We start from the raw sequence: 72,089 nt of genomic DNA on the forward strand, positions 1-72,089 counted from the left end.
GTCATCAGCGACCTTCCATTCATAGTCCAAAAGCAGAGAAGGAGAACAAATTGTCAAATCGATGCTTGTGTATGTACCCGTGCCTGGGTGTAAATATGTAGGTGTTTTGGTATTATATAGACACAGATCGTGTCTAGAAATAAAGTCTTCAACTTTGCGACCTCTGTCACTTATATGATTCGATCCCCATAAAATGTTATGGGCATTAAAATCCCCGAGTAAAACAAAGGGTGCGGGAAGCTGTTGAACAAGATTGTCGAGTTCGTTTGGTACTAGGTTAGTGTTTGGTGGTAAATAAATAGAGCAAAATGTAATCACTCTATGTAGAGTGACGCTTACAGCAATGGCTTGTAAATTGGTGTTTAAATGAATGAAGCTATGAGGAGCTCTGTTGTTCACAATAACAGAAACTCCTCCTGATGCCCTATCAACATTATGAGAGTAGTTGTTAAACAGGGAGTAGTTTTTAAGTGTGATGTTATCTGTATCTTTCAAAAATGTTTCCTGAAGACATAGTACTGCAGGATCACGTTCGTTTAAGAGCAAAAGAATATCATTGTAGTTGGCTTCAAGTCCTCTACAGTTCCATTGTATGATGGTGTTCTTCATTACAAGTTAATATTGAAGATTCTGGAGCTAGATTAGTCCTTTCGCGGAGGCAATGTCTTTGGTTATTTATCTGGAGGAAGTACGGGGGTGAATTTTTTGTTGTTAGGTCTGGAGCCACCTTGAGGACATGGAGCAGATTCTTCTGCATCCATATCCTCAAAGTCTCCAAACCTATTGTGCAGTTTTATTGGGTCATCAGACCCTTTTTGCTGCCTATTTCCTGTCGACTTTTTCTTACTCTTTGGTGATTTTGATGGTGGAGGATTGTTGAACGTTGTTTGCGTCGATGTTGAGTTTTTTGGGGGTTTGTAATGCGATATGTTCGAGACGGAAGGGGATTCAGGTGGGTCTGTTTGGGTTTGGGCGTCTTTCGTTGCTTTTTGATTGCTTTTTACTATGGTTGAGAAGGATGGGCCGGGGAGTGATGTTCTATTTTGTACAAGCTTCCTGGCCTCTGGATACGGGATGTTGGATGTGTATTTGATCCTTTGGATTTCCTTCTCCTGTTTCCATATATCGCAATCTTTTGAATTTGCATGGTGTTCCTTGCCGCAGTTGACGCAATGCGGAGTGGCTTTGCACTCGGATTCCCGATGAGAAGGGTCTCCACATCGTCCACATACTTGGTTTCTGGAACAGCGGTCTTCATGATGACCGTATTTTTGACATTTGTAGCATCGGAGGGGATTTGGTATGTATACCTCAACCCTAACTTGTAAGAACCCAACTTTGACAACTTTAGGTACCGTTGGTCTGTTGAAGGTGAGTATAATGGTGTTGGTGTCTTGCAGATCGTTGTTTCGTTTGATACGAATCCTACGAACTGCAGTGACACCTTCACTTTTCATCCCCTCTACGATGTCTTTGTCGCTGACTCCAGCCAAGTCACGGCAACGAATGACGCCTTTTGATGTATTTAGAGATGTGTGTGCGAAACAAGTCACTGGGATGTCATGAAATACCTTAATTTTTTGAATGTTCTCAGTGTGTGCTTTACGTTCGCACTCCACAAGCAGACCACCTGATTTAATCTTTTTAACGCTTTTTGGTTTGCCGACTAATCCAAGTATAGTCTTTTCGATTATAAATGGCGATAGTGCGGCTAGGGGTTTGGTTTCATCTTTTGATTTGATGACCATGAAGCGAGGAAACGATTCCACACTACATGGTTCATCATCTGAGTCAGTTCCCGTTTTGGTACGCTTATTTTGATTTTTTTGATTTTCCATTTTTGGCTTGAATAAAAATTCAGCACCCGTGCTCCCCACCCACCAAGGAGCCCAACAAGGGGACACTTTTCAAGTGTCAGGGATACACAGATGCCATACTCAGTTGATAAAATTACCTTTGATTGACCCTGAAGTCGCCAATTTCTAAGGTCGGTAAAATTACCCCCCAATTGACCCGTTAAGTAATTCGAATGACTCATGAAATAAATGCAATAGACATAGATGTTCGCACTATTCTTTAATTATTAAAACATACTTATTTCAGTAGAAGTACTACAAGCAAAACACATTCGATGCGTTACGATACTGAATGTGCAATTGTAAATGTGATTTACGTGATAACTTGTAAAAGGTATGACCTTCAGTGTGTTGGAATAGTGCAGCAAGTATGCTGTATGCTGTAGGATTAAATTAACATGGATAATATCTTGCTTTTGTAACTATCATTTCCACACCTTTAATCTGTTCCGATGCGAGTTAAAAGTGTCCTTTTTATATCCGGAATAAGTCATGTGTATACTTTCACACATTCCAAAACGGAAGAAAAATAAAATGTGTTTGAGAACACTTATGTGTGTAAAAGACCTTGTATGTTTGTCTGGATGCATAAGTGACCGTACGAAATCAATGACGTAAGAATTAAACTTTAGGTTATGTGGATGACGGTCATATTTTAGCACAAGTAAAACATCCTTATCGATAGTATAGCGAGGCTGTACTGCATCACTCTTCTCGCGAGACACAACATCACATTTGCATCACTTCCTTTCAGGGTAGGTGGGAACATAACGTGTATCCAGTTAGAAATTCGTGTTATGGGTAGACGTTTCTGGTCAAAATGATCTTAGTTTTTTTTTTCCCTCGCGGTATCCATGCGGTAATGTATTATGATCGGGATGTCGCATTCGTTTCTCGAAGAGGATATGACACACATTCTCCAAAGCATCACTCACGAAGTGGTGATCCGATATACATGCAATCATGGTTCCCATGTTTTCACGTTAAGGTCCTGATCTTCACCTGCCTCGCATGTTTCTTGTCACGCGTCGAAGGTAACCACTTGACTATATCGCTAGTTCAGTATCAGTCCTCTCCCTTTGAATTTGGTATCAACTTACTATGTTTGAACTTATACATGGTAGCAGGAATGATTGAGTCCGCCACAAGCAAAACTCATAATAGTATCTTTGGGACGATCCTCGGTCCACGCTCCTAAACATTGATCGTAGATATCGGATAAGGTGACAACATTCAAGCTGATCGATCCTTTTATTTATTTAATTTATATTGTGTGCTTAACTTTTGCCCCTGATTATAAGTTTTCAACAGAATGTTTACATAGCTGACTTTTGTCATTGATTTTAAGTTGTACGTTAGAGATGTCAAACATAATGTTTGCATAGCATTTATGTTATAGGGCCAGTTTTCTTTACAGATAGTGTGTTTCTTCAATGAACTGCTTCACATTTTTACGACAAAAATTCTGGATTGCATCATTGTGTTATATCAGGACAGTCAAGAATTATTCGGAGCTCTCTATATTTTTTGACTTGTGATAGGACATTCTGGATTATTTGGGATCTAATTCACACTACTGTAAGTGTCTAAAGAATTTGCATTTTCTATTGTAGACACAATATGCTTGTTGACTTTGATTCAATTATTGGTTTCACTATTTTTCTGTTATACTTTTAAACACCACAGGTCTTAAGAAAATATTTGAGCTCGTCTGCAATCTGAATTTCTGTAAAACGTTTTAGTGATATTTAAAATTGTCCTTAACATTTAAATTGACTTTGCTTCGGATTTTCCTCGTCTATGGTAAAGATTTTAATTTCACAGACTGGAAAATGTTTTAATGAATCCAGCAAGCATTCACGATGTCATCTAATGTCGAGAATTTTGTTTACAATGCTCACCGTATAGGCTAATTGTTTATGACAAAGGATCAATTGCTTGAATTTCCATATAGTATTACCTTTCTGAAGCGAAAGCATCTTAACAAAGCAAGATAAAAAGAATGTTCTGATTCATTACTTGATGGGAAAGGAAATTTTGGATGATCATTCTTTGGGTTTGATCAGTAACTCCCCATTTGGTTCTGGTAGGAAATTAAAGTAATTACAGCTTAACAAAAACAAATGGAATAGGAATTAAGAATACTTCATCTTCAGAAGGAAATAATTGGGATGCAAAGAAAAAAAAATTATAAAAAAATCAGTGAGTATAAAAGAAAATGCAGATTCGGATAGAAAGCGAGGGATGTACTAGAAGAAAATCAAAGGAAGTTTTAGCTTCAAAAGGAAATGATAAAACTTTAAATTCACAGAGAGAGAAAAATACAAATATACAGTGAGCTGAAACGCAAATGCAGATGTAGCAAATGAGAGATATACGATTACAGTTGAAAAGAGAAGTAAGAACAATACAGTATAGATTATATAAAAAAAACTTGTTGACGGAGCACTTATCCCCCCCTTTACACGCAAGTTCATGTTTTGATCTTAGCAGAAATATCAGGTTAGTAGACGAAAAAAGAAATAGAGATAGACTTTCTTAACTTTGAAATAATTAGTGAAAACTTGAAATGTCCAAGAGAACATATGATAACAAAGTGTACTTACTGGCAAAGCTCTTGAAGTCTGCACTTCACCGTCAGTACAATAGAGACCTGATTATGATATGGGTAAGGAACATATCTTCAAGCTGTATGAGTTAGTACCTGAATCATATCGACAAATTTTCCAGACTTTTAGAAAAGAAACTGCATAAACCTAAGTCGAAATTGCAAGGGAAAAATAAAAACTGTTTGATAGATGGAGCTCAGCTAAGAGGATTGATAAAGATTGTGATAACCTCATACAACTCATGTTAATAGGAGACTTTTCGAAAATCATAGAATGGCGATGTTAACATCTTAAAGAGCAGAAAGTGAAGACGTTGGAATATACACTCAGCTGATGATTATACCTTGACTCACAAAGTTTCATTTATTATTAAATCGTTCTCTAAGCAGAGTTTGAATCAAAAGGGCATTACAGTCTTATACGAGTACTTTAAAATCTCAATACAGAACAATAAGTGATAAGATTCACTAGAAATACGTATCTCTTCCTACGTGCATTTATTTTTGAAAGAAAGGGCATTTCATTTATGATTACTACAGGCTGAAAAGTAAGCAACATAATAACGACAGAGCTCTTCCAAATGATCTTACTTCAATGAGATCAAGGTTACGGTTGCATTAGTTGTGTCAAACTCCAGTCTGATTATGTTTTCAAGACATATGAACCGTTCACGTCACAAGGTTCTATATCACATTTTAGGGATTCTGCAACACCTGCCTATTAAGGGACACCGGATTTTCCCCCGAGTTTTTTTGGTATCAGGTATATTGCGTTTGTCCGGGAAGCCTTCATGTGGTGAACGTATTCTTATGCAGGGAGTGTTTTAGCAGTGATTGCTTTACCCATTGAAGGTATTGATCAATTATTAGGCAATGTCTTAGCTGGAGATAAGGTTGTGGTTAATCCACTAAAAACTGGCAAGCCTTGTTTGGATCTAAACGTTGATCATGTTGAGTATGAAATACGTGATCTTTTATCATGCTTGTGCATTTACCAGGACTATGGCGAAACGAGCTCCTGAGAATGATCTTAATCAGAAACGTATTCCTTCAACTGACACATTAATTGGTCAGTATTTGATGATGACACGTTTGCTCCTGGTATTGATCAATTAACATGTATTGCTCACAGTGATCCTCTTTGTTGTACTCATTCGATCTATTTTATTAAGGGTGACTTTAAAAAAAATTATTTATTGTCAAACGGGAACAAGCTCTTGAAATATTTTGCTTGTTCCAGAGGGTTATTAGTGAAACGGAAGCCACACAAGTTCCAGTTTTGTTTTACATTGTACAAATGTGGTCCTTATGCTAAAATGGAGAACACCCGAGGTATCCTCTGTTGACGTGTGGTTAGTGTGATATAAAGTTGTCCTTCCGAGGTCATTTCGAGAGAACATTCTAGGTCTAGCCCATGCAACTATATGCTCAATTAGAAGTGAATACGTCCTATAACAAGATCTAAAAAATATCATTTTTATTGGTCAAACTTACAATGTGATGTTTCCAGATACTGTAGATCTTGTAACACCTGTCAAATGATAGAAATACCCAATCATAAGACACCTAAGGCTCATCTGCTACCTATTCCTGCATTCGACAAACCACTTAACAGAATAATGGTTGACATCATCGTTCCCTTACCTAATATCAAGTCGTGTTACAGATACCTTTTGACAAAGATGTGTGTCTACACGAATTCCAGGGTCAGTCTCGTTGAGAAATATTTAAACTAAAACTATTTTAAAAGCTCTCGTAAAGTATTTTACACTCGTTGGGCTACAAAATTTGTCCAGGGTAAATAAGGGTCACATTTTATGTCTGCAATTTAATTTTCGAACAAGCTATGCATAAATTACTCGTTAACGGTATAAAACTTCGACTTCAAACCTGAACGTTAATGGGCTTTGGTAAGATTTCATCAAACTTTGCAGAATATGACTCAGTTATATTTAATTGATTCAGATAAGAATTAGGATGAGGGTGTTCATTAACTGGTGTTCGCAGTTAAAGAATCATTTCAGGAATCACTGGGTTTTAGCCCTTTTGAACTGATTTTTGGACATATAGTCCGTGGACTATTAAACTTATTAAAGAGAAAAAACAATTAAATTTAGATTAAATGATTAATCTTCTTGACCATGTCACTGATTTCAAAAATAAGTTGTCAAAGAATTGTGAAGTAGTAATAAACAAATGTTCACTATACGCATTCACAAATGAAATTATGGTATGACAGAAATGCACAGGAAAGAATGTTTCAGCCTGGGGATAATGCTCTAGGTCTCTTACCTATATATCAAAATCGTATTCGGGCTACAATGTATGATTCATATCCAATTGAAAAGAAAGTGAATGACTCAAAGTATATCATAAACACTTAAGGGACGGGGAAAGAGAAACACCATTGTCGTATAAATATGCCAAATGAGCGTTTTGATAGCGATACCACCTTTAATTAGTCAATCAATTTATTTGTAGATATCCCGCTCAATGAGGAACAAAATGATGGAATAGCATCTGGCTGTCATTACTCTAATGTGGCCAATCTTTGGAATTTAGAAATATTAAATAATCTGGACCAGAAATGCACACATCTATAACAACAGGACATTAGTGAATTAAAATAGCTATTACATTGATACGAGATTTTTGTTTCCTGATGTTCCAACACGACCAAAGAAAATTTGGCATGATGTTTATATTATAGAATCAACCCATGTGAAACAGCATCAGTACAAGATGAATCCTATCAAACAGGAATGCATGAGAAAAGAAATTTAATATCTTATTGAGAATGATGTTAGAAAACGAAGTAAAAGTAACTGGCGTTCACTTGATTTATTTACCTGAACAAGATAAAACCTTCCGCATGTGTTCCGACTCTTGAACAGTCAACATTGTCAGCAGAATGGATTCATTTGCAACTTCATAGTTCTAGTGCAACAATCTTGACAACACGTTCTCTAGAAAGTAGATATCTTCACCATAGCATTCATTTTGACAGTATGTTTCATAATATTGTTATATTTGTGCAATAATGCCACGTCATTTTTAAGGACATCATTTTCAATATAAAGCGGAATAATTGATTCCACTCTGCTTTGACAAAAAATCTGCCCCTGTTTCATGCTGAAATATTTAAGATGCGATCCGAGTGTCCAGTTATGTGAACCAATTTCACTTTTGCCTTATCACGTATCAATGCAGGACGCACATACACCATCGGAAAACGAGCAATTGTATCCATAGGATGTGTATGATTCTTTGATCTGTTTAGCAAGTGCTATACATATTCATTATCCTGTTTGATATAGATTACAAACGTCTTATGTCAGGGAAAATGGCAGTTGGGGCTTTCAAGGTTCTGATTACAACTGCAACAGAGGAGAGAAAAAAACCCCATACGAATTGCAGTTTGTAAGGAAAGGATGTCGCTTTGAAGCATTATTTGCAGTAATTGAACGGATAATCTTTATGTTCAATACAGCTATCGGTAATTTATAGTGAACAAACAATGTACTGGGCAATCAAAGAATCAAGGCGATCTCAACTCACATTCATTCGCTCAATAAAGACACGTTGTGTTTCTTATAAACATTAGCTATACCCGATTGCTTATCTTTAAAACGGTCACCCCTTCATAAGCTGCTTGTCATAATGTAGCAATACATTGCGAGAGGTACCAGACTTATTTTCGTATCATTTCCCTTCTTGTGAGCAATGCGAGTTAAAGGCATTTTTTTCATATCAAGAGTACGTCACGTGTGCATTTTCAAACAGATTATAACATTATAAAATCTAGGCAATGATTGTCAGTCGCTGCCAGTATTTTGATTGTATGCTTAAGTTAGATGTTGCATGTTCTGAGCAAATCGAAGTTATCTATAGGTGGAAAATTTCATCTGAATTCCCATCGTGACATTTTAGAATGCAAATGATACTTTACCACTACATTAACTATTAAGATGTGATACACTTGTTTACGTACTCCTCACCTTCTTATGCAAGGTAAGAGCCAAGAAAATAGGAAGAAATAAGGAATGTACTTATGGATAATAACGCTTATAAAGGATCAACGGATCTTGTACGTATATTCTTATCTACGAGTTAATGACTGCAATCGTTGACCTATACATAAAACTTGATTCATGACAGGAGATGGATATTTTAGAATTAACAGAAAATTATTTATATGTGAAGGTGTGATGTAGAAATGTCACCTGTGTCTATTTATAGGCTTTACGGTCGAAAATTCTTATCAGGAATCAACAGTAAATCATGACCAAGAGACTGCAAGCAAAATGACGGGTAAATCTTCTACATTTTTTCACTACTTTTAATTTTCGTCTGCCTCATTCTTTCTTCCTCCACATATTTATGAATGTCTACATCAATATAACGGTTGTGAAATACAGTATGTGGATATGCAGGGAATTAAGTAAACATAAAAAATGTTAATACTGGGGAACTACGTCTGTCAATTACATTTGTTTGTGACGAAATGGGATGTTTCGTGTGAAAATGTTTATGATTGTATTTGTGACTGTCTGCATGTCCGTAACTCCTCTCCTAAACAGATAGACGTACTTATTTTGCCATTGTGATAAACATGCGCCACAGAGATACCATTTTGGGGCCTCAGCTTTGTGGTTCCTGGTACGATGTCAAAGGTCAATTATACAAAGTAGCAGTTACATGGACCCTTTTTGATCGTGAGAGCAGACACTGTATATATATATATATATATATATATATATATATATATATATATATATATATATATATATATATATATATATATCCAGAAGAGGACAATACATACTCATAGAAGCTCATGAGTATGGTGGTATGTGGATCTGGGTCAGACAGAGCATTCAATAGAAAATGTGAGAACTAATATCAGATGGCTATATTGGAGTACATTCGGACAAGTGTGGCCTTGTGTTCACAACGATGGATTAACATTAGGGCTGCCCTCTGGAAAATATGATCTAATGTTGACATGGGGAATCAACATTTTGTCCATAAGTATAACATTTTGTGATCATATGGCCTCATGGGAAACAGAATGGGATGTTATGGCGACAAACAGAATGCGAAATACGTCCATACGATTAACAGTGTCAGACGGTATGGGGGAAATGGGAACTACATTGTTACTAACTTCCATAGAATTAATATTGAGGGACGATACGCTGACAAAAATGACTTTCTGCCGACAAGAAATAATGAACATTAGTCAACAAGAGTAACGTAAGTATGACCCTATATCGACATGCTGAATTTAATAAAACCTCATCAGAAAGGATTGTATTGTTTGTGAAGGTTAGTATATCCAACCCTGGAGTGCATTGCAACCTTCATTCCCTTTGCTGATCGATAAAAAGCAACTGCTGAAATGTATGGGTATGTCTGGATATTATCGTAAAGTGTGCTCAGATGTTACCATAACTGCGGAGCCCCTGACTAATTTATTAAGTAAGAAGACCAAGTTATATTGGCCTGAAAACATGTGAGGAGGCGTTCGATAAATTAAAGGCCATTCTTACGAGTGAAACGGGTCCTTCAGCTTCAAATTTTAACGTATCATCTATTGATTCAAGTAATGAGGGGTTGGTGGCGTATTAATTCAGAAAGATAAAGATGGCGTGGATCATCCAGTGTGCTATTTCTCATATAAGCACCATAAAAATTATTTCACTATCGAAAAGGAATGTTTGGCTTTTAGTTTGGCTTTATAACACTTTCAAATGTACATTAATTCTGCTCCTACTCCAATTATTCCATTCAGTGATCACAACCCGCCTACTCTCATCAACAAATAAAAATTAACAACCAGTGGTTGTTTAGATCGAGTTTGATTTGCAAGAATACAACATCGATATTCGGTATATCAAGCGAAAAGAAAATTTAATTGCGAATGCACTTTTACGTGTATAAGTTTTTCTATTGCTTTATTTTGTATGCATTTTGTATGCTCATTATACGTCTTTCTTTGAAATTGTGTTATGTGTGTTTTTGATTAATATGGAAAAAGAAATCTTTATTGCATAAATCTTTCTTTTCCTTATGATGGGAGGTGTTTTATACTTTTTGTAACTCCTGGTACGTGATTTTATTCAATTTTTGTAAATTTTATTCATAGTTGATAAATGTGTAGGATATCGTTTGTTATAAATTTTGTACATAACCTGGCTTTGTTAAGCACGCAAATTTCACTGCATCTTTAAAAGACGTTTATGCACGTGTTATCGGAAAACTTAAAATGGCGCCTATGGCGTAGTTTTTCAGTGACTGAAGGGATTCTAAGTTTTCAGAATAATTATGTACCTTCAAATTGGTTGCGCGGGGTCACCTGAATATTCTTTATTCGACGGAAAATTAATAGTGTATGCTGTTACGTGGAGCCTATTGCGAAGTACAGTCGCAATATACGGTGAATATAAGGAGAAAATTAAGCAATCAGATTCGCTACGATTTTTTGAATCTGTCATACTTATTGTGTTCCTGTTCTATTCTGCAGATGTGTTTTTTAATGTTGTACTTAGATATTTTTCTAGAGGAAAAAAACACATTTGCTTGGACTGTTCAGTGGAAATAGAAACTGCTCATTATTTCGACTATAGTATTATTCTGGAACTGTTGAAAATTATTCCAAGAAGTTCTGGAAAGCGCCATCTTGACAACGTCATGGTTCTTGGACGACCAGTACATTTCCGGAATAGAAAGTTATAAGGAACTTTTCATTCATTTAGGACTTTCTTTGACCTTTATAAGGACTAGTTTGGATTTACTTTACAATATTATATGTTCTTCTCAGATTGTTAATTTATAATTTTGACAATTACTTGTTTGTTAAGATCTATGAACTTGCTGGTTTTGCTTCTTTTATGTTACTTAAGTTTGTCACCATATAATCGTAGCAGAAACATTCTTTTCTTATAGGGAGTAACAAATTATAACATTTTTAAACCTAGGCGACGAATGTCAGTCGCTGCAAGTATTCCGATAGTATATTTAAATTAGGTGTTGCCAGTTCTGAGCAAATCGACATTCTCTGTAAGTGGAAAGTTTCATCTGAGCTCCCATGTGACATTTTAGAATGCCGATACCACTTTCACACAACATTAACTAATACAATGTAAGACACTGGTTTACGTACTTCGCACCTTCTTATAGTCAGACCAACAAAAAAGGAAGAAGGGAGCTATTTCTTGTGAAAATAACGTTTCTTGTATGTAAACCCGTATCACTGAGTGACGGACTAACCGGCTGCAATCAATGACGAACACCTTAATCTTGTTTCAAGTCAAGACACATTGATTATGTATAGATTTTATTATTGAATACCGCTTATTTCTAATTGATGGTTTGATGTAGATACGTCATCTGTGTATACTTATAGACATCACGACTGAAAACTCTTATCAGGAATCGACCGAAAATCAAGTCCAAGGGTCTACACCTATCTTGACAGGTAAATCTTCCGGCATTTTCCAACCAACTGAGGTATGCCTTTCTGTATCTCTCTTCTTCCTGTTCTCTTCGTGCTTCCATGTTAGCTATATGGGTGTAGACGCCGTATGTGGATATATATATATATATATATATATATATATATATATATATATATATATATATATATATATATATATATATATATATATATATATATATATATGGAATTAGGTAAATATGAAAATGTATTTACTGGAGGATTATGTCTGCGGAAATGATGCTTCTGCTTCCAGAAGGATTATATCTGCTAGTTGATTGAGTCCTAACCTTGACGGGAGGGGGGATGACAGAGAATGTCCATTGTCATTATGTATATATTTGTGTCTGCCCATCTGTCCGTAACTCAATCTCCTCCTAAACAGATCCATGTACGTATGATGCCCATGTGATTTATATGTAGCCTTTCTTCTGGAGTCCATGGTATTGTGTCAAATACCAATTAAAAACAAACTGAAATCAGAGGGACATTTTAATAGCGAAATCACACGCTGTATATGCATTTGAACTAGAGGACGATATTACTGTAATTACCGAATTTGGGATACGATCACTTTATCACTGTCCCAGACATATGGTTGCCTGTGGATCTGGGTTACCGAGAACATATAATAATTGCCTGGGGATTTGCAATGGTTATGGATAGAAGTAAATAGTGCCAGATGGATAAATGGAGAATGATTTTGCTGACAAATGTGCTCTATGCTCACAGTAAGTATTAACAATACGGCCTCCATCGTGAAGGACTCACAGTACTAATAAAGATCCCATAGTAAGTCTTTGCAAACACCATGATAATAAATATTTAGTAACTTTAAATATCTGAAGGCTCAGAATCAAACCTATATTTATCAGTATAGAAATATCCTTACTGACAGCTTCTGTGTAGAGAAAACCATCTGAACCGCTGCCGTTTCAGGATCTACGTGTGTTTGAAACATGTGTTTCAAATCCACATCATAGTGTCAGCTGCTAATTTCAGTAACGTGTTTTTCAATTACATTCATTTTCAATCAATCGATTCCACCCAAACTAATGTATACTGTAGTTTATGTTCACCAATTTATAGATTGGTTTCATTCTTCCACATCATTAGCACCATGAGTCCTATATCCATCTATGATTTACCAGACATTCCTAACATTGTAGTAGAACGCTTAAGTAACCATTGCACATAATGTCTAAACCAAACTGAGCAGTGGTGCATATCTGGCAACATTAAAGTATTTGAGCTTCAGTTCAGAAAATCAGAACAAATATTAAACTAAATCTGGACGAGCTGCCTTGTTACTATCACCATTTATATCTTTATCTATTTTAAGATTCAAATATATTAGCAGCCTTATCATATTATGCAATAATTGAGTTAACGGTCAAGGTGACAATCTATCTGTGTCTGTATTACTACATAAAAGGAGGTTTAATTAACATAAATTACCAAACAATCTGCCATACCAGATTTAAGTAAAAAGTAACATAATGGAGGCATAAGCCAATTAAATGCAAAATATGAAGTTCAAAAACCTTCATATAACAAAATTGGTGGCCACAAAATCATGAGAGGTCATCACCATTAAGCATGCTGGTAAAGACCTATTTAATTGATACTGTTTAAACACAAAATTAGGAAATATCATTTAAACTTTATACAGGTGATTGCACAGACATTAGCCAATGTGCAAAACAGTCCACCGAGCATGGTCAAATCAACACACTATACACCCCTCCCCATTCAGGTCAAAAGGTGCCATATATGATACATTTTTAATATCCCACTGAAAGATATTCTGAAGTATACATAATGCATTGATTTTGCCTGTTATCCACAAATATAATCATACTTTTGCATTGATGGTAAAGTTATTTTTACATAGATATATGGTAAAAACTCTAGTGTTATTGTTCTCTGTAGCACTCAGAGTTATATATCGGCTCCCATTATAAACCTATGCAAAAACCATATTATAAATTCAATAAATTATAATTCTAAATTCAGTAATGAGTTTTCCTAACTCAGGTCTGTAAAATGACTAAAATTCCATCAATAAAAGATTGTCTCTATTTTTGTCATTTACTAATAGGATAAACTCTCAAAAGATGTATGTACTTAAATATTACTTTCAGTATAAGTAAATACTGGCCAGCCAAATCCATATATACTGTATTTTACGTTCAGCCATTTCTAGACCTGTTCCCATTCTTCCATATTACTCGTACCGCGAGTCCTGAGAGAATGGCGCTATGATGACATTATAGGCTTAACATTAATATTGCCTTCCGGTCTGAAGGTGATGAGACTACAATCTTTGAGACGGTTAATTATCTTATCTATAATCTACCTGTGTAAGCTCGTGAACTCCCTCCCTCCCGCCCCCCCTCTCTCTCTCTCTCTCTCTCTCTCTCTCTCTCTCAATCCATAAATGCATTTATGTATTGGCAGACAGATTAAGTAAACAGGAAAAAGGGTCACTCGGAGATTACGTCTGCAAAAAGTTAACTTGAGTGGTGACGAAATAAATGTTTCATGTATAACAGCAGAAGCCTTCTCAGTGATTATATTATTGTTTTCTTTCCACAAAGGCTTAAAACATCTGACAATTACCTCCCCATATATTTTACTTCTGCGTGTTGAGATGTTGACCCACGTGATCAGGAAGAATCCAAATAATAATGGAATGCAACCAAACCATAATCTTATGTCACAGTATGCAGATGACACTAAACGCACTCTTGATGGTTTCTAAAGCCCCTCAAATCAGCAGTAGAGCTTATTTATCAATGATCCAAAGTTTTCAGGTCTTACTTTCAATATTGAATACTGAAAAGACGTTTGGAATTGAAGTAGAACAGTTAGTAAAACTAAATCCTGTTAGGGGTACAATTTAGAACGGGATTTATATCAGTTTATTTACCTAGGCATAACAGTTTCTGCGTAGGTAAAACATATGATTACATTAAACTATAATAGCAATGCAAGGGAAATAAAAAGTATCCCTCCATGAGTAACAAAGTTTACTAATCCCATTTGGTAAAATTATAGCTGTTTAAAAGTTTGGCTTTATCAAAACTTACTCATTTGCAAATGAGTTTGCCAAATCACCTCATAGTGTTCTCCAAGAACCAGATTATATTTTTTACAGTATGGTTTGGGGTGTGGCAATATGCACAATACATAATACTAATTATTAAGTAGTTTCAAGAGGGATGACTTAGAATGGTTGATTTTACTAGAATTGTTGATTCTATTACGATAGCATGGATCGGAAGAATGATTACTGTCCAGCACAAATGAAGAAAATAAAATATCTTACATGATTAATACTAAACAATGATATTTATTCATATGTAGAAGAGATGTTTTAATAAGAGTTTACTCTTGAAAACAAGGAAGAATTCTTTCAAATACAAATTTTGATGAATCATAATATCATTACTGGAAATGCTGGTGTAACGAATGAAACATGGATTGAAAAAGGAGTCTTCAATATAAATAACTTTGTGAATCAATCTTGATAAATTTCGTAATATATTTGGATTACATATAAATTTTCTAGAATTTCAGGTGCCGTTGAGTGCCGTACAAGATTAGAAAAGTAACGTTGGTGTCCGTATCGATTCTAATATGCGGTACTCATGCACGCGGCCATGTTTTACTTATAATAATAGATAAAAAGTGTTACAAAACATCATACAAAACACTCATGCGTGATAATCAGGAGCCAGCCTCGATTGCAAAATGGAATTCGACAGATTTAAATGAGAATAAGTGGCATAAGCTTCTTTATTTGCATAGCATTGAATACAGTCTAGTTTTAAACGAATTCAAACAATGATCTTACAAAGAATTTTTAAAACAAACATTAAAAAGTAAAATTGGAAAATTTTAAAAATTTTTGTGCCCCCTTTGTAAAACCTATATAGAAGTTTCGTCGCATATTTTAATAGGAGTGTCCAAAATCAGAATCAATCGGTTTATATATTCGACAAACAGTGAGCACAATCATCTCCTTAACTTGTATTCATCAAAGAGTGAATTTCTACTTCGTATACTAGATAAAAGAAGAACTTATCATCCATTTGATGTATTTGTAGTACATTTGCAGTTCTATATTTATAGCTGTAAATTTAATATCGAATTACCAAATATGAATCGTTTAAGCAAAATAAGAAATTACACATTCTGAAAAAAAATATTCTGCTTACATATACTACACAAGCAATACCACATTTTCTTGAAGGCAATAATTCTGAACATAGTTTTACAGTGTATATTACCATAACAATTTAATTGTGATGTCCTTCGCTTTTTTTCAATTTTTCTACATGATTATCTAATCGTGTTCGTAAATGTTAAAATTGTGCAATATATCAACTCCTGCCTTGCTTTGCATCACAGCTTATATTTCTAATGACATCGTACAAATGGAAGCCATCATTCCCTCTCATAATGTAACTATCGTCTTAATCTATCATTTCAGAGTAAACATGAAGTTTAGCATCTTCAAGATGACCTGATGTTAAACAAAGACACGTTGAGATAAAAATAAGATTTTTTCGTAGCAGCATCTAAAGTCCTATTAGCAATTCAATGAAACATAAACCGCTCTTCTTGCAATAGATAATACCAAACATGCATTCTGGTAACTCGAAACATGAGAAAACGTATTACAATTACACCGTTAGTAAAGTCATATACAAATTTATTTATAACGCAGTTACTTTTTTATTGCAATCCTGGATTTTCTAGTCTTATTGTTTGCAAATTAGGTCAACTCTAACGAATTTGCCTGTTGAAAAAAAAAAAACATGTTATAATCGAATAACTGTGCCAGTACCATGTGATAGAATTCTGTCGCTTCTGTTGTTGCAGTATGAATGTAGTAGTGGAGAAGGTGTGTTTATTTGCCTGGAATAGACTAGTGCCTGGAACGTCATATACAATATAATTCTATATTTTCGATCCACGTAGCAAAGATATCCATATCATGGGATAATTTTTATCGTTACTTTACTACAAATATTATCTAAAAGCCTTTTCAAACGCATGATGTAAGCAATACTAAGGATGCAAGTCTCGAATGTAACTGGTTAGTTTCTCGCAGTTTGGTAAGTGAAGAAAAAAATCAACCTGTAAAATCCTAGTCATGTTGACATTTTCCTGGAATCTGAATAAATTACAAGATATTTCTATTACTTTCAGTTGTAAGTTTATTATCATTTTGAAAAGGAGAAAACAACTTCACATTTAGATGAATGAAGTTTGATTTGGACTCACGTTCATAGCTGACGTTTTGGACCTTGAAATGTTTATGAACAATCAGCGTCACCAGGATTAAGCATGAGGGTATTAGAGATAATACTTCGCTTTTTTTGAGAGCGAGGCTAATACATGACACATCTATCTGCGATCAGCCAACCTAAACTAAACAGACCAGTGAATTAGCATGTCATCAAAGTTAGATTTTTGCTTAAGTAGGGTCGATACTGGAGTCATACTTTTATACAGTTGACACTTTCCCTCCCCCCCCCCCCCCGGGCGTGACTTGGACTAGGTGGTGAAAAATAGGTCGAAGTGAGTGTAAAGGAGCCAGAGCTTAAAATGTATATAGCAATCGAATAATGCAGCAGTTTCGCTAACCTCAACTAATATCCAAACGAAATCAATGCTTAGTAACGTATGGAAATATGTGTTTTATTAGGGAGAATTCTTTTACAACCTTGTTATTACAGCAAGGATAACCTTGAAAATAACTTACTGTCGAATTCCGGCAACATATATTCAAATACAAGTCTTTCTTTCCAAGATGGAATTTCACCGACGTATTCAAGACCTATGTGTAAATATTAGGTTGGAATCTCCAAAATTGAAACGTATATGGATGACTCTCTGTTATGTCATTGTCTGCGTAACGAATTGTCTTTAAATACAAATGTGTGGCCGCCTGCATCTGTTGATATGTAGCAGATGATATCTAATTCAGCAGAATAGACTTTCACTTTGTTTGATCTGTAAATGCAAAATGCGCTATCACACAGTAACATTTACTGGCACGACTCGTCAACCAAACGTAGTTGTTCGCATAAGGCAGTTCTTCATTGTTTCATAGATGTTTAATGTGACGCTTGTCACTTACAATTTTGAAAACAATGAATTCATAGTGGCATCTGTACTGGAGGTATCAAATAATGTCTATCAAATCGAGCTACATTTTCCATGTTTCTTCTTCTGAATCGACCTAAAACTTAAACTCGTAGCATATAAAACCAATTTATTGGTCCTGAACTCGCTTGAAATGTATCTTAATATTAAATATTTATCATCCATCAGTTATACAATAATCAACATACTCTTTTAACATATAGTTTGATCCTTTTACACGTGTTTTCCTCGACCTACTTGGTGACTTCGTGTCATTTATTTTCATCAAATTTATAGTTTGTGACATACTTATTTCGCTACTAACATAAAGTTTGGTCCTATTAAGCGTGTTCTCCTTGACCTGCATGATTACTTCCTGTCATTTATTGTCATCAAATGTATTATTGGGTCTTGTATATTTCTCTTTTAATGCTATGCCCAGATTAGGAATTACTTACTGTGACAGTTTCGAGGGTTAAGCTGGTTCCCACCTTAGTGTCTATGCACACGTGAAGTCAATATATCCTTGTATGTTGTATAGAATTCATTTTATAGTATCAGCTCCAGTGGCTGGTATGTACTTTCCTAAAATATAAATACAATAAACTTCTTCACACAGGCACATACTAAAATTGAGACACACACACTGAGAGAGAGAGAGAGAGAGAGAGAGAGAGAGAGAGAGAGAGAGAGAGAGAGAGAGAGAATTTCTTCATCACGAAAGGGAGCTTGTGTGATTAGTTTGGAAATTTCATGTCGAAAGAAATTTATATACATTTTTTAAGTTCACTTTTCTTTTTTATACTTGGACAGATCGCTGCAATCAGTACCTTGGATTGACAGACGGCAACACTCGTGCCTTAGGACTTAACTCATCTTCTGAGGATAGGATCTATTCACTCAGACGTATAGGTCTGAAAGACATCGGGTGGTGTACGTTGTCTAGAGACCCAAATCCATTCGTGCAGGTCATTGAAAGTCACTTTAATACCTTATATTACTTGTCTTTGCTCTTAAATAAGTAATAGAAAAAAGTGAGAAACAACAAGCTTTGTAAAATTCAGCAAATATATTATTTCCCTAGAACACAAAGTGTAAACGTAAAAATAACTTACGCTATTGCGAATTAAATCTAAAATAATCCTATAATAACGAATACAAGTCCTAATCTATAAATTTCTGAACAAAATTTAGTGGTATTCCAAAAACAATCCAATGCTAGAAGTGTTGATGTGCCTGTGGTGGCTTGTGTCGTGGTGTTGTAACAACAGTTGGATCACAATAATACAATCAAAGTACATAACCTTAGTTGCATTTTCACTATAAATCCAAGTCTCTATTTCAAACAATGTTATTTCTAACACTTTGAATTTCCAGAGAAGAATATCTTGAATTAAATAATTTTGAATGAATACATTCCAGCCCAATGAAGTACTGGAACCAACAATAATACAAATGATTCTACTCAGATCCAAAAGCACGAATGACTAATTTTCCAATAAACAAGATTTTTATATAAAACTAAGACACAAAAGAATATCTAGTATGTAGGACAAAATTTCATCTTTTTAAGAAGAATGCCAGTTATTATTAGAAAATCCTTTAATAAATTTATACTAAAGAAGATGATACACATAATGTTCTTGACTCGGACAAAATATTAGCTATGTATTAGTCGTTTACAGAATAAAAAAATCTGTGATTTTTGTCAGGTTCACAATGTACTTGATTCTGGAAACGGTCATCTACATGATACAAATTTACAATACTAATAGCATATAATAAAATTAAAAATTTGATTAAAAGAACAACTAACCAACAATGCAAATTAAATACGCATACCACATAGTAACATCGCATAAAATGCGACCTGATTAAATTCTGAATAATATATATGTTTCATTAGCGTTTATTTCCTTTACAGCTGTAAGATGTAGCTTTAAATATATAGTTCAAAGATGTCCAAAGTAAATTTTCTGAAAACAAATTAGTAGTGGCAGTCAGTCATGGATAATGAATTTCATCGGATACATTAATGGAGTACGATCATAAGATTTTCCATATCGTTTGTACATGCTAATAATTTGCAACAATATGCAAAATATAGGTCTATATTCTAGTATCTCAAAATAAAAATACACAAAATATATGCCATGTTAATCATGAATTCTCTTGGCTATTTTCCTGAGCCTATATATATATATATATATATATATATATATATATATATATATATATATATATATATATATATATATATATATGTGTGTGTGTGTGTGTGGTATGTTTGACAGCAAAAGATTTTTCTTTCCTTTCTTAGTCGCCACCCCACGACTGTTTTTATGGAATGGTTAAATCATAACATTTATATGAAAGTAATTGAAGATTGCTGACAGTTTTACAAAGGTGCCCTAGTATTTATTACTTTTCCAAAGATCAGTGTTTAAAAGACGTGAAGTATTTGTGTGATAGTGTATACAACGATTTTATATAAGTTGCAATGAAATATATTCATTGTGCAATTTGCAACACTGTAGTATTTTCTAACTTAGAGTGTTTCATTTAGCTCACTTAGTATTGGAAAGCGATAATGCATGGTTTAGGGTGTGCAAACATTTTCAGGATTAGGAGCGAAAAGATGATGCACAGCTTCTAGAGTCTTTACTTAGTACCACGAAAAACATTTCAACACACCAGCTGTGCATTATCCTTAGTCGTAAATTACCAGTTACTTTGTACACAAATGACATGCCACATATTGAGAAAAGTGGGGGACATAAGAAGGAAAACCCGTTAAAGAAGCAAACCGTGCATTTGACGTCTAAGCAATCGCACGTATCTAAGTAAACTGGGTCTGATCACACTACAATACTCATTGAAAATATATGTGCTATAAAATTGTATTATGGTTAACGCTTTTTAAAGGTCGACCTATTAATTGCGACGATTGTAGAAGGACTGCGGGTTCAAATCGATGGAAAGGGACAATTGTGGAATATATCAAATAAGGCTGGTGTAACGAAGTTTTTCGTTTCCTATGGAAATCATGTTCAAGAGCTTCTGAAAATCAAAGACGACAATGATACTGATCCTAAGGTAAAATTACTGCTACGACGATATAATAATAATAATAATAATAATAATAATAATGATAATAATAATTCCAATAAGAGTAACACTTATAACGTTTGTTGTTTTGATGTAGGTTTTGATGACAATTTCGTAAACTTGTTTGTAGATGATATTAGTTTATGTTCTTATTTTACTATCTCTTTATTAAAGATAATAAATTAATCGATGACATATTATGATACCGAATATTATTAATAACTCAGTCAACAAAATGTTTATATACGTGGACATTCAATAGTATATAAATACTAATTAAATTACCGACACATCCCTCCACCAGTGCGCACATCCTCACACATTAACAATTACGTTTTCATTAGGCTGGACCGCGCCGGTGGCCTAGTGGTTAGAGCGTCCGCTAAGGATGCGGGAGGTCGTGGGTTCGATCCCCGGCTGAGTCATATCAAAGACTTACAAAAACGGTACTAACAGCTGCCTCGCTTGGCGCTCAGCATTAAGAGGTTAGTGTTAGGACTGGTCGGCCCGGTGTCAGGATAGTGTGACTGGGTGGGACATCATGCTACAATGTCTGCGGCATGATGCCCCAGTGCTAGACATCACTATAAACTGCCACATTGCAGACATCGTAGCGATATGACTGAAAAAGTGTTAAAGCTACGTTAAAAAATCCAAATCACATCAAATCACTTCATTAGGGTAAGTCCTTACACTTTACCTACATAGATTACCCAATCTACCATCAACGGTATGCAACTTAGCCAGCCATAGAGCAAAACAAAATATATATTTGTCATACTCATTTGAAGACTGGTTTTCAACTGGTTCTTCTTTATTTTTATATTATTTGACTTATATTCGTATAATCGACCTTTCCTTTAAACAAACGAAAGTTCAAATTGTTTGCACGTGCTCCGCTAGCAATCCTTGTGTCTATCTGTCTCTCTCTTTGTCACTCTGTCAAGATATATATATATATATATATATATATATATATATATATATATATATATATATATATATATATATATATATATATATATATATATATATAGAGAGAGAGAGAGAGAGAGAGAGAGAGAGAGAGAGAGAGAGAGGTAATGATACAGTTTAGCTGAACAATATAGCATGTCATATTTAAGGACAAGCAACAGCAAAATACATATCTGCTTCAGCATGTGCAAAGAGTGTTTGAAACATTAAAGTTATTAAGCATCAAACTATTTAATGTAAACTCTTAAATATATTTCAGACATTTTCCTCGGCTGACTTCTGCTCAACAAATGCTATATTATTTCCAAGACCATTTGCTTCACGGTATGTGAAAATCGACTTAGTGAGTGCATGGGACAAACCTTGTCTGCGTTTGGAGATCATTGGCTGCAGGAAATCAGGTGAAAAATAGGGATATAGATAAGAGATGATACACGTATTTTCCAGTGCAATCGTTTGACCTTATTCATGTCACCATACTCGGTTAAGGATATGGAATCGATGTTACTTTAAACCAAACATTTTGACAAATTCTTTTAGAGAAGTTAATGCTCGGAAATGTATAGGATGTTTTCGATTATACGAATTTTACGTTTAATCTTGCAAACTCTTTAATTCTTAATGAAGATTTAAGGTATTCTTTAAATGTAATATTCTAAAAAATATATTATTGAGAAGTTGAATATATATATATATATATATATATATATATATATATATATATATATATATATATATATATATATATATATATATATATATATATATATGGTGACTCCAGACACTGGAATACAGTTGCCTTAACTATACACTTTTCTGCATTGTTCGACAAACACCATGAAAATAATTATGGTGTCCACTTTTATGGTTATTCTTTTCTAGCGACATCAGTTTTTGTTACACAACAGTGGGCTAAAATTGCCGTCTTTTTGCTCTATAAATAATTATTGTCATCAAGCTAACTTTGTCTTTTTAATATGAAGGGTTTAATAGGCTCATAGGAGATACACACTGGGACATTTGATCATAATGTACAATTGTTTATAGTGAACACCCTTACATAACAGACACAAATAGTTTAGACATAATGAAAATTAGTGTTTTCATGATGTTCATATTAAATCAACACTGATAACATGTATAAAGTTTCATTCTTTCTGCAGCATTTTATAAAACCCAACACAATGACGTCTTTGTTCTCCATGTCAAACCAACACACATGCAAACTAAATCGACATAAAGACTTTAGTGATGCACCAGTGTTACATCAAGTGAGAAAAATATACTAGACCAGTCAAACTTTTTTAGAAAGTAAAACGTAGTAGACATTGAAGTACTGAGATTTGATAATTTGGAACGGATAAAGGCTAACTGGAGAGCATTAAAATAGCGCAATATTTATATAGTTGAATGGTTTCTATAGAGGTTGCACAATGGAAAATACACAATCTACACATATTGAAGAAAGACGCCATTTTCTTTCAATTGCCATCACAGTAATGTCTTACACAATTAGAACTGTTTTACTTTGGAAATTATTTAAGATACACAAATTCTACAACACTTCGGGCCTGAAATGGGTGTTTATTCTTTGCACGGTTGATTAACTTTCCACGGACTCTTTTATTAGATTTTGATGCGCCATGGGCAATTAAGCTTCACTTCTGTCATTCATTGCCGATGGACTTTGTAGAGGCTCTACCGTTTTGTTTTCATGTTGAACATTTGGTGTTGGTAATGATTCATCATTGTTAATTACAGAGTCGATAACAATAAGGAACATCATGTTGAGTCCAGTCAGTGTTACGTTGTTTTTCCTCCTTTTCATCTATAGAAACACGAGATGTATTTCATTCTGATTTCAAGCTATCCTCCTTTTGCTCAACTATAGTTTGTTTGATCGTTTGTAAATCCAAAACCAGCTGCTACTGATTTAACATAAATATGTCCCACAAATGTGATCAAGGTGACAGCGAAACATAGCATCGTATAATGCATTCCGTTTGAAGCACAATATATCTTAATTCTCACGAGCATGTACGTAACCCGAACCTATGGAATAGGTATGTGTATTGAATTTTTTAAAGAATTTTTAAATGCTCCCGCTGTAATATATATCTGCATTGAACCTTCTGCAACAGGTTCTTTGAAAGATTTTCGTAATCTTTATCCAGCATGCAATAGACACTATTACAAACGTTGATATTAAAGAAAAAAACTGAACAGTTCTCGGCAATATCAGGTTATATGTTTCTATATTATTAGTTGTTACTTTAGCATCGTTTGTCTTATTGATGCGGTGCTATCAAACTTCAGAGTTCCCTTCAAATCTCTGTAACATCTCAATACTTCTATAATATCCTGGATGAGTAGATATCAGTTGTAATTGATGTTTTATTTTACTTTGCCTAAAATAAAATACTGGGTTTTAATCGTGCTTAGAAGCAGTTTAAACTTACTATTTATGGGATGTTTTGCAAATAATGATTTGGTGGTGAAATAGGTGATAGTGACTGAGAAAATAATATCAAATGTGTGGTTACATTCATGGCGGATAAGAAAAAATATCGTGGTTCATATACTTTCACAAATAAATAGTATGAAAACATAACATTATATATGTGCCACTGCAATAAATATATATGCCCTTAGAATTGTATATTTTCTACCGTATTAACAAAGTTTATAAATAATCAAGACAGTACATCACGTATTGTGTGTCTTCCAAATTTCAGTCACCAGCTCAAATCGTTATTATTATTGCTTTCCCGAATAAAAATAAAGCTGTATTTTAGTCATTTGTTTTATCTTATTAAATCCATATTTCATGCATACATTTAGTGGATTACAGGTGTAAACCCAACAGCGTCCGCAGAGGTTGGTCTTCTCATGCTGAAGGGTTTGTGCGGGCGTCTAAACTTGATATTCACGGCATAAAGACTTCCGAAGCATGTGCTGCTGAAGTGGACACTAGAAATGCTGTCGCTTTTCAATATACCGAAGAGACACAGCGATGCATAATTTTAGTGGATAACATGACTACCTTGACTTGGATACAGGAGCGAGACTACATAATACGGATATGTGCCGACGGTAGTACATGGGTCCCGTTGTTATAACGCTACATGTTTGCAATAACAACAAGCTTAATAAAAGGGGTAACCTAAATTGAATGGGAAACTATTGATGTTATACACTTATCATTTAACGAGAGGTGACCTTAAGAGGAGGTTGTCTTTCTTGAGAGTCCAGTAACTTCCAATACCAATGAAAACAGATTTGTGAAGTTTTGTGGCGATCATAACTATTTTCTTTGTGGTAAAATTTATATTTAAATTCATGTTTTTGTTCTATTACTTTAACTTCCACTTGGAAATATTGTTAATTTAGAATTAATTTGTGCAGATGTAACAGTAATGGCAAATACGAAATAGAAAATACATGCCTCAAGGTAAAAATGGCAAAGAATTTTTCTTTTTATTTAATGAAGGTTAGTGCGTGAAGGTAAATTATATTTGCCATACCACACAGACCGGGGCACAAACCTCAGTGGGAACGAATCGAAAAGTCTTCAATCTGGCTGATAAAATTCATTCTTAGTTTGCACTTTCGCTCTTTATTCACGCATCATGCAGGATCCACTGATAACAGTAATACCCTTTTGTTACGAGGCACACGAATTCGCAAGTTTCCGAATCTCCTCTTTTTTACATCAGAATAACTTTAGCAAAAAGTTGTACATTTATGGAAAGAAAATTTGAAATAGCTTAATCTTTCAAAACTATATTCGAAATAAAAATCGCATACCTGGTAAGTCCTAAATGACTCTACGGAATTGTTTCTTTTCAATTGCAGTTGTGAGCAGTTTAGAAACGCGGATAGATTCCCAGATGGACGGTCATACAATTTTCGCAAGTTATGGTTATCCCTTCACTTACAACCGATATGATCGTATGACATGGACTGTAGAGATAGATAAGTACATCTATCCTGACATCTATTTCATCCATATATCCCTTGTACGTACAACGAGGTAGACGAAAATGCATTTATTGATCCATTCTTTCTTAATAAACCTTTATTGCAAAATTAGATTTCCCAAAGCAACTGCATTCCCAATGTAGGCGTAATGTGTTCCTGGAAAGGCTTTTTGTATGCATGAATGTTTGGAAATTATTTGTTATTACTATGCTATCGTATGTATAAACGAGACCTAGCTAACTGTTTTATTATCGATGACATCTGTGTCGAGACATATGCAGTGTTATCGCTCGTTGCTTTGATAGTACGTTTCGGATTCAGCATTATCAACTTGCCTCTGTGTTAACGTCTCCTCTTCTTTTCAAAACACAACAAAGTTTGTTTTGTTTTGGAATTTCATTTACAGTTTACATCCAACATCACAATGAATCTTTTAAATTTGCTGCTTTATTTTGGCAAGATAACAATATGCACGCTATTTAGATTATCAGATACATTTTTTTATCCGAAGACCGTGAGAATAACATTCTAATCCTATTTAAATATATATCTTTCGATTTATTATAAAGCCTTTTGCGTACAGATCAAAAATTGTAAACATTATTGTACTTTATCTGCATAAATCTTTAGTTATAAATTACCTAAAGATTATAATTAATATCAATTAATATAAATATGCAGACACAATCAATGATTATCATCTAAATGTCGCATGTCAAAATTTCTTTAAGTCTGAATGTAGGATCTGCAAAGATACGTACTGGCTGTTTTGGACTACTTTATACTTTATATGTTTTTATATCAGATGAATTTAGGATTTGTCTAAGTCTGGCATATTTTTCACAGGATATCGGGGACACAATTCATATGATGCAAAACATTAACACATCTACGACAAATAGTTTAGGTTTTCAACGCATCATCAACAGTTCCTTGAATGGGAACCAGGTTCGGCATCTCTCGCCTTTCCACTCCTGCACAATCATCTTTGTAACCCGTTCATACCGAAACATGAATACGAGGAATGGAAGTGGCTTTATCGCGGTTGTGACGTCATCTAGTAAGTATTAACCACTAAATGTTAAGAGTATATAATTAAATACAAATGTATTGTGTCCCTTTAATTAGGATATGTACGTAAGTATTCGATAACAAATGTTAAGAGCATATAATAAAATACAAATTTATTTTTCCCTTTTAATTGGGACATGTACTATATAATCAAAGTTTTTACTTCATACTTTAATATCACATAAGTCTTGAAGAACAAAACTTCACAATATAACAAAATCAAACTATAACATATATACTAATGGTTTGTACCTAGCCAGGCGTGTTAAGCTTCATTAATTTAATACGTTAATAACTTCTACCATTATTACCCCAATAGAAGTAACCTCCATTAAAATAGGACTAGATTTGAAAACGCCAATATACTGAGTCACAACTACTCAGGTTAGATATCAAGAAATGTCTTGATATTAACATGTACTAGTTGTAAATAAAACACGGCGGGATTGGTATTACATTGGCTATTTGTCTGAACAATAGGTAGCAGTAGAATAATAGTAATGAGATCAAGTGATGTATTGTTGACCAAAAAAGTCAAAAGTACTTAGCAGAAGATCATTGCATACACGTCGTTCATAGCAGAATGATACCCACTGGTTAATGTTATCTAATCAAAAGATTTGTGTTAAAGCAGTCGGTTTAACAATATTTTTCAGGATACAGACGATATGTCGATGCGGTCAATTACTTCGATGATTTGCCTGGATTAATCATAAGTGAATCTCTACTATATGAGGCAGGTCTTTCCAATCATCGGATGGAAGAGGTTATCATGTTTAACAATGCCGCTCCTTGTGGCTGTATCTTAGATTTATACCTCGTCTACATGGACGTAGTATGCAGTTCATCAGTGTTACTTGTCGAGAGGAGCTATTACATCTGGAAATCCACAGAGTCTTGGTGTAACTTGAACAGACCACTCATAACTGAGTCCAAACGGGTCACGCCAAGAGGAAACCTGAAAATCACATTTCGCCCAAACCTATTCAGTGATCGCCATGAGGGATTTGAATTGAAATATGTATATAGTGGGTGCTTGTATAATGATCATAATTTGTTTTTAATTCTGCAAGTTTCGGTAATCAAAGTCTATATAAAGAGTAGAGCAAAAACTGCTTAGTAGGGGAATCTTCCACTTTTATTCCAGCGATGTCGATGACGCGTAAGCGCATTAAGAAAATGCTGCATGTTGATAAACGGTTGGAAAAGTATACCGTATTTAATTTATTATTTTATCTGTGATCTAATGAATACCAAACATGGTCACATCTAGCTGTAGGAATAATAATATGCTTGTATAGTATTATGGTTATGCTATTAAGATCTGTTTCGCCCATACGTTAGAGTAGGAAGCGAATAAAGTCATTAAGGTCAGGGTAAGAATATAGACCGCTCTAAAGAAATCTTTGATTTCATTCCTGTAAGTTGGAATAAATTGAAGCACACACCATTAATTTCATCTTATTTTTGTATTTTCCAGATCACAATACTCCTCAATGCATGAAGATGAATAGTGGTACGTATAAAGTACAATAAATGATTGAAAAGTCAAAGATAAAAATAAAACGTAAAATTGTTGATTCTTGAATAATATTTGCAACAAACTAACATACAAAACTAATTCTTATATTTTATCCTGCAATCTTCATTAATATATCATGATTTACCCTTCACCTCTTGTTCATAATTTACAAGACTAACATATATTTTCAATGAAGGTGACTGGTGGTTTCGTAGAGAAGGAATCAATGTCCATATTCTGCAATAAAAAAGAGAAAGAGTATGGAAGCATACACCTAAGAGTCGGTAGTAAATAGAAACGAAACACGCCAGAAAATCTGATATGAATAATACGCATATATTTGATATTCCTTTGTGTCTGGTGAGTCAGGTCGCTAAGTTTCACCTATTTATGCAGTGTCCCATTAGTTTGATTGACTCCAGGTCTTTACGTTTATCCTTATTTGCAGGCCATAACATGACAAAGAAGTTTTGTCTATCTATGGAGTTTAATAAACAAAAACCCACGTGGTCTCAGGCGAATGAAACTTGCCGCAGTAAACATAACGGAATACTCGCTACCCTGCATACCGAGGAAGAATTCCAAATGGCACAAGAACTTGTTCACCACTCAAGAGCATATTTCCATATGCATAATAGTTTTTCTAGCATTGCTTACATAGGTATGTAAAGATATCTCCATCGTGTATGTATGTATGTATATATATATATATATATATATATATATATATATATATATATATATATATATATATATATATATATATATATATATTGGGGTTTTTTGTTACTTTTTCAACAAAGATTATTTCATTACATGCTATTATAATGTAACATTGTATGATGAATTTGACCTGGTCCATAACTGAATTTATTTCTGCTTGACCTGATTGACTTTTTTATTTTATTTTATGTAAATAACTAATGCATGGCTAATTATTCTCTATGAGTATGGGCTTAATAACTGGATCTTTGTTAATAGAAGTAAATATATTTATTTGGGTCAGAGTTTTCGACATTCCTAAGTGAATTTTACAGGTTATGGTTTTCATTTTGTAAATATGGATCATTCCAAAAGGTTGTTTTCCATTAGATAATTTTTTCAATGAAAATGCTAATTGTGACCTGTGTTCAGGTAGAATACTATATAATCTTGTAACTGTGAGGACTTGGTCATTAGTATTTTAACATCTAGCACTATCAAGTTGTATATTACATGTTGTGACCAGTAGTTTTAAGTTGCAATCTTTTTTGTTCAAATTATTGAATTCAAGTAACTATTTTCTCTGGAAATAAAAAGTGTTCTGATTTAATTCTTAGATCCACAGGAATCATTTCAAACCAGGAATTATATTACTGTGATAAAACGAAAGATTGTTGATACATCAACACTTCAATAGCTACCACAGACATGTCATCGACTTCAGTTTTAAGATTTCGTCAGGACTTTTACTGAATTTTATTCAGGTCTTTAAATTACTAGGACTTGTGTATGTAATTTTTGGATTTTTGTGACAAACAAATAAAACAGAAAAACGGTTATGTTAGCGAAACTTTACATGGCTGTTTCTACAGGAATTCAACCTTTTCACTATATTATGTATCAGCTAGATTAGTTCAGATTGTTGTTGTTGTGGGGTTTAACGCCATATTTCAGCACACGATAGGCTATGCATGGCGGCCAGTATTAATGGTGGAGGAAGAACCCGGGAAAACACCGGGAAGAACCACCGACCCACGAGAAGCTACTGGCAAGCTTTCTCACATACCCACGTTAGAAAATATTTGTATTGACCTATACATTAATTAGCCATAACGACATCTATTATTTTATGTAAATTTATGTAAGCGCAGATTATGTCCCGGATATTTCATTGCTATAGTAGTCATAGGCTATTAAGCAAATTTAGAGAATCATTTAAAAGAAAATGTGTCGGCTGTAAAAGATAATTTTATTTGTGCATGGTTGTTTTTTCTTGTCTTCTTGGTTTAAACCGCTTGCTTTCAATGTTCTAAGTCGGCGTATCCAGTAAGATTCCTGTTCTTTCCTGGTTTGGGACTCCAGTTGGGGTCGTGAGCAATAGCAATAAGTGTTATATCACTGAAAGTGTGGCCGGGGAGGAGAAGTGTTCTGCTAACGGGCTTCTGTACAGCTTGTTTGTTATCCATTCAGATCTCAGGAGGTTGATCCTTTTGTGAAGCTTTTCAGTTTTTTCTGACATACTGAAGGCTACAGATGTTACATGTAATGAGATAAATGACATTCTCTTTTTCGCACATTTTCTTTGGACCATGTATGTTTAATCGTTCTCTAGTCACTGTGCAAGAAAATGTGTTGGTCTCTATCATATGTTGACAGGTTTTGCACCTTTTATCGCCACAGGGGCTAGATTGACTAGGGTGGTCTTGATTTGTGATTGGCGTTAGATGTCCCACTGACTAGGATATCTTTGAGGTTTTTTGGTTTCTGGTAGGCGACTACAGGTTTGTTAGGGAGGATTAACTTTAGTGCATCTGACGATTCCACCATGGGCCAGTGTTTCTCGATGATTTTACCTACTTTGGGGTTATCTGGATGGTAGTTCAGGATAAATGGTATCCTTTCAGCCTTTTCCTTCTTTCCATATTTTAGCAGATCATCGCGGTTTGTTTGTTTAGCCCTTTAGGTTGTCTCAGTAATCAGGTCTTTGTCGTAGCCTCGGTAAATTAAATGTGTAGTGAGTTCTTCAGACCTTTTTAAGAATGTTTCATCGTCAGAGCAAATTATGCGTATCCTCAGTGTCTGGCTATATGGGATGTTCCTAATGCAGTGTTTTGGATGACAGCTGCTTGGGAGGAGATTGTGGTGTTTGTTGGTTGGCTTGGAGTAGATGTCTGTATGGAGTTTGTTTTCTACCAGTCTGGTTGTTGTGTCCAGGAAGACGTGGTTTGAGCTGGAGATTTCTGACGTGAATTTTGCTGAGGGATGGAATTCGTTTCCCTTTGATATGAAATCATCCAGGCTTTCTCTTTCATGTTGCCATTTGATTTCTATATCATCGATAAAACGTACCCACTGGTATGGCGTAAGTTCAACCAAAGCTAAAAGTTGACCCTCCAGTTTTTCTATAAAAATATTAGTATACTAAGGGACCATTTTTGTACCCATTGCTGTTCCATCAATTTGGAGGTAGTTTTCTTCATTATATTCAAAGTTATTAAATTTAGGACAAGCTGCAGGAGTTGGACTTGGAAGTATGGAGGTTTATTGTCTACAGTTCTAGTTTCCCATGCTACTCTACATGCCTGTATCCCTTCGTTGTGCGGTATGTTAGTACACAATGATGTGACATCTAAGGAAACAAACAATGTATCCGGCAGTAATGGTTCGCTTGCTTTGCTTTTTATGGGGAAATCTGTCGTGTCCTGAAGAGATGATGGTTATTTGTGGACATGTGGTCTCATACAATGGTCCAAATATTCTGATATCCTGATTGGTTTTCTGTGCTTAAGTAGTTTCTCGTTTGCTGGTCTATGTGCCCGATTTGGTACGACTCGTTGATAATATTAGTGATGGTTTTTGCATATTCCAGTGTTGGATCATGGTCTAGTTTTTGATAGAACCTACCGTCACTTAGTTGTCTACTTGCTTCACTGATGTAGTCTTCCCTATTCATAACGACCACAGCGGAACCCTTATCTGCAGGATTAATTATAATGTCATTTCTGCTTTTCAGTGAGTGTAGGGCCTCTGTTTCTCACTTTGTCAAATCAGAGTATCTGTTAGTATGGTTGATGTGTCTGGAAGTATCGTTTTCAAATGAGTTGACAAAGGTTTATAGATTTGGAATTAAACTTTTCGTGGGGTCCAATTCATTTTCTTTCTTAATATGGGTTGGTCGGAGTTTATATTTTCCTCTGATTTATTTATTGGCTGCAAGGCGAAATGGGTCTTGAGTCGTAATCGTAGGCTAGACTCTTCGGTCTCCTTTCTCAGCTTCCCTCTGTCATATTTCTTTGGTTTCGGACAGAAGCTCAAACCCTTCGATAAAAGTTTTATTTCTGCCTCCATAAGTTCTCACTTAGAGATATTGACCACCGAGTTAGTAACAGTTGAATTAGTTTTTGATATGGAGTGCTTACTATTCTTCCTTTTACGGCGATTTTTCTTCTTGCGTTTGTTTTTAGAAGATATTTCGTCAACGGAAGTTTCTTCGGAACAGTGATTTGGCTGTAGATCATGACTTCTAAGTCTTCTTTCTCTGACTTTGTATAGTTTTGCAGAGTCGTTTTTGATCCTTATTTAATTTAGAGTAAAACCTTTGCAATTTGTCCTCTGTGGAGACTGAATTCAGCTGCTGTTTTAATGATTCGATGGCTCCTGATTTGACTAGATGTTGATGATTTATGTTTTCCCTAAGTAGGTTTGTGAGTGTCTTGGACGCATCGTGGGTTATTTTATTCCATCTCTTGCTGAATCTGTTTGATCTCTTGCCAATAATTTGCGGTTTGAGAGGAGTCTGAAGACCTGTAGTGACTTTGTTTGTTTCGAGGAAATGACAACAAGCAGTAAAAGATTCATTAGAGTCGAAAGAGCTCAGGCTAGCCAGATACTAGTTTCGATCTGTTCGTTGTCAGTTTATTGCATTTATTTTAATCAATCCCTGCCACACGTGATCCCCTGCTGGATCCAGTGCACTTGAAAAGATTGATAGTCGCCATATGATTTGTATTCTTGATATATACTATTGCATCAGATTAATTATTTTCCGGAAACTGATTATCATTCTTTACTCAATAAATACATATACCAGATGGCATTTTAGTTCTGTCCATTCTTTCAGGTAAATATTCTTAGGAAACGATTCATATTTGAAATGGTGGAAAAAAATGGAATGATGTAATATTATAATATACAGGTATTTATAATAGGGTCAGACTGGAAAAGACAAATTTGAAATTAACTAATACGTCTGAACGTTCATCTATTTATAGACTTGAGGGAGTTAATGTTAGTTTTGCTGTCGTAAATTTGCTGTACAGGCAAACTGTTGCATGAAATATATACATTTACGACATAACCATTTTCAGATACTCAGAAAAAAACCTGGTTATTCACATTCTAACACTCTTTGGAAATATTTATCAAACAAAAGCATACTATATAATTGTCTTTCGCACAATATAGCAGAGAGGATCACGACGTCATAGTGTCATTGAAAGTTACAAACAGTTTCTTTTAAAGTTTATTGGCGCAAAATGTAACAAGCAATTAATCTGAAAGAGCCTTACTTTCTTTTGTATTTTAGTATTTTATATCAATGACAACATATTTACTTAATAATGGGACTTGCTTGAATTAATCAACTTTTGGAATTTTTATAATAAAATTTAAATTATTAGTAACATTTGTGCAAAAACATTCTTATTAAATAAATCATTTCAGAAAGAATAGGTACTGTTGTGGAAAAAACAGTTTAGGCGCTTTAAATGCCAAGGGTAGGAAATATATAAACAATGATCAGATTTTCTCATCAAATCATAATTTCATGTTGTCTTATTTACATTTATATTTTTTGGAAGGTTTTCACAGAAACACAGACGGGCAAAGTAAAGGCGATTCACGCGATTTTACCTGGTTAGATGGAAGACCTTTAGTATATTCTGCATGGTTAGATATTTTTCCAATAAAATTACATTGCTCTTTAAAGACTTTATCTTTAAAATAATTTCATTGTTTGTTACTATGAACTATAACACTTTTCATAAGGCTTTAAAAGTAATCACAATATGTGTGAATCTTTGCCTTTATATATATATATATATATATATATATATATATATATATATATATATATATATATATATATATATATATATATATATATATATGTATGTACGGGCTTGTCTTTGCTAAGCATATTGCTAATTTATTTGTTACTTGTACAAACACTCAATTTATAATTGCAAGCAGAATGAATAATGAATGTTGGAGAATGCCATCTTTTGAAGCGTTTGAGCCTGGCGCCATATTATACGAAAATAATAAATGTTGCTACTGGCATACAATTCACGAGCCTCATCTAATCACTAATAAATGCGCAAATTTGCACTTGACCCAGTATCTTTACTCTTCATGTATGATTTCAGTCGTGGCTATACACGAATTATCAATTTTTATGTCATGAGTAATTAATATCTATACTAAAGTAAAACAACAAATTTAAATAAATATATGAGGACACATTCAACCAAGGCGGAAATAACATAGATGCATTTAGACAAAGTGTTGGTAGAGACAGGTGATATTATGGATACTATGAATGTAATTTATAGATATCTGATCTTACGATTTTCATACAGGGGTGACGGATTCCCAAACAGGTTACCAAGGTGGGACTGTGCAATATTAAATGGAGAAAACATTGATGAGAGTGCTCGTATAGAGAACACATTATGCACTACACGTGTGACAGAGATGTTTATTTGTGAAATCAATTCATCAAATGCCAGTGCAGGTCAGTATACTGTCTAATGTATTTAAATCTTCAAACTATTTCAGTTTATCTTTATGCACAAATATTCAACAAGATATTTTACACTAAAGTTTCTTGTTTTCAATACAACTGTGACAATTTACATTATATTTTATTTTCTGATTTATATTTTTGCACTTAGAATAAAGTACGTGTATATGTTGACTAACAATGGTTATTTTGAAACAAAAACAGTTATCTCAACACACATGAAATAATTCAAAAAAAGTGACAATTGTCCTTTGCGTGAATTAAATGCACGATCTTTACAGCATATATAAGTGCAGCCATACACAATATTCTTTCAAGTGTTATGTATAACACCCACTATTATTATATTGTGAACGTTGTTACGTTTATTAAGAAGGCATTTGCATGAAAATTAAATATCGCCTGTAACTGAATATTTTTTGTTTGAAAACGGTTTTCACCCTAATAGTTCTTTTAAAAAAAACTATTAAATGACAATCTTTGCAAGAAACAGATGATCATATTTTATATAACTATATCATGTAGTACTAGAAACTGTTATACTGAAATAAACTGAAAGAAGTCTGTAATAATAATCAATCACCTTAAATAACCATACAATATTTCTATAAAAAAATAATTTCTCTTTGAAATTAAGGGCGGCCTGAACAATTGAACCAGCATGTTCATCTCGGCGACGAGAGAGGCATGAATTTATCACATGTATGGAAATGTAAATCCGGAGAATTTATTGTTCTGATTTACCATTGTAATGGAATTTCGAATTGCTTTGATGCAAGTGATGAGAAGGATTGTATTAACACAGGTATAATATACAAACATGTGCATAAGATATTTCTCTGTAATGAATATTAGACCAGGCCAGGTTGTACCTTAAAGCTTATACAGTAATATCTTTCCTTTGTATTATCCTTTTTGTGGCAAGTATTTTTCTTTGATATGTGACTTGTGATGTATTTATATCCATATTTTAAGTCTGAAAGATGGAAGGTTTTCACTTTTGATCAAAATAATTGGATATCTGTTATATATATTTGAATCCCCAAATATATGTTTATAAACCTTGCTCACTAAATGAGAATTTAACAACAAGAAACCCATTAAAACAGTATTTTGAACCTGAGCGAAAAGTTAAAATGCACGATGATCTGGAAATGTAACGCTACAATTGGAGACAACAGGAACACAATTATTACCTAATACCACGAAAGTCATTGCTTAATTTTAGCAGTTTCATTATGTGATGAACATGTTTATTATCGGAAAGGAACATTGTTCCACTGATCTTTATAAGCTACAAATGCTGTGAGAACCATAGTTTATTTGCAATCTTATGACAGCATTCTTCTCTTTCAATTCAGACATAAACCTTGTAGACAAGGCTTCAAAAAAAAATTCTTGAAGATTCTGTGAGTTGTAGAATTGGAAGGTGCTGTTAGATAATAATAAAGCACTTTGAGTATTTAAAATAACCTATTAGTAATGTTAAGCAACATATAACTATTGTATTCATTTTTATTTCTAAACATTGCACCACCAAAATAAGGCACTCAGTGTTTTCGGATTCAAAAAGATGTAATTAATGCAATAAGAAAATGTCACGGCATTCAAGAAAAGAACATAATGACATAAAATCATTTTCAGATGTGTATTTTATGATTTTCGGCACAAAGTAATAATTGTGTTAATTCGGTTTCCATTTTAAACTATTCTTAAGCAGACGGTAACCGCCAATGTCCCGACGATGCTTTCCAGTGTTCAGATGGAAACTGTATCAAGGCCAGCCAGTTTTGTGACCATATTACAGATTGCAAAGATTCCTCAGATGAGTCTTGTGGTAATATCATTATAAAGAAAATCATGGATACAATTTAAAAGGTCTCTCTTTCAAGTGGCAATGTCACATGACAATGATTGAACGAATCAACTATTATAGAGTATATGCTGCATACGAGAAGTATATCATTCAAACATTCAAGGATATTTTGTAAATTCAAATATAAGAATTGTTGTCTGTAATATATATATATATATATATATATATATATATATATATATATATATATATATATATATATATATATATATATATATATATATATGTGTGTGTGTGTGTGTGTGTGTGTGTGTGTGTGTGTGTATAATTTCACAGCAGACTGTGGGTAAGTGTTACACAGCATTATACAGCAACTTTACATGTTCATCGTGTATTTGATTAATTTGTTATAATTTTATTTATTATATATATAATGCGTATCAAAAGAAGACTCGTAAGACGCTAAACATAATTTGTTGTAATAAGATATGTATATATCGGCAACGTCAAAACACGTGCCAAGCATACAAAACTATTGCGACTTTATCACTATGCCATTTCGTGAACAGGTATTGTGCAATTTACTACATAATCAGCATCAGTTCATATAACTCAAAAGTCATCGAAGATATGACAGGTCGATCTATTTGCATTCATGATGCAATATTATTTACATTTAGACTACAGAATATGTGGGACTAATGAGTTGCGCTGCAAAAACGGGCAATGCATATTAAAAGAACAACTGTGCAATGCTGAACGTAATTGTTTCGATGGCTCAGACGAAACGTTTTGCCGTGAGTATATTCCTTTTACTACTACTACTACTACTACTACTGCTACTACTAGTCATAATGAAAGAATGTCATAAAAAGTATCAAAATCAATTCCTATTTATATTACATGTGATGGCATTTTAAACGAGCCAGAAAGAAATAGGAAATACTTTTGAAGCTGAAGAAAAAGTGGGGAGCATCAATTTAACAACAGAAGGCATGGAATTTGAATTTCGTAGAACATAGATCAGATCAACTACTGGTGATACACAGTGGCAGGCAAAAGTGGTTAAAGGGATGACAATGAGATAAAACTTTTTGATGGAAGACGAAGACCAGGTAACGAGATGAAAGTATGTATACAATGTCTTACAAATCTGATCTGACCAATCGAAAAAGTAGTTGTTACCTACTATTAAAAGAACTTCAAACTGGGGAAGACGTTTATTACACAGAATATTGCGCATATGTCTGTGGCGGAAGAGCCCGGACACGTATTCCCAAAACTCCTCAACTGAAGTGTTAACTCAGATTAGTAATAACCTTTGTCACATATCATTTGTTTATAAAACTATTACAATATATGATATAAATAGTTGACTGATATCTGTAACTAAATATATTCCTTTTATAAAATAGATTTTCTTTCAGTTAATATATTTATATAAGACTATCAAAGTTAAAGTTTTCATGTGCATTTAGAAAGAGGGGTTTCGGTAATAGCAGATTACCTCAGTATATGCAACAATCACGCGAAGATTGAATACCAAAATTGACAAGAGAAAAGAATCTCGTCGATATACCGGGATATTTCTCAGACATCTTAGTCAGTGCACACCTGATTGCAAGATCTTGTGTCTGACAAGGTAGAATAAATTAAAGGAAGAACACCTGTAGGTCTTCAACATCCAAGCGAACATGATGATAAGGCTAAAATGGCTAGATTATATACTGTCTAACGGTAACCCGTAATAGATTATATAAATTTCAGCACCAGCGCACTCTCATACCGAGCGTAAGTCAAGACTCTACAATCTGTCAAAAGTGGACGACATTGTTGAGATTTGGAAAGCACAAACATAAAGGATAATCTAATATAACTCTGTGTAGTTTGTTGCATTATTAGTCAATGTAATAATAATAATAATAATAATAATAATAATAATAATAATAATAATAATGTCAGAAGACGAGCACGAGTATCTAGAAGAGGTATATTCGTGGGTTAGGTCAGATAAGTATTTTGCACTGGCGGCAGTCCACAAAATTTTGCATAGAGAACATATTTTGTGTTTGATTCTGGAACGAATGAATAGCTATTTGAGGGTACAGATCAGCGGTGAGGTGTAATAGGTAATTTATGGTTGACCCTATCAGTTTTGAACGTTTTCAAGTTTCCGCATCAAATACTGAAAAAACCCAGATGGAAGAGAATTACAATAGTCCTGTCAAGAAAGTAGTAAAACAAACTCAAACAAGTAGTATAGTGACATCGACTGAAACATTTGCGAATGCAGCTGTTGCGTCTTAGTTCCAGATATGCAGTATTACATATGTTCACGACATGTTGATATAATGAGAGAGTACTGCCGATAGTGAAACAGAGATTTCGTACTAATTGTGCGAACTTGATGTTGGTGTTGCTCATATGTAATGTTTGAGGTAAAGGATAGAAATGAGAAAGTATTTGTGTGGTGATCAGAATGGCTTCAGTTTTATCATCATTTCTCTGTAGCTTGCTGCATGTGAACAGTATGATTATCTATTTTTTTTAGCACAGAGATATAATGTGTATGGGTGACACTGTACTAGATCATTTGAGATCATTTCTTACCCGACAACGCTGTCAGCCTTGTAAATTAGTCATTGTTATAGATTTAATTTGTTTATCAGTTGTACAGCAAGAGGAACAGACTAGCTCTGATCCTCCATTTGCATCTGTTTTTGATGTTAGAGTAAGCACGGCTGGTTAAACATGGTTGATTTAGAAGAAATGGTTTGTTTGGTATTTTTTACAACAGCATTACTTTGACTTACTTGCTGACTCTATCGCTCTCTTTCTCAATCTTTCGCTTGGCACATGAAAACTTATCCAAAGTTAAATGTAAAGGCAGAACAAATTCTTTTCTCAACAAGTATAAACAATCCATGTACGATGTGCTGAAGTTCTGCAGTTTTCAAACTCGAATATAAAATTTCACGTTATCCCTCTGCCAAAATATGGTTTAAGACAAAGTATTATATCCAAATATTATTGTGTAACGAAAGAAACAAGATATTAATTCTCGTTCCTTTCCATGGAATTAGAATCACGTTTATAGAAACAGCAAAAATGATTTCTTAACAAGGTCCATTACTCCATGTACTCCATGTACGATGTACTTCAGCTACACCTTTTCAAACTCAAACAGAAACATTCAACTTTCCTCTCTCTTTCACTCCGTACATCTCCATGTACGCTGTATATTGGTTCAGCAGTTTTCAAATTAGAACAGAAACGTGTACTTTCTCTATAGCGTATTGGGAAAGGAGTGCAATGTTTCCTTTCCAAATCGTTGCTGCATTGTTGGAGGTAAGTCTTCCTAAAGCTCCAAAATAATCGAAAAGGAATATCACTTAAACTATCCACGATAAAAATATAGTCTAAATTTTGAATGAAATCTAGAATTTCGGTGACACAGGATGTAGGTATATCTTTGTAAATGTATATTTCTAAACATTCATATTTCTTTTGCGCATTATTGGTATTGTTATAGAACTAATAAGGGTGGTATGGAGTGTTAGTATTGTCAATGACGGATGATAGAGAAGTTAACGGTTAATAGGGATTTGTTTTGTTAATAATGGGATAAAAGGAGCGTTAAATGGGGATAGGAAAGTAAGTTTTGTTTAAAAAAGACTTAAAGTCTTGCTTATACCACTTCTTCTAAATCCTACCCTATGTGATCAGACGTTGAATGAGTGTTGATCAATTCAAACTGCGTGTTGGGATCTTATCTTGTTCCCAAAGAGTCCCGTTCACATCAATTGTTCCTTTGTTGCCATAAAGGCCCATAATGTGAAACCTATGAACGTTTCTAACAGTACGTCTTCGCCTGTCGCCATACAGATTATTAATGTTAAACTAATGAACAGTGTTAATTACTTTTACATTGTCCCAAATTCCCGAAATGGCTGCCTAATAAAAAACGTTTCTTCAACATTGCGTCAGTTTTGAGAATTTTTATGAATATAATGGATTTTTTTCAGCCCATAAATGTGATCTCTACTCGAGTATGCAAAACTACATGTTCTACTGTAACCATGTATGAACAGTTACAGAATGTACAACACGATCCAAGCAATTTTCTTGCAATCTTTTTTATTTAGAAATTCTGCCACCTTGCGTGCTTACCATAAATTGCTTTGCTTGTTCCAATCTCGTTTAAGTAATATATTATTCCTTATTAAGTTATATTTTGATAAACAACAATTTAATGGCTCTTATTCCGTTTATTAAATTTAGTTTGTCAGGATAAAAACGCTTTCTCATTGAAAACAATAGTGTTGATAAAATCTATATATTGAACATTCGGAATGGATATTTGCTTATTGATTACAGTGTACAGTTTTTCGTGTTTGATTAATGTTTGCATTGATTTTAAAGCATAATGTTTAATGTTGCAGGCAGCTGTTCCGAGGAAGGCAAAACAACGTTTAGATGTGTTGATTTAACATGCATACGCTTGGAGAGGGTATGCGATGGATTTTATGACTGTCCTGACATGGACGATGAGAAAAATTGTACAACTGAAGCAATAGGCTGCCAGGACTGGTGGAAAAATGGCAAGCGCGTCATGGGAGTTTATGCAGTGAAGTTTAACAATTCATCATCACCAATGAATGGTAAACTATTTAGATGCAATGTAACAAATTCATAAGAAAAAGAAATTAGAATGTGTTGGTTAAAATAAATATTGGATGCGTTACCTAATGTTTTGATTTTATGATTGCTAAACATTGTACTTTTCAAATGGCATAAATTGAACTATTCTGTTTGACATATGAAACATAAGATTCTTTCATTTAAAGTTTTTATAAACTCCGAAACATCGGAAATAGGTTAATAATGAAAATAATACTTCCGCTGACATAATTGTCAAGGATCTATTTTTATATTGAAGAGACCAAGTAACTAGAATATTGTATTAACTCAACCAAGCGGTACGAATTAATTATTCCCGTAACTTATGCAATAAAGATATCGACAATTCAGCCATGTCTTCATCAAGGACATCGATTGTCGCTTCAAAAAGGTTACTCGGGTGATCTAATGTATTTCTTGAACTTATTCAATCCGTTTGATATACACATAAGTATTTTCCTCTTTTCTTCACATTAAATTTCCCCGATTGCGATTTTATTTACGGTTTGCAGTTAAAGCGTCAAAGTAAATGTATTCTAGATCAACAGAAAATTGTCCATACCTAGAAGAAAGTATTCAATAATAGTTGAGACATAACTTGAATATTTTTGTTTTACTTACAGTGGAGTGCAACTTCAACCACATAAATGAAAATGTGCTGCTAAGTACAGTGTATAATGTAGACTATGTGAGGATATATGTTAGTGCGTCTGAATACTACCGCTACATCCGTAAAGTTCATATATACAACTACAAACTTATATATCAATCGGACGAACCGGAGGTTTTCCGATACAGTGTGAATACGGGGAGAAATTGCACACAGTCGATCCGGCTCGACTGTACTGTAACAAGACAAAAAATAGCAGATACCATAGGAAATTCCGTGTATCCTGAATGCATATGCAGGAAATGGACAGGTTACACAAGTATTATATCCAACGTCATGAGGCAAGGCTCTATATACAATGCGAACTTGGAATTATTTTAATGTTACCATCCTTTACTCACTATTAGATATATTCTGACGTTGTTCAAGTAAGATGCAGGAAACGTCTACACAATTGTAAATGTTATGTGACGTTTCCCTTCTATCGAACCTCTACCTAATTATAATAATGTTTGTATTTCTGTTTGTGAGGGAGTTAATGTTCTCAGCTTAATGATTTATTATATCCTATATATTTATGTATTACACCCCAAGACCAATGGACCACGTTATGCCATTCAGCCACAATAATATGAAACATTTTTTATATAAGGTGTGTGCATATGTATTCGATGTGTTGAACAACGTTTTCTAACTGAAATATAACAATTGGTTTATCATCGATGTCTTTTCAGTTTGAAACAAATCGAAGGGCCCTGCTCTGAATCTGGTTCAGATTCTTCAGGTGAAGGATATCAACCCGTCATATATGGAAGTCTTCGACAGGGTATTAAGGACATAACTAAATACCCGTGGGTTATAATTCATTTCTTGATACGCTTGACTTACAGTCAGCAAAGAATAACAGTGGGACCATTGGTTTGTAATGAAAGTAAGTATGGCATGTTTCAAATGTACGTATATGTATGTGTACATAATCATTGTAATAATTGATAATACTTCCATTCATCTAGCCAGTATCCAAATTAAGAGACCTCTGTTTAAAGAATCGAGTGGAGTTTGTGTTGTTTCTTGATACTATATCATCAAGGTTCCATAAAGTATCACAGATGATATGTTTGAAGATTTTGTCTTCAGTACATGTAGCTTGCTCGGTATTTATAATTTATCTTGAATTTTGCTACAGCGTCTAATGTATATAGAGTGTTGCATAATGCATGGACATGTGATTAAATGGCCCCAACTAAACATAATATACCTCTAAATGTTGATATATTACGATCTTGCAATGAAGAATATAGTTTATGAATGATGAGAAAAATATAATTTTGATGTTTTTCCAGTGCTCAATGACTCTAGCGAATAAGTTTAACATCTACAATTGTTTGATAGTTTCCAACCATTGTCCATTTAGCATTTTATCCAGATGACGCAAAAATACCGTGTGACAAGGGGCACCCTGTATTGAACACAACACGCTGCCTTTATGACGAGGATCGTTTTGGTTCGCCAGTAGGTTGCGCTGATATGTCTCATACCAAACATTGTGGTAAGATGTAATTCACTTTTATTTGTTTTTATATTTTGCTCCATACGTAATAATGATAACATAAGTGGGTCGTTGGTTCTACACTTACCAGTATTATAAATGAGTATACATGTTGGATATATCAACATTTATATATAATTAAAATACCTAAGTACACATATATAATTGTCAATGCACATATATATGCTTATTAAATTATTATTTCACTTTTTATTTATATTCATTTTTGTTCATCTGCATTGTTTTGCTATCACCTTATAGGTGCCTAATATTTAACTGGATGACATATGTGCCATCATAACGTTTATAGTGGAATAATATCGTTACAATATGATGTTCTAACATATCTTTAATGTCCAATGGTAAATATAATCACCCTAAATTCGAAACAGATATTTCTTGCATTTCCTCGCACATATCATTTTAGTGGCTACTACTAAACAAATTCATTTTTGATAATGAGAATATTGTAAGTGGCGAATTCTCGTTGAAACTCGAAATTGTGCAAAGAAATCTTTTTCAGAAACGTTCATTTGTCCAGATAATTTCGTGAAATGCCCAGGATCATATTGTTTGGCAGTACGATTCATATGTGACGGTTTGAAGCAGTGTCCAAATGGTGAAGACGAAGCTGAATGTGGTATATACATTCTTTTTAGTTGTGTCATACAATACAAATATTGAAATGTGCATGAAAATGATCATCACCATTATTAAAATAAGATGTTATGGGTCTGATTTTTTATAATTATCAGCATATCAAGGGTTCTGATTGCTTTAAGAAGTAGTAGTATTTTCAAACAGTTATGCTCACGCCAATTGATAAGTTAGCACCGTATATGCTCGCTTAAACGTCCAGTCATATGTAAATTGTACAGACCTATATATGCCGCCACTGTACGCGACAGCAGATCAAAGTCTATGTTGTTTCTAGTTACGTAACACTTATAAGCGAGGATAGGCGATACATGTTTTCATCCTAAGTGATGAAAATGTCTGATCAATTGACTTTCACACCTTTGATCACAACATATTATCCGTAAAGCATACAATTTCCAGATGAATTTTATTCATGGCACAAACATATATGTAATATTTTCTACAATTATGTTCGTTCCTCATTTATAACAGGTTTTCCTGTGACTTATGTAGTTTTTTCACCTTCTCAACATCTCAATCTCTACGTTTGTAAAAACGTTTGGTTGAAAATATTTTGCAAATTATTTTTTTTAAATTAATCGTAAAATGTCTACGATACACTTATTTTTATAATCTTCCTGTTTGCATATAGGATATCGAGGAAGAGACTGCCCTGGATATTTGCGATGCAATCACTCTAATATTTGCCTTCCTCCGTCTCAAGTTTGTGATGGGTTTAAACATTGTCCTGCGGGAGATGACGAGATATATTGTAATATAAGCTGCCCTAGTGCATGCATTTGTCAAGGGACCTTCGTGGATTGTAGGGATGGTCGAATAAATGCTACGGAAATTGCTTTACTATCAAAACAGTCAAGAAAAATATTCTTCAGGAAGTCCAATATCGGACAAATAATTTTGCCTTTCATCCTACCGATGGCATTTCTAGTTAATTTATCGGACAGTGGAATCGATGAAATACAACCTGGGCTATTTGAGTCCATGAGGAATTTGAGAACTTTAGACATTTCTTACAACACACTTACAGTCCTTCATGAAAATACTTTCAAGGGATTGGCAAGGCTTCAAGAATTGGTACTGGACCATAACATATATCTGAAGAAGATAGAGAGAGGAGCTTTTCGAGATTTAGAAAACATATTGGAAATCAACATCACACATTTACATATTTCATTCTTAGAAAGCGACACATTTGAAGGTCTAAACAAATTGAAGAAGCTTGACTTAAGATTCAACAAAATATCTCATGTAGAAAATCAAGCATTTTATGGACTTGAGAAGTTAGAAAGTCTTTTGATAAGTTACAATGAAATAAAGATCTTTGAGAGTGAAATATTTGCTGGACTGACATCTCTCCATTATTTAGAAACGGACGAGTATAAATTATGCTGTTTGAAACCGAACAGTGTAAACGAAGCAAATTGTCATCTTTCACAAACATATGAATTTTATTCATGCAAAGACTCGGTGTGGAATGTAAGCTTGCGAGTACTGGTATGGATAATAGGACTCTTATCACTACTAGGTAATCTTGCCTCATTCATATACAGAAAATGGAAGTTAGGCCTGCAGTTGAAAATGGGATATGGAATGTTTGTAACAAATTTGATATTCGCAGACTTTATAATGGGAATATATTTGTTGATTATGGCTGTTGCTGATGCATATTTTCGAAACGAATTTGTCTCAATCAATGAATGTCCGCAAAGCAGTGCATATTGCAGAGCAGCAGGAGTTTTATCGACATTATCAAGTGAAGCGTCCATCTTCTTTGCAATGTTGATTACATTAGACAGGATTTTAGTGGTTAAGTTCCCTTTCGGACAAGTGAGGTTGACGCCCAGAATGTGTAAAGTTGTGTCCTTTCTCGCTTGGTTGATTGCCATTGTATTATCAGTGTTACCAATGGGTCTGTACATGTACTTTAAAGGGAAATTCTATTCTAGAACACCCATTTGGTTTGTTCTTCCTCTAACAAGAGACAATGCGCCTGGATGGGAATATCTAGTTGCAATATTCATCACTTTAAACTTCCTCCTTTTGTTTCTGGTAATTTTTGGACAGGTTCTGATTTTCAAAGCGATGCGAACAAAGAGTCCAATGTTAGATAGGCAGAAACGTTCACGTGATCAAACTTTGACTGTGGCCAGAAATCTCTTACTGGTAGTGTTTGCGAACTTTCTCTGCTGGTTTCCGATAGGAGTAATAGGTAAATGTTTCCGTATTCTATAATGAACACAAAACAGATACACTTATCAGATTCTGCTTATTTTGATAATTTGCAAGATATTGTCCTCACTTTACACTTTTAGGTCCACTATCTTATTTATTAAAAGAGATATTAGTAACTATATCTATTTTAAACTAAAATACAAATTTAGTAATTTAGTGAACAAAACACTACGTGGAGACTTGGCAATGAAAAGGGCTTTTCAATATTTTATACTAGACGGTCCTTGGGTGTTTCAAAGTATAGTATTCTTTAAAGTAAGAACGGAAGATTAAGTTAATGACGGTGTTAAAAAGACACATTGAATGCTTTACACATTATGGAAACTAATACATATTACAATATTAAAAACAGATGTAGTGTCAATATTATGGGAAAGATTGATTGACATAATTTATTATGTTGCATTTATATTCATGGAATATTGTCAAACGTATGTGTGTTTGTGTGGGTCCGTGTGTGTGTGTAAAGAACACAGATCATATGGCGAATAACATCGATTCAAGTGTACTTGATCCAGCAAGACACCTTGTGTGTCAGAGATTGATTAAAATAATTGTAAGAAATTGACAACAGACAGTGCAAACATTGTTAATTATTAATTTTAATTACCCTAAGCGCTTTTGACTCTCATCGAGTCTTTGTCAGAGGGAAAATTACGACAGAGAAACAAATAAAATAAGCATTAAACATCAAAGAGAACACTGACGTTACAAAATTGTACACGTTTATGGAATTGACAGTATCTCAAACTTGTTGAAGTTTTAAAAATATAAGTCGTTATATCCACACGTTTTAAGTAATACTTCTATTAGATCCATAATTACTTAAAACTGTATTAATTCAACGTTTTCTTTGCAGGTTTTCTGTCTAGTTTGTCTCTGTTTCGTAATTGTGCCTCTAATAACAAAAAAACTCATCGCGAATCGAAGGCTCTTAGACTAGTTAATAAATAATCTTTGCACTGTTCGATGTCATGTCATAGTTATGAACTGGTTTCATAAGTACGTGCACTTGAAGAAATTTCAACTGAGAAGTTGGCTAATAGTTTTCCGTAGAGAAATTCCAATGATTTTAAACAGTTGATGTATTTATTAATTTGTTTTATCTCTTAATTTGGAAGGCATCCTGGCTTTAATGAACTACACCATTCCCTTGGATGTGTATGCATGGGCATCCGTCGTTATTCTACCTATCAATTCTGTGCTGAATCCGATCCTATACACGCTTTCTGCTGTGATCAAGAGAGAGGTAAAATCACTTATTGTTAGTGACATAACTATAACAAATTGGCATGAAGATTTTTTTTCTTCATCTCATACTAAAGATTCAGATATTTGCAAGCTCAAAAAATTATATATACATTTGTCTATTTCTGTATCGTGATCTCCTTGGAGAGTCCATGTAACTGTATGTTTCGTCTTTTTACATTTCCTTACATTCTTTATTACTTTCTCACGTTGTATGTTCTTATTCTCTAGAAATTTGTGCCGCCATCATGCGAACAAGATATGATTTCAAAAGAAGGTAATCTCTCGACATTTAATTAGATCATTTTAAGAGTTTTTATATTACATTCTAAATCACTATGATTCTAATATTGTTTCTCAAAACGACACAATTGTAAACGCTCTGACATAAATATTGAAACAAAAGATGGTCTCACGTTCAATAAAATTTTCAAAATACATTTTTTTAATTTACAAAAGATATTCAGTTTATACAAATCTTTGTTTTAAGTGTGTGTATCCCATACAATAAAGAAGATAAGATACTGTAAATATCGAATTTGTATCGCATTAAAATTTATCCACTTGTATAAATACTGAACTTTCATAGATATATGACAGATTGCCATCAACATCTAATAATTTTGTCTACGACAACTTAGTCCATTTGTGTGTTTCTGTCTCTGTCTGTCTGTCTTTCTCTCTCTTTCTCTCTCTCTCTGTCTTTCTCTATATATTTTAACTAAAAATGTATTTGTATGACCTCTTCTCGTTTAACCCAGATATTAGAAGACTTGATGAATTGTTCAGTTCTGATGTTCTATATGCTAACGATGTTAAGAAGCTGACATGCGCATTAACTTGCATTGAGAATCGTACCTTGAACTTGAACCAGATAGATCTTGTTACAAGGAAAATCGCAGAACGCGTTGATTTCCTGCACAAAAGAATGATGTACTACGGCAATCTGACAACGGACAACATATGGATTTTCTTTGATAATGACGTGAGATAATAATAATAATAATAATAATAATAATAATAATAATAATAATAATGATAATAATAATAATAATAATAATAATAATATTATTATTATTATTATTATTATTATTATTATTGTTTTAGTAGTAGTAATCTGAATTCTTGTATTATAAGCCAACAACCCAAATTTCATACATTTATAAAAAATTATAATACCAACACGAAACAATAATTATGGCGCTTCTATACGGAGTTGGTAACGTTTAAAGATTTTTGCTAGATAGAGAGAACAATTATGTAGGATATTAATATATGAATAATTATCTGTGTCAGGTTATATAAATTAATTTATTTTGTATTAGAGTAAATGTTTGAAAGTATGTAAGCATTTCTCAAGCTATTACAAATCGGACATTTACTAAAAACTTCAAACTCATCTTCTTTATCTGCACAGAAAAGGGAACATTTTTTCAACATAGCTATATATATATATACCATGATTGTTTCTACTCTTATTATAAAATCTGAATATTTTCATTGAATTTAAATCTACATATAGTTGTTGCATAAAACATTTGGATATCGTTGTTAAAAGACACTCAAAAGAGAATTATCTAGATTGTCCTTCTCACAAAACTCGTGAATTACTCAACGTTCTCCTATCCCGTGTTAAAACTATAGATTGTAAACTCGATTTCCTCAGCATTCACAATATGAACTACCGGTCAGCTATAGATTATAGACTTTCTGTTTTTGGAATCTTCACCAGTAACCTTTAGTAATTTGTACAAGTACTTAAGAATTATACTCTATCGTAATACTTGCAATTTGCATTCTACCTGAATGAGTGTAGATAAAACCATTGGTGTGTTTTTCGTAATAACAATAACATATTTATAAAGTTACATACGCACAGCTTGCTTTTTACAACGTCAAATATCTGACCCATAATTCAAAATTAGCCATATTATTTTCAAATACTTGGAATATATTTTTGTAGACAGTTTACCGAAACGATCGAATCTGCTCTTCAGGTTATAAAGTGACTTTTCTGGTTATGCCGCATATACCACGAGGTTGCAGAAGCAAAGTTATAAAACCGATATATTTATCATAAGATGACATAGCAATGAGGCTATTATAAACATATCAACTTTTATATCCTCTCAGATTACATCTTTTCAAAGCGCTACGATTTAAGTCTTTTCTGAGTTTACTTTGAGTTTATAGAAGTTGCAATATTGCTTAAATTGGACTTCTTTGAATTTGAATAAAAGATTAGGCAATGGTGTCATCCTCATACAACAGTGTAAATAACTGTAGAAATTATAATGTCATTCAGCTATACTGGCAAAAATTTGTGTCTATTTAAACACAATGAAAATAAAATGGTTGATTCAACACAACCTTGCCTTACCCCAAACGGACAATTAAATGTTTCTTGTCAAACCATTTTGGCGTTTTCACACAAGATTTGATTTGCATATGTGGCTTGCAATGTCCTAAGTTTTTACTGCTTCTATTCTAATTTACTAATTTATGTTAAAGCCACCAGTATGATCAATACAAACCAACGCTCTGTCAGAATCAACAAGATGAGTATAAAATCTGCCGCATGCTTTCCTCATATATTTACATATCAAGGTGCTAAGAGTAGATATGTTCTCTACAGTGGAATATCCACTTCTTAAGCTAGTTTCACCTAAACTTTCATGAACCTATTTAACTAATCTTTTTATTGATATATGTCCTTTTCAATATACAACCAATACCTGGATTGGTTTGGCAGATCTCGCTATAAGATATTTTACCATTACAGCGGTTCTGTTAGTCAGAAAGACATTAGTGAAGTGAACATCCTCCAGACAAACTGGTTGTGTTGATTTCAAATAGAAGTAAATACTCTGCTGAGGACTGCTAAAGACTTACTTCTCTATAATTTGCAGACATATTTATTTTCCCTTTTTGTGAAAGGGTGCGTTAAATAAAACAGCTGTTCTTCACCACTTCGGACAGTATTTAAGATCAAATATGGTATATAAAATAGATCTTAAGATAGGTCGTAATATTTCTAGTTGCCTTGAAAAAGATCTCACCAATACCACCAGAGTTCCCGCCTGTAATCTTTTAAACATATTGTACTTCTTCAGTGTTTTTATCATTAGGGATTTGCCTGAGGAGTGTCACTTGCTTGATATAACCTAAATTTTGCATTTATTCATGATCTATATCACATAATCCTGAAAAATATTGGTATCATCCGACCAGATTTATTTTTCTTGTCAACGTAGTGTAATGACATATTGAAAGTCTCCAGAAAAGATTCGAATCTATCCCTAAAGGTTCTTTTTCAAAACATGATACCTCTTTTGTTTTTATAAGTTGTTTTGCAAAGTGTAACAATAATATGATTATAAACCGGATTGACACGATAAATAAGCTTTAAATGTTCTTTTGTAGGAAATAAAAGGCGTATGGCTTCAAGGCAAGCCAAAACTTGCTGTCAGTAAACAAATGCAGTCCGCAGATATTCAGTTTCTGGAATCTGTCCGTGGAGCCCTTTTGAAATCATGTCGACATATCGTGCACGAAATCGAAGATCAAGAATGATATTTAATTGGGATTAATTTTTCATGATTTTGATTTACTGTAGTTCAACTCTTTGACAAAGTCTTTGAATATTAACATAGCCTTTTGATACTTCTAATTTCATTTAATATATATGGCTTTCTAACTATAGTATAATTGCATGTGTTTATGTTATCATATTACCGTCTTCATCAGTGTGAATGACATTCACCTGATTTGATTAACCAGTTTATTTATCTTGTCCAAAGTAGAATTATATTCAACATACTGAAAACAATTCCTGCCCACCAAGGTGGCACGACCTTGTATGTATTGAACAATGACATGTTTAACATACAAATATGTGGCCAAAGTTGTGAATATAGTGGTCTTAAACACGAAACAATACATTCACAGGACAAAATATTATTCTTTTCGCATAAAGGAAGTTACGAAGATAATCTAATCAGTCACAATTGAAAAACCTGAGTTATATACTAGTATGCAAATGAAGATAGGTAAGGTATGCCCATATATGCATACTAACTAACGCACTTCGTAAGGGTCGTAATATGTGTAGGTAGGTAGATAGATAGGTTTTATTGGTAGGTAGGTATATATGTACAAATTCATTTAGTGCATTGCTGAACGTTTTCGCTGTTATTGAAGTTAAAGAGAAATGTATTAATTGCCATGACTGTAAATCAATTATAGTGAACATGTTAAATACACAGACATGTTATCCACAGTTAAGATGACACATTCTTAGAAATTCTTTCAGTCAACAATTCGATATAAAAGCCCATATAAAATTAGAACTTGATAACAGTAATCATTCATTAAATTTGTGATCCCATTATTTAGAGCAGCACTTATTCCACTGCATGTGTATGTATATGTTTCTCTTCAGTAAAATAAGTATAGATCATTATTGTAAAAAGTTAAATGAAAACTTCAGATGATATTTGCAAATCATTTCCAGAAGCAGTTTGGACATGTTATATCAACTAAGAAAATAATTTCATTAACAATTTCAAAAATAAACTTAAGTATAATATAGTTTCTGAGCCATTGCTTTCAATAAGCCTGATGAACGCATCAGCTCTATAAATTTAAGAGGCTTTGCAGTGTTCAAAAAAGCATAAAATGAATAACCAGGTTCTGGAATTATCATTTTAAAGCGTTGCGTTAAAGAAACCACTGCACATAATTAGTATTATGTCCAAGTCACCTAAATGAAAATTTCCAACATGAAAAAATCACTCTTGATAAAATCACGCAATAAAACACGGATAGAAAACACAGGTAAAATATAAGCAAACTTAGGTCAATGAATTTATAAGTCTGTATTAAACAGAATTAATGCACAAACGCTATAAATGTTTAGTATAAAGGCATTATAGTGTCAACATTTGCTACAATAAAAAGGATTTTAGATTTATACAATGTAACAAATTAGAACACCTTAACCATGTCATGAAAGCAAATGTTACACTCTACTTAAAATAGCCATTGTACGAATATTATCAGAAATACACATGTATTACACTGGGAAAGATTATTTTACATCAGAACGATTAAACATTTCTTTTTATGATTACATTTTCAGATATGACTAACGTGATTGTGTTAGCAGACAGATAGCACAATTATATATTAGATTTAGGCAGAATCAAATTTACTGGGCAGTGTGGACTCTTATTCCCTGGATGTGGAATATCTTATTCACATCTAACGTATGTAAATGTACCAGAGTTAGTCAAATCAACATGTTGCTTTCACTTCTACATTGAAATATACAAATTCAAATCAGCATGAAAATATCTTTAATTAATGCTAATGCATATTATTGGAATATAAATACATTTTTCTGAAACAATATACCAGATTCATAATAGGTGTATCATTCCACCTAATGTTTATTGGCGATAAAACAAAAGGAGGAGCATATTAAGTCGTTAATATCAATAACACTGGACAACAAATTTTTACAAAAGTCATGTTACTGAAATAAAATTAGTCAATTCTTATCAATTTTTATGTGCTGAACACGAATATGACAGTCAAATTGCAAAATTGGCTCTAGTTTTTTTGTAATCTGCAAGAAATTAATGTTTACATAACGAAATGCATTCCAATAGTAAAAGGTCAACTGTAATAGCCTACCTATAAAAAATCAAGTCATTGACTACATCTTAGATTTCTTCGCCTGTCTCTTGTACAGCTGTTCGGAAGCATCTCTGAGGAGTGTCCAGCAGTAGTCAGCCAGCATTGTAGTGGACCATTTTCCCTGGTATCTTTGTTCCATTGTTGCGATATCTTGATGAAAACGTTCGCCGTGTTCATCACTAACAATACCACAGTTGCTAGGAAAGAAATCCAAATGGGAATGAAGGAAGTGAATCTTTAGAGACATATTGCAGCCAAGTTTCTTATACTTCATCAACATGTCTTCTACTAGTTCCTTATAGTTTTCTGCCCTAACATTTCCGAGGAAGTTTGTAGAAACTAGGCGAAAAGCATTCCATGCTTGTTTCGCGTCACCTTCCAGCAAGTTGTTGAACCGGTCATCTTTGAAAAGCTCTCGAATCTGAGGACCCACAAAAACTCCCTCTTTAATCTTTGCTTCGCTGAGTCGAGAGAATTTTTCATGCAGGTATCGGAATGCTGGCAAAGTCCGGTCAATGGCTTTCACGAAGTTCTTCATCAAACCTAGTTTGATGTGAAGGGGTGGTAGCAAGATTTTCTGAGCCTCAACCAGAGCTGGGTGTTGGATATTCTTCTCTCCAATGGCTACATTCTGCCTGTGAGTCCATTCCTTCCTCATGTAGTGCATTTCCCTTGCTCGGCTATCCCACTCGCATAAGAAACACATGTAGTTTGTATATCCTTGCTGCAGTCCCATTAAAAGGGCAACTACCTTCAAATCACCACAGAGGTGCCAGCTGTACTTGTTATACTCAATGGAATTCAGTAGCTGCCTTAAGTTATCGTATCTCTCTTTCATGTGGACAGCATACGCTACTGGAATAGATGGAAGAATGTTTCCATTGTGCAAAAGCACAGCCTTGAGACTCAGTTTCGAAGAGTCCACAAATAGTCTCCATTCTTGTGGGTCATGAGTGATTTTTAAAGCATTCATGAGGCCCTCAATATCGGAACAGAATATCAGATTACTTTCCTTTCTGAAGAAAGGCTCCAATTGCTGGTGGCGCTTTCGATATGCAGTAATTGTGACATCTTCTTCTAGAAGATTCCATTGTTGGAGTCTTGATCCTAGCAATTCTGCCTTGTTCTTTGATAAGTCCAAATCACGGATCAGGTCATTTAGTTCTTCCTGTGTTATTCTGTGTGGGGTTGATGATGCACCACAGTGAAAATCTGGATCACTGCATGCTGATGGACCAGGAGAAGAACAGGTCGACTCACCTTTGTCTTCGTCAGATGAATCAAGAGAATATTCTGCTGGAGGTTCTGGAATAGGAAGTCCCTCACCATGTGGAACTGGTCTCAATGCAGACGGAATGTTTGGGTAGACTATTCTCGACTTCTTTCGCTTCGTTATTCCGCCGGAAAGAGGAGGAACCAAGCAGAAGTAACAGTCATTTAGGTGGTTGCTTGGCTCTCTCCACACCATTGGGACTGCAAACGGCATTGATGACCTTTTGCAATTCAACCACTGTGAAAGCTGTGTTGTACATGTAGCACAGCATATATGCGGAGCCCAAGGCTTGTCTTGGTCACCAACCTTGCATCCGAAGTAAAGATGATATGCCTTCTTCACTTGAGAATTGATACTTTTCTTCTGGTTGGCAAATGTCACTTCCCCACAAATATAGCAAAAATTGTCCGCGGTATTAACACACTTTCGAGGCATTACTGTTCTTTATTGTACGTAAATGGATAAAATAATAAGTTTTATGTAACAGTAGCTTGAACTGTCTCGCACAACGTCTAAAATATTTTAAATGCTGAACCTATCTGATTGGGCTTTATATAGTACACTGCTTACGTCAGCTTCAGCAGCCGCCTGGCATTAGTATAATAGGCCTACACATGTATAGTACACTGCTGACGTCAACTTACTTCAGCAGCCGCATGGCATTAGTATTGCACTGCATCAGAAAATGATGCAATCAACTGTGGATGATGTGAGCATGATGGTATTATGCAATGTTACATCATTATTCCGGATGTTGCTGCAGTCCTACTGGAGAAATTTACACAGTGAAACATAGAAAATGAGGTATATGAATATCTTCAAAACGAGAGCCAATACAAATTTTTCACGGTTATATTCGTGTTCGGCACACCAAAATACTACAGATTAGGGCCTTTTCAAGTCAGTAATGATTTCACTGTTGACCAGTGTAATTAGTACAGGAAAATCAATCAAGACAAGAATTATAAAATTTATGAATGCATTTCTACCTGGTTTCGTTGGTATAGTAAGGTGTAAAACAAATCATATTTTGTTTTACAATAATACTAATGACACCAATATAGTTATTGGATGGACAGGTGTTGTTTATTCAGTATACTAACTAAGAGACAAATGACGTTATACACGTACAGATGAGGGAGAGAATATGATTCCATGAGCTTATGCACAGTCTCAAATGATTCGTGAAATGCTAGGCAAAATAAAATCAAGGGTGAGTAAGAAATAATGCCGAAACGACGGACCAAGTTGTAACGTATTATAAGTACAAATACATGTGTGTTCAAAGACAACGATTATGAAGCAAACAACATAGACAGATTGAAAATTGTGGTGGCAGGGGCTGACTAAAATTACTTTATCAGAATTCGACTATTAATTGCATAACGTTGTAAACAAAGCAACTAACGCTATAAGAAGTTAAATGACAGGATCAACTGCGAAAGAAACAACCTGTCCACATATCGTAAAATAGAGCTTACTATATTAACAATTATGCCTGACAACTATGCTGTTGTATTTTTTACAGGTTGACCAAATAGAAATATTAATATGCAGCGATTAACATTACTAACTAATGACTTTGTGTCACGATAATGTCATATCTATACCAATGCTAACAATGGAAAATGTTTTCTATTTTATTTAATTGATAGGTTAAGACTTTCTTCAAGTGGACGTTTGCTGTTTAATTTGCAATTTGTCGCACATTTGTTTTAAAATTTCAATTAGTTTTGACCGTAACTCTCGTTTATTCACTCCGTTTTCATCGACATCACTTAAAACATTATACGCAATGGCATATATTTGATTGTATTTGTTGTGCTTGTATCACAGTAAGTTCCTATTGACATTTGTTGTCTTTGTATCACAGAAACTCCAATAAATATGTTTTGAATTTGTATCACAGTAAAATCTAATAGATATGTGTTGCATTTGTATCACTGTAAGTTCAATGGATATTTGTTTTCAATGTATCACAGCAAATTATAATGGATATTGGTTGTCGTTGTATCACAGAACTTTATAATAGATATACGTTGCCTATGTATCACAGTAAGTTCTCATAAATATGGAATAGGTTGTCAGTTTTCTGTATCGACATAATTATCTACATTACCGCGAAATTAATTTGGTATGAAGAAGTGGAAACTATCTTAGTCTTGGTTACAATTCAACTGATAATTAGGAAACAGGTTTAGAAACTTTTTAAAACTATTTTGTTTGTTCAACTGCACATCAACCGCTTATCAAAAACTATTTCCTTTTTTATCCTTTGCGATATTTAAAACGTGTTTTCACTACTCTTTTAAATTATGTGTTTTCTTTAATATTAAATATTATTATCAACTTATATTGTTGTCGAGCTGTATTTAAAATCTCTCATTATATACATTATTATCAGTAAATTTTGACAAAAATCATGAAAATATTCTCTATAATGTTAAGAACTGCAACAGTAATTTATATATAATCATTTGCAATTATATATAAGTTATTGATTACTACTCCATCTTCCGCCACATTTTGCCATTCTGAAATTATCAGAATGTTAGATCAAAACAATTTAAAACGTAGGTTTCATTGAAAGATCAAAAGCAAGTTAACTTACCGTGAAATAAAAAAATATACAAACATTTTAAATCAATATGATAAGTTGAAAACAGAATAAGTTTATGGTAAAACTTTGATTGATAGCGTGCTGAAAAATGGACAAATAAACTCAGTGTGCAGCGAAGTAACACACAACTATAAAGAAGCGCTAGCAATTGGATCTTATTTCCGCCCTCGCACGGTATGCTTTGAGAAGTATTGGACTCATTACAACGTTATTGCTCATATGTGAGAAAGAAACAACAAATGAAAATATTTCAGAATGAATAGAGGTAGACAGGAACATGACAATTACAGATACCGTAGACGATCCCGACAGAGGTCAACAAAAAGGTCATATGCACATAGGCAGTCTCAACATAGACGTAATACATCAAGGAGACCTGCGCCATCCCAGCCTCCACAGTCGGCCAAATCAACACTAAATAATATAAGAAAATATTGAGGTGGAGGGAAAATACCAACCTACTCCACCTCCACCACCATCGCCACCACTTACGGCTGCCCAGGAAACCCCTAGTCAAGTACCAGCCCAGACAATGCAAACTGAAGTTGAAGCTGAAGCCGGTTTGCCTGACCAACTAGAAGAATCGTACGACAACTAAAATTACGAAAACTACATCGCACATGTACAACAAGAATCTGCAGCAATGGGACTAGTACCACTTTATTTTGATAAATCAGCAGCTACAAAATTCCTGGAAGATCACAAAGTAGTCTGGAATATGAGAAGCCATGAGATAGACCACGTCACACAGCAACCCTCTATAACTAAATTGAGAAAATCACCAAGCGCCCTTATGTCAAGATGAATGCATTATACAAGCTGTCCAGTCAAACTAGTCTTTTTAATCGCATTGGACCTGGTACTCCAACATAAATATACGGACCCAGAAAATCGGTCACCTCATTACACAACAGCATACAATGACTGGTGTGTTGCGGATATGACTGAACCTTGAGCTTATATAATCCATATCAGACGAGAATGGAAATATCCAGAGGACATTAAAGAAGAATTGGAGCGAATGGATCAAATCACGCCTTGGTAGGGTTAAAAGAGTGGAGATCAATATTGCCTTTAAGGTTTTCATTTTGGAATCAAAAATCCTTGTTTGATACTATCTTTATTTAATATTCTAATTTGACACGTTTCGTTACCGCCATCAAAATTTGTATTGTCTTATTTTCTCTTATGCGTGTTACAAACTATTCATAAACCATTTTCGACTTTACCGATTTGTATTTAATTAGTGTTTCGAATGTACACTCAGTACACTTAATTCCAACTTCAGAATGAATCATTATCAAAATTTCTAACTTAGTCGATTATAACAATTGAACAGGTGGCTTACACATTATTGACATTTTTATTGTCCATTTATACAACTGGACTAGTTTTAAAAAAAGCTGATTTTTGTCCGGGTGTACATGACATCCATGGCCGGCTTGCCAAGTTCATTGCCTCTCCTGCCTTTCTTTGACATCGTACGTTGACGGAGATGTGCAACTATTTTCACCTGTCCAAAGCTTGGTGTCCCGATGTGATGTCATAGTAACGACCAATCGCTACTGGCGTCACATACTGATTTGAGTTATATGCTTGATCAGTTCTGGCAGACTGTAATTCGTCTCTGAACAGGAGTGTGTGTTGGGTCCATTCCCACTCATGTAAGCCCTACATTCAGGTCGTTAAGGACTTTAGCCTTCGGGTAGTAGTCCTACGGGATCACTTAAATAGTTCCTTTATAGACATAAACCAGACGCACATACCCTTATTGGGAGAAAGTGTATATAATCCAAATGATGATGATGATGACAAACAAATCTAGAAAACATATCAAATCTGGATCACTGCATGATCATCAAAAATATCAAATTCTGTGTAAGATGTAATTATCCTAGCTACAAAATCTTTGACCATCAGATGTCATTGTTCTAGCTACAACATCTTTCACTAGTAAATTTATATTCATTAATGATCTGAATAAATTAAAGATTGAGTTTTAAAAATACTCCAAAAATAATCAAGTGCCTGTGGATAATTTACTGCACTTTTAACATTCATGTCAGTATTACCTCCAAAAGAACTAAGCAGCTACCGATATACCATTCAAATATATTACATTTAACTAAGCAGGATCAGTTAAACAAAACTAATAATAACGCTAAGTAGGTCATTGTTTAATGACGTACGGTAATATATATATATATATATATATATATATATATATATATATATATATATATATATATATATATATATATATATATATATATATATATATATATATATATATTGTAACAATTGAAAATTCAACCACATCCGGTGAGACTTACCACGCAGGCATTTATTCATTGCCCATCGCTATGTTTATTGCCCGATTAGTCTGCTGACTCGCAACTAACTCAGTGAGAGAGAAAGGCTTGGGGGAGGGGAGTAGAACGGACTTCTGACATTTTAATATTAAATAATCTGTTTTCAGAATCTTAATAATATACTTTTTATTAGGAATTAAAGAAATAAAGAGAAATAAAGCATTAAAGAAATTACAGTATGTGTCTTCCTCCTAACCAAACTATGTACCGTGTAGTCTTGGCAGGCTAATGCAACTTTGTATTATTGGTATTGCGAACACGGTATTAAAATCCCATAGAACGTGTACACCTGACTGTACGACGTCTCATGTTTTGTGAGTTACATGGTGCAAGTACGGTTACTTTATCTTTCTCACTCCACACTTACTCGAATTATCTCCCGTATGCACGAGAGAGAGAGAGAGAGAGAGAGAGACGGAGCAATATCAAAAGGAACGCACGTAGGATTTAGACCTGTATATGTCACCGCCAGAGCATTTGCTTATACAATATAAGATTTTGATCTATAATGTATATTTTTGTTTTGCAGCCACAATGTTCCGAAAGTACACTTGATCTAAATAAATGTAGTCACGATTATATGAAATATTGCAGTATGTAAATCTCAGGGAATTATCGTTACATAGCACTTTGTAAAGGAATAAAACAATGAATTGAGCACATAGTCAAAGTCGAAAATTCTCATGGAAGCCATTCCAGCTCTTTGGTGTCACAATTAAAGACATGTGATTATACGTTGTTGGCCCTATGACTTACTACAACGCTGGTATAAGATAGGTATATCAGTAATCTTCTCTGTATATGCATAAATGTGTAACAAAACGTATTGATGCAATTCGTTACATGTGTCTTTGACGTTGAAACTTAATGATATGTTTATTCCCTCTGTTATGAGTAATATGTGACAAACAAAGTCACTTTCCAGTATGTGTGCCACAGAATCAGTTTGTAGTTATCTGAGTATACGTGACACATCAATCACAGAATCAGTTTACAATGATTGAGTATATTTGATAGAGCATTTGGCAGTCATTTGAGAATTAATGTTTTTGTATTTCATCATTAAAGGCTATATTAATGCCTCTACACAACCATATGTAGCTCTTTAAAAAAACAACATAACTACGTATCTCATTTTAAGTGGAACACGATCAATGTGACCTCTGTAATCATACAATGTAATGGTCTTTCTCGTCCCCATCATTACATCTTTTTTGTAAGAAGACGAACGTGCAAAAGTCTACATGTAGGAAGTTGGACAATGATTTATGATATTTTTATTCATAATCTAAAAGGTCAATTTAAGATTACTTTCTGCAAATAGTATAGCTAAGTAGAAAAAACTGTCTATACTTGATGTATTCTCTCTTTCGGAACGAAAGCTGTAAATTCAGATTATTCGTTTATTTTTTGTACCACTTGACGCCGTTACAAGTCAAAGAATGTCGAGGAAAACCTAAATCACACATTTAGGAGTGTTCTATACATGAACTATAGAAACTGACACGTTTTTATTTTTCTAACATACGTACGTTGATTGTGCGCTGGCAAGAAATATGGAGAGGTCACAGACAGTTGTCCCTTCAAGTCAGTAGAGGGTGTACAGAGAGACGACTTACAATGGCAGGAAATGAAACATGTACACTCTGGACTGTCACAGAAAATTACATATTACATTTGGCTAGGTAGGTTACAAACCGTCATCAATTAACGGGGTAAAAATCTTTAAGTTGAGTAAAACTTAACTGGCATCGCTTTAGCTCTTAATACTACGTGTGTTCATGCCGTGATGTCTCAATAGCCTATTTAAAAAGTAAAATGCGCATTGCTGGAAATGGAATATTTGTCTCATTACAGGAATTAAGAAAATCGATTTAAACGTGATCGTTAATGAACAGTAATTGATTTCTTTTTTTTAATGGACCAACCACCTGATATAGAAAATATTGTCCAATCAAGGCCGATACAAGGTCAATAGTTTGGACGCTAATCCCTTTGACTTCTTATCTATCATACCTGTTCAGATCGGGTACGTTGTATGTACGTTGGTTGCTTATTCACTGAAGATAATACAGTTAAAGGGTCATGGTAAATGATTGCTGTGGACCGTTTGTCTCATATTTAGAAATGGTGTTATTTTGATACATATATTATCACAACGACGAAATCAAGTCTAATTGTTCAAGAGCATGCTAAACAACGAGAGAGAGAGAAAGAAAGAATTCAGCACTACCTTGTTGATGATATAACCAAAATTGGGAATTTAACTAACCTTGCAGTCATGCAACTGACAAGCGTTGGGATCAATGAGTTGGGGAGCTATATTTCTATGTCAAAGACAATACAATTAGGTAGATCTCGGATTGGAGTCCTGTCTTCGTTGGAGCAGCATCCAAACTCGAGTCTTTGTATTTGCTTTTTTCTCTGTCGTGCCTGCTCCACTGGGAGTAAATCGTATACACAGAACGAACGAAAGCATGCCACCCGGTTTCAAGATAGCTTGTTTTCGGTCCAAGTGTCAGTTCTGAGATTTGCAAGTTGTGTCAAGGCCGGCTTGTGCTTTTCTAAGAGAATTCTTTGTTTCTTTCGGAATGTAAGTTATTCAATGTAGTGATTAAACAGTAAGCCATCGCAACACTTCTTTCTAACCCATGTTGTGCACCTTTTCGTATTTGATGACATTTAGTTCCCAGCTAATTGTTTGGGGGTTAGATTTAAAGAGTGTCATTTTCAAAGACAATATAAGTAGCCACTATGACTTTAGTACGTGATGTAGTACGAGGATGAATGTGGTTTTATATTTTTGGACAGACAAGGAAGATTTGGAAAAGGTGTATATTACTTAGCCACCATCATGACTGCGATCGTGAAAACAATTCAGGACGAAATGTTTGTGAAATCAGCGCTGTTGGTTTATCAATCGATTAGTAGATATGCGTTTTACAAACGTATGGCTTCGTCATTTATCAAAACTCAGCCATAGTGTTCTAAACCCTTGAAACGTCACTGTTACTTGCGACATATCTCAATGTTTTAATTTAAAAAACACTGCATAATAGGTATTGACATTCATCGTCCGAAGTGTTTTCTTTGATGAAACAAATGGTGTGTGATTTAAAACAACTGGTGCTGAGATAATGTTCTTTTCGTGAAAAGAAAATATTTCACTGTTCACCTTCAGCTAGCATAGCTTCGACGCAAATATTAAATTGACTGGAGTAAGACGCAATCTCGGTTTCTTATTTGAGTAAGAGTTAGCCAGCTGCCATTGTTTGAAATAACACACCATATGTTTGTGAAGGACAATCGAAAATAAGTTGATGATATTCGATGACAGGTTTGGCAACTTTGGTATTGCTTGAACTAATAAAGGTTCGCATGATCATGTTAATGGTATGGCGATGATACAAGGCCTACCAACTTTTTCGATTGTGTCAGTCACTTTTAGAACGAACGATGCCGCCATCACTGTAGACTTTCAAATTCTGAGTGTTAAACCAACAGAAGACTTGTACAGGATATAGACAACTTGTAATTTGGATAAAATATAGCACACGAAGCCAATGTCACAAAGCACTAACCGCAAAACAAAATAATTTTGATTTCTTTTGTTCTTTATTTTGCATTAGTACGATCTTTAGGATACGTTCATGCGATGATGGATAGTGCACGGCGAAAATTCATACATACACAAGCACGCACATACATACACATTTTGAAAGATAGTCGGATGGTGGGTGGAGTCTCAGTTCCAAACCTAGAATTCAAGAGCTTCTTGATCAAGTTGAGCAGCCTAATGTAGACCGTGTCGGTGTAGATGACACAGAGATATCCAGTTCATGGACATGTGATGTGTTGACATTGTGCCGCAAGTCTTTCTCTTACACTGGAGTAGTGTTGCATTTAAACCACTCGCAAGAGTTTCAACCAAATTATTTTCTTGTGAACTGACAAGTTTTATTTGTCATTGCGATCGTGTTCCTTCAAGCAATGTAGATGAATAGTGAAAAGAGCGGAACAAAATTCAAGACACGCATTCACTGATACATACACATACACTACATGTCTTCCGAATTTTAAAGGGGTATCGTGTTCCGTAATTGTTTCTTCTAAAATTACCCTGTTCAACATTTTCCGATGTAATTCAGCTCAACACTGAATACATGAGTTGTTGCGTCCAGAGTCTCATGTCGTGTTCGCCGTATTTCAGTGTCTGGCTATTTTATGATGATGTGATCAGATAATAATGATTAAAAACGTCTGTGATGTTTAGGATGAACTTGTCATTTGCGCTGAGCTTTAATCCGGATAAAATAAGTTTATAAATATTTGCATTTTTTTTTTCTTCCTTTGTCTCATCATGAATGCGTTCTTCTACACTGTCCATGAAATAATTCCCATGATCACTAAGATTCATTGTTTCTGCGACATGTTATGCATTTTATGTTACTTTTTAAAAACAACAGCACTTGGGCTCTTTCTCAACCCACCAAGTGAAAACTGTGACAGCGCGGTGATTTGTGGCATATATATGGTAAGATGTATCTATGTGTTCCCGTTTGTAGGCTTTTACATTAAAACAGTGTACATAACCACACTCTCATATACACAAAAATCCTGTTCTACCCTCAGCTATACAATTGGGTTGTTCCAGTTCTTTCTCATTTTTGAACGCATTTATGTAACTGAAAAATTACAAAATCCAGCATCGTCTTAGAAAACGTGTAAAGCGAAGTCTCAATATTTTCCTAGGGTCATGGAAAAAGGGCATTCTTCTCTCTTCCTTAATACTTTGCACGGAAACAGGAATGTTAATGGCGACATCCGGAGTTTGTCAAGGTGGTCGCAACATCCTCTGTGCAATATATAATGCCTCATCAGTGATATGGATTGCCGAGTACCTGTCGTAAATTGTTAAATCGAATTAACCAAATGCCTGATGTTAATACCCGATAGGCTACGAAGTTATGAAAGCCGTTTTGATACAATTGGTCGGTCATATGGCTGCAGGCGCCCAAAAGTTCTAGGATATGCCGGAACATATAATTTAAAAGAAAATAAAAAGGATTTTATGCTGATGGCTTGTCTTTCAACTATTTGAAGTACAAAAGGACATTACAGCCATCTCAACTGTAATTACCTAGATGTAGTATATATGACATTAGTCATGTAATGTAACAGTAGATTGTCCAAAATAATGGTTTTAATCAAACAGGTGATCAACGAGTTGATGTATAAGTTAACAGAAGCACCTACGAATTTATTCTGTTAGCAAAGAAAGCAAGCAGACGTATACGATGTAAATGGAAAAATGACATGCATTGCATATGGATTGATTTGAAAAATACTCAAGAAAACATACTACATGGAAGTGGTTTTAAATTGGTCAGTCTAGAGCAATTTATACTCATTTCAACCACCAGACGTGACATACATTCAGAAAACTTGACTAAATGTGCTTGGCTAACTGCAATATCCATGTTTGCTGAGTCTCTGATGGCTATAATGTACTCATTTGATGTGGGACATCATTACAACTTTTTTGTGAGTAGCTATTGCACAAAATATATAATAAGATTTGCACCTTCAAATTTGCAGTCAACGACATATGCAATTTTTATCTGGTGATAATAAAGTCTGAATTTGACTAATCCTGCTTTAGACGGTACGTCTATGGAGTTGCATAACTTGTCTTTCCCAGAAAAGATTGACATGTGGTTAATGGTAGGTATCTCAGCAGTTTTGAAGACCCAGGATAATGGTCTATTCGGGTGGGCAAGTATATGGTGAGAATGGTAGACTCTCAAAATCGTAGTCTTTAGAATTGTGGAAACAATTTAACTTTGAACAGCGAATTCTCTGTCTCTCTGTCTCCCTCTCTCTCTCTCTCTATCTCTCTCTCTCTCTCTCTCTCTCTCAATACAAAAAGTAGGTACGACCTTATATCATGTTACACTGCAGTAAATGGATACAAAATGTAAAATAATCTGCTTAATAGAGTACCCTAAAGAGTTAGATATGGATGGATATAGAGAGAGACAGATGGATGGATATGTATATGAATATACTATTCTCTGTGCTGCCTTGCATGGGTACTGCGATAAAAAAAAAAAAGATGATGGAATCTATTCAGTTAATGACGAATTTGGAAATGACAGATTGTACACCCGAATCAGTGACATTTGTTGACACTTGGTTAATTGATCACTAATGTGGGACATGTACTTAATAGGTTAATTGAAATATCCATACAATCACCAGAGCCCAATCCATATTGGCATCATAAAAATTTCAAATTATTGCACAATATCTGGATATTTAAACTATCTCTGACCTATGTTTCACGAGTCAAGCTTCCCAGTGTAAGAGGTTGTTTTAGTGATGCAAGTGTACATAATTCAAACTTGCAAACGGCTGCATCGGATGCATCATTTAATTATATCAAAGTCATTTACCTGGTGATTATGGAATATATTTAATTTTGAAATAGAACATTATTTTGTATACACATTAAATATTTCTCTAAAAATTGTGAGTGAATTTTATTAAAGGTGTAACGAACCATATAACATGACATTCAGCTGAAATTAAATGAAAGTAATATTACTAGCATTACATAACGAATATATATTACAATGACTAAATTTGACATTTTTTAAAAAGTTTTAATTAAAATACTTTTGCACAACAACATAACATTTTCCCTAAACTGCTTCCAACACATAATATCCACACTTTATGCTTCTAAACATAAATACACATAGTACATTTATTTCTAAAATAGATTATAACAAGGAAATTGTACATTTGGATTGCAAACATCCAAAGTAACCAGGTATAGACTTTTAAATCTTCTCTGCAACGCAATGATCTGCAGTTGCAAAAATATTGTGCAAAACAAAGGGTAAACGCATTATACATTAAATTGGTTTTCTTGAACTAGTTTTCGTCCATTATCTAATCTTCCATTTTAACATTGAATAACTTTCAACTCAAAGAAATTAATTAATATGTACTGCTGTCAAATATAAATGTAGAATTGCAATTTAATGACTAGATTATTGTCTTGATTTAGGAAGACTAAGCATGTTGTTGTTGTTATTGGGTTTGACGCCATTTTTCAGCACTAAGCATGAATTATATATATATATATATATATATATATATATATATATATAATGATTGAAAAACAAATTCTGATATTGATTTTGTTATTATTAAAATTGTCTGCAATGTAAACGTCGTTTAATACGTAGCAAATGATGACCATCTGACTGCTAGCTTACAATACAATATACGTATCCTTCTTCGCATTAACGAAAACTAAATATAAAAATACTGCTGAACTAGCTCTTTTATCCATCTGTCATGGTTAAGAATTTAGCAACAAAACTACCTTTTATATCAAGTATTAATATATTAAACGGTGAGTACTGCAATTACTGAAAGCATATATTGTTTCTCAGGGCATAAAATAATCTTCCCTCTCTCTCTCTCCAACCATCAGACTGAATTCTCCTAGCACAATCCTACGATTTATCCAGCCAGTTCAGCGGTTTACACTCAAAACTTACCAAAACCGAAACGTACCCAAGTCCAAACGTACCCAAAATCGGAACGTACCGAAGTAAAAACGTACCCAGACGGAAACATACCCAAGTCAAAACTTACTCAAATCAAAACGTACGCAAATTAAAACACGACCCACACTTGCCTTAAATGACATAATTTGAGTGGATCGTGTTTCATGAGTGACCGGCCTGATGTAAAAAAGAAGGATTAACATATACCCTTAGAGAGGAAAACTTGTATACGGTATATAATGGAGATGACATGGCTGATACGTTTTACTATAGTTTTACCTGCAGTTACTTCAAATAGCAACGAAACCTTTGTTCAAAAAAAGAATGCTACACAATGACCAATTTTTTTTGCAAACATTTAGTACTTTATTTAAATCACAGAAACATTAACCAGTCTATCTTTAAATTCACTGGTCCTAAAACATGACACATATTTGATATCATTTTTGTATGGATGTTGATGTTTACAACAATACTTCACTTATATGTCTTTCGCTATGGTATTTTATTCATTCTGCAGAACAAACTGGTTTATATTTTAAAAATATTTCTCTGTCAAAAGTATTATTATTAATGTAATTATTTTATCATGTCCTTCTCGTGTTTATCTATTTTATCATATCATTTTTCTGTGTTCGTGTCTGACAAGCTGACATGAGTAGTGTAAATATTGCATCTTCTATCTGATATAAACAAATTACTTCCCTTTAGAAAGTTTTCTGATAAGTTAACAATGTAGACCCATAACTTCTGGTGCATTGTGCGTCGGTAGATATGCGTTGTTGTCTGTCGGTAGATCTACTGATACGTAATGTGTTAGAGATCTGTATTTGTCTTACCTATTGTCAGACCTGCTGGTGTTGTAGGTCTGGTTAACGTTAGGTCTTCCGATGCGTTATGTGTTGGCAGATAAATTGGTGTGCTATATAATGTAGAATCATCTGATGCGTTTTGTGAATTATCATGTTGTCCGCAAAACTTTTTCACGCTACATTTTATATTAATAGTAATATTCCCATAATACAACGCGTAAGGAATATACATGAATACATGACATACAATTGCTTCAACATCAATCCTATGATTTTCAAACTGTGAGTCTTTAAAACAGCTGATAATGATACCATATTTACATAATAAAAGTTATATTGTATCGGCTTTCATAGCGTAACCGTGATGTAAACCTAGATTAAAAGTTATATTGTATCGGCTTTCATAGCGTAACCGTGATGAAAACCTAGACTAAAAGTTATATTGTATCGGCTTTCATAGCGTAACCGTGATGTAAACCTAGACTAAAAGTTATATTGTATCGGCTTTCATAGCGTAACCGTGAGGTAAACCTAGACTAAAAGTGATATTGTATCGGCTTTCATAGTGTAACCGTGATGTAAACCTAGACTAAAAGTTATATTGTATCGGCTTTCATAGCGTAACCGTGAGGTAAACCTAGACTAAAAGTTATATTGTATCGGCTTTCATAGTGTAACCGTGATGTAAACCTAGACTAAAAGTTATATTGTATTGGCTTTCATAGCGTAACAGTAAACCTAGACTAAAAGTTATATTGTATCGGCTTTCATAGTGTAACCGTGATGTAAACCTAGACTAAAAGTTATATTGTATCGGCTTTCATAGCGTAACCGTGATGTAAACCTAGACTAAAAGTTATTTTGTATTGGCTTTCATAGCGTAACCGTGAAGTAAACCTAGACTAAACGTTATTTTGTATCGGCTTTCATAGCGTAACCGTGATGTAAACCTAGACTAAAATTTATATGGACATAGGACACAGTTAATTTTACTATATGTTCTCTACATTGGTTTCTCAGTACTGACCTTTCCACTGTGTGACAATCAATACAAATCATATGCTAATCTAAAATACCTTCAAAGATGACTTCACGGTGAAGTTCTCGTCAAAGGTTGACTGCTCTTCTTATAGATGCTGAACTGTCAACACATCAACATGTAAACAGAACACAGATTTCACTTCCGGATCATCACCAAGGCCTTATTACTCACAGTGCACTGTCGCCGAAAAACACACATACAACAACACCCTGAGCTCATATTATGAAGAATAAACAGTTACCTATAAATCCCTACCAAAAATGCATAAATAAAACTCTTCTATCACCACCAAAATGAGAGAGGAAAAAATGTTCTAAAAATAGACTAGAACTACATTCGTGGGTACTGAACTGGAAGTATTAATTGTGAACCGATTCCATATTGTATCGGCTTTCATAGCGTAACCGTGATATAAACCTAGACTAAAAGTTATATTGTATCGGCTTAAATAGTGTAACCGTGATGTAAACCTAGACTAAAAGTTATATTGTATCGGCTTTCATAGCGTAACCGTGATGTAAACCTAGACTAAAAGTTATATTGTATCGGCTTTCATAGCGCAACCGTGATGTAAACCTATAAACCTAGACTAAAAGTTATATTGTATCGGCTTTCATAGTGTAACCGTGATGTAAACCTAGACAAGAAGAAGAACAGGATGATGATGAAGATGAAGATAATAATATAAGAATGATGAACTTTTTCAAAAATAAGAGAGCAAGCAATAATATATTTGCCAGCAAATAAATTCAGCAAGATTTCAAAACCATATCAGTTATATAAGGATCAATGCCAATGAAATCAATAATCATTATCAACATGATATATACAATTTACATCATCATTAATATGTCTGAACAAATCACATTTTGTTTCTTAAGCAGATTAAGTGCGTGTTATAGTGTAGCAAAATGCTAATATTATCATTTTCGATTGATCCTTTTCTAATTTGTCTACCTTCCAATCTTTTAAACGATTCAACATTACTACCTTTCTCTTAACAAACGCTGAATCAAACACCGGAAGACTAAACTGGACTTATATGTCCTTCTTTCCTTCCGCCTGTCCCACTTTCCCTTCTGCATAGTAGATTTTACATAACAGTAGGCTTAATTCAAATTTAGCACGCGGCTTAATGTTGATGAGGCATTGGTCTTCGCCTGAGTTTAGTTGTCATCTTACAGCAAAATACATTCAATAGTTTTTGTTTTCTTTAAACTACATATTTCATATGCATCTCTACTTGATGACACTTTGACACATCTTAATTGCAAACTTGCTGCGACATGGTTTAGTGGAGTTATAGCCTTTATGTTGTGACCCATCAGTGTTTACCCTAGACTAAGTAACACTGTTAATTATTAATGAATTTCAAAAATTGATTTTATGGATAGCTTGAGCATCCTTCTTATGGCTTATATAGCATGATCCATAAATCCACCTACCTTTGTTTCCTCACAAACACATTTTTGTTTTAAACGAAACGACTCAATTTTAGTTGACCTTTGATGAGGGTAATTATCATCAGTCTATGTTATGTTTAGTGTAATTATAGCTCATTATTGTGCGCCGATTCATTTGCATTATGCACAGTAACTCGTTGGATTTAAAATGGAGTTCAGTGCGGTTTGATGTGTTGTATTATATTGATGATATCGGTTGATTTTTTTCAGCAGAACATTGTACCCTGATTGGCATGCCCACTAAGGACTCCGTTGTTAGCCTACTAGACAATTTAGTATGCATAGTATTATTTAGGATACCGTGACGAAGATTTATCATTTAGTTTTGATATCTGTTCAGAATGCACCGTATTATTTTGGAAAAATAATTGTTCCGTGGTTGCCTGACCCACCCCATTTCCTTTCTGCGCAATTACTCCACTTTTCTCGAATTTGCCACTCAACTTTATACTGACGAAACCGATCCCTTGGCTAAGTCCAAAATTTCACTGTTGAGTTATCATGAAGTAGACTTATAATCCCTGATTATCTATTACATTCAATTTGGTTGCAGACAATTATTACCTTAATAGTATTGGATTAAAGAAAATTCTCATATGCAGCATTATACTGATTTACTTCAGCATAATTTAACTGCATCTTTCTATGTCAGTGTTACTGCTGAGATCATACATTAAGTGTTTGAATGTTTTGCTTAATGACTAGTGGCTTGTGTACAATGTACCTTGAGTAATTTACTATACAACCACTGTCAAGTAGCCATTTTCTGAACACAACTACACTCCCTGTATACAAGGACAGGTGAGATCATCAGCTCCCGAGATATGCTTGTTGGCAATAAATCAAGGTAAACATGTTGGTCTATTCAGGGGAAATATAACACGTTTGTAAGACAACATTAAAAGAACACTTGTAATAAATAGGTATTTTATGATTGCAACTGTTATTTAGATTGAGAACAAAATAATGCAGATTTGCTGACCACTGAAATTTTTAACACCTAATGGAATAAACAAGTTGATATGCTTTTGTTTTCTCAATAACTTTGAAACATGTACCTTATATTAACAGACTGTTACATCTTAAACAGAAAGATAGCATGGCTTAAAATATCAATTTAACACGAAATTTATATGCATCATGAAC

At 34.1% G+C, this 72,089-nt stretch overlaps 1 protein-coding gene across 1 annotated transcript; it reads left to right on the top strand.

The window, feature by feature from the left end:
* The first annotated feature begins 35,027 nt into the window (after positions 1 to 35,027).
* On the top strand, positions 35,028 to 53,574 carry LOC149780336 (uncharacterized). The gene is made up of 10 exons (XM_089936193.1): positions 35,028 to 35,274; positions 37,004 to 37,120; positions 37,780 to 37,896; positions 41,542 to 41,760; positions 44,462 to 44,578; positions 45,230 to 46,807; positions 47,952 to 48,079; positions 48,310 to 48,355; positions 48,840 to 49,063; positions 51,502 to 53,574. The coding sequence occupies exons 1-10, from the start codon at positions 35,028 to 35,030 to the stop codon at positions 51,649 to 51,651; spliced, it is 2,943 nt and encodes a 980-aa protein (XP_089792319.1). The 3' UTR covers positions 51,652 to 53,574.
* Positions 53,575 to 72,089: the final 18,515 nt, after the last annotated feature.

This window comes from Sinohyriopsis cumingii, chromosome 16 (assembly GCF_028554795.1).
Source record: "Sinohyriopsis cumingii isolate HCF-2022 chromosome 16, ASM2855479v2, whole genome shotgun sequence".
NCBI classification, from domain to species: domain Eukaryota; kingdom Metazoa; phylum Mollusca; class Bivalvia; order Unionida; family Unionidae; genus Sinohyriopsis; species Sinohyriopsis cumingii.

What these genes read in the sequence shown, in the direction of transcription:
- LOC149780336 (XM_089936193.1), top strand. Translation starts at nt 35,028, where the DNA reads ATGCATTTAGACAAAGTGTTGGTAGAGACAGGTGATATTATGGATACT. An exon ending in TTCATCAAATGCCAGTGCAG is followed by an intron (nt 35,275 to 37,003) that starts GTCAGTATACTG and finishes ATTCTTAAGCAG; the next exon opens with ACGGTAACCGCCAATGTCCC. An exon ending in AGATATGATTTCAAAAGAAG is followed by an intron (nt 48,356 to 48,839) that starts GTAATCTCTCGA and finishes CGTTTAACCCAG; the next exon opens with ATATTAGAAGACTTGATGAA.